This window comes from Cupressus sempervirens, chromosome 7 (genome assembly GCF_028749045.1).
Source record: "Cupressus sempervirens isolate cs-2001-9-10 chromosome 7, ASM2874904v1, whole genome shotgun sequence".
NCBI lineage: Eukaryota > Viridiplantae > Streptophyta > Pinopsida > Cupressales > Cupressaceae > Cupressus > Cupressus sempervirens.
In genome coordinates this window covers 89,194,855-89,266,943 of record NC_143124.1, presented here as the reverse complement: position 1 = coordinate 89,266,943, position 72,089 = coordinate 89,194,855, and the positions used below count along the sequence as shown (strand labels likewise).

Below are 72,089 nucleotides of genomic sequence, written 5' to 3'. Positions count from 1 at the left end.
TTGAATCCTCTAGCAGTAAACAACAAAGAACTAGCTCACAAGTAGTAGCAACTATAAAAGAAGAGAAAGATGAAGATGACATTGTGATTACTAATGAATAGGTTATTCTAGCTAATGTGGCACCAAAAATATTGACAAGATCTTCCCCAATAGTTATGAAATAGGAAAATTCAAATAAATAGGCAAGATAGGATGATAAGGCACATGGATCAAACTTAAGAAACCAAAGTTGATACTTAGAAGGAAAGGCAAGAAGGATCAAAATGAAGTGAACGAACAAGAAGAAGAGGTTGAAGAAACAATGACTGAGAAACCACATTTGGACCTAGCAATAGAAAAGAATAAGTGGAAACCAAATTTAAGGAAAATAACAAAGAGGATTGAACTTGAAGGTAACTTGGATAAGTTAGAAAAATTCTATTTGAGATATAGAGAGGGACACTAGAGACAGTTCTAGAAAATGCAATTGTGAAATTTTTTTTAAGTTTAAGAGAAATATAGTTAAACTCAAGGGAAGTATTCCATATCATCTTTTTGGAAAATTATAGGAAATAAAGTTAAGACTTGTTGAAGAGGATGGGAAAATTAGAGAGGGCATAGTTAGAAAGAGATACACCTTACTTGATTATGAGGATTTGAATAATGTTCATAAAAATATAAAATTAGAGAAGGTGTTGGAAATAAAGGGAAATTAAACTATGAGAAACTGAAATACCAAACTAAGCATATTCAGCCATAGCATGAAAATAAATAATATTCAATACATATGACACAAGATATTTTGTTACCTAGAAACCCTCCAATGAGAAGCTAAAACTAGGGTGGGGATGACACACACAAATCTTCACTATTGCAGTTGTAAAGTGTATCCAATAAAGGTTACAATGTTTGATCATAAACTATAATCTACCCTGTGAAAGGTCTACCCCGTTAAAGGCTTACAAAGATTATTAGATCTTACTTTATTAAAGGATTTCAAAACCCTATTATAAGTTTGCATGGATAAAGGAATTCAACTTACAATGAAGTAAGCACCTGTGAAAGGATTTACAAAAGCCTGTTGGGACTACTCATTTAAGAGATTTTACTAATTCACCTATTAGAATTTTGTAGCCTTGATCCTTTGGTTAGCACCTCTCTACCAGATATCAAATTACATCTTTCCTAATGTATACTTGATCCTCTCTAATCAGATATATCACTTCTATCTTCTCTGCTTTCCTCTTTTCTATCTAATTGATTCTGCAATTCATATCTCAATCACAACTCCTTAGCCACCATGAATTCTCTATTTTCACATGAAAACTTCTCTCTTCACTCCTTAAACTCTTTAGGGTTTTTTCCTCCTTAAGAATACCTAGGTGACTAAGGGTTAGGTCAGAATCGATGATTTTGATTCACCCATTTTGCTACTTAGAACATCCCTCAATCTATTTGGTTGCATGTACTTCATAGGGATTCTCAATATAGATTTGTTTTTATCATCTAGAATCACAAAAAAATCCTTAAGTCATCCCAGAAATGGTTTACATAGAATTTTGTGCCATTACAAACAACTATGTCCAAAACTATTTACTCAACACTTGAAGCCTCTGATGCTCGGCATCTACTATATCTTCAATGTTGTAACTTGTCCTTTGAATGACTTAGCATCCATTGTTCACTCAACATCTAAATCACTTGGAATATATTAACTTTCTCAACACATATTGGTGCTCATCACATACTACATATTTCATTCATATTACACTATCTGAAAACTTATGCTTAACATACACTACTTACTCATCATGCACTTTTTGAATATGACTAAGTGTGTAGTCACTCATATGTCAAAACCAATCTGAGATTAAAAATATCCCCCTTTGACATGAGTGGTTAAAAATATATATATTTCATGCATATATATGCTTAACTTGAGCATAACTCAGATAATCTATAATATTTACTCACCTCATATACAAAATTTAAAAAAATCAAAATTTTGCAAAATGACGTGGGACACAAAGAGAGTATTTGTTGAAAAAAAATTTTATGGACGTCCAGTATAATCTTATGTGTTGGATTCCAATTGTTGCACGCTACCTCTAGAGATTAAATTTGAACATCTAGCTTGGCAACAAGGTCTACTAGGCCTTTATGATTAGAAAGATGAGGATCTTTCTTCATCAATGTTTTTGCAAAGGCTAGTCCTTGTCTAATAGCTCCATGTGTGGGGTCAACATGGCTTGAATATTTATCAAGGTAGCCCTAGTATTTGCATCTTGTGCATGTAATGTAGCTAGCTGATCTTGAGTATATAATAACCTTTGAAAATGAGTATGACTATGACCAGGAGACAAATGAAGAATATTACATGTTATCTTTAAATCTCCTTGTAGTCGGTCAATAGCCCTCCATGCTTATTGTGTGAACAAATTCACATAACAAAACTTTGTGTATAGAGAAAATATATTCTTGAACACCTTTTTCACATCATCCATCTTGGTCACTAAGTCAACATGTCTTAGTACAATGTTAGAAATCTCTTCTCAAACCATTCTAAAAGTTTAGTATTTGTGTCTAGGTCTACATCACCGATCTTATCCACTAAATTCACCCAGTTGCTCAATAATAGGTTTTTCTTCATTAGGTGTTGGGAGACTAAATGTATCAAGAAATATGTCTTTGATGTCATATCTAGCACTTGTCTTTGTTTGTGCTCCATTCTAAGTAACTCTTGATTCTTCTTCCTTGCTAGAGCTTCTTGCAATATGCTCATCTCTTCTATGTTGATTTTTGTTAGATCAAACTTTGGAAATTCAATAACCTCATCTAAGTTGACATCTCCATAAGATGTAACTTTTCCAAACTTAGATGTATCAGGACTAGGCCTTGGTGACTAAAATGGTGTAGCATTTACACTCAGCCTATGAAGAGTTTGACTAGGAATAGGAGATATAGAGATTGGTAAAGTAACCAATGTCTGAATTTCCATCTGTTCCTCTGGTTTCATAGTCAAAACTTACTCTTCATTCATATCCTTCTCCTTCACTATTTTTTCTTCTTCACACTGTGCCTATGTGATAGGTGTGGGACTTCCTTCCTAACTGATATGGACTTGTGTCCCATCCTTCTCAACTATCAATACTTCTTGTACTGAAGCATTTGGCACCAATGTGTTGATATGTGATGTTACTGTGTCCTTTCTTTGATATGCTACAATGGGCAATAAAACATGAGTTTCACTGGTTAGACCCTATTGTGCATCTAGACCTCTTGTCTCTGTAGATGAAAGGGGTACACTAGATGTGTCAGTGTTCTATTTTTCCCCTACTAATGCTTTATCAATCTCATCTATGCTAACTAATATAGGATTAGTGCATAATTTAGCAGGTAAATGTAAATATTTTAGTATCCTCTTCAAATTATCCTCTTTTAAAGGATTGATTTTCTACACTATGCTATCAGAAACATCCTTTCTCTTGATAATTTCTTGTTGACTTCCTTTTTCCACATGAGGGGGACTAGCACTTGGCATATGTACCTTGGGTACATTTTGATCTTGCTATTGCTCTTCTTCAAGTGTAGCCTCTATATTTACTTCTTTTTCAATGCCTCCCTCATGTCCATCCTTGAAAAATCCATCCTTGTTAATCTCTACTACTTCTTGTTCATCTTTCTTCTCACCTACCTCCTTAGGTTCTTGCTCAATTACCTTTTCTATTGTCAGTCCATAGATAACTGTCTATATCTAGGTTCTCTACTTGACAATCTCCTCAAATTATTCTATAAAATGTTAAAGGCTATATATTTGAGAGAAAATTTCCCCTTGTATTTTTTAATGGCCTTAGTCATAGATGACTTATCCAAGTCTAACATTACTTTGGCTAGAGTAGTCTCCCTGGTATTCCTTTCAATACTTAAACTATATTGTCACCTTTGCTCAATTTTGCCACATAGACTTTTAGGTAAAGAGTTAGCAAGCTCAATAGTGGTGGTCTTAAATATGGCCATCATCCTATACATAGATTCCTCAACCTTATTCATTTATACCTTTCTAAGTTTGTCAAACTCAACTTGTGTGAACCCTGACAAATCTGCATTGTTCTTAATATTATCACACAAGTTATCTAAATTAGAAGAGGGACTATGGATTACCACTTGGAATTGACTATTGTCATTTGATTTAGTCTTCTCCTCATCTAACTCATCTAGAGCTATATACCTCCTCCTCTTTGGTTGATCTTGCTAACTCTTCTCTATGGTAGTAGTATTTATTTTGCCTTTGGGTTTTTCAGCTTCATGTGTCTTTTTTGTAGTAGCTCTTGTGCTAGCCCTAGTAATAGGTACTACTGGCTTTTCTTGTGTAGGATTCATAACCTTCTTAGGTTTCTTTGTTGTTGTCTCATTATCTTTTATCTTCTTCTCCTTTGTAGGCTTAAGTGCTTCATTGGCTTCTTCTTCCTCGAAACCTTCATCATGTTCCACTTCCTCTTCTTCTTAGTCCTCTCTTTGACCTTGTGTTGGTGCAAGACGGGCTTGATCTAGTTGCTCATCTTCTTCTTCATCTTCTTCCTCTTCTCCCTCTTCACTAAATCTTTCTCTAAGCTTCTTCACAAGTCTTTTTTCTCACCACAGAAGTTGTCTTCAAATATATTGTAATTCATGATTTAGCTTCCTCATAGTTGCCAAATGAGGTTGTACTTTTGTCCACTTCTTCTGCTAATAGTGTTTTGATGGTTGTTGATGCCTCATCCACATTGATTTCATAGGGAAATGGCCTAAACCATTGATTAGTAAATTTTAACTCAATTTTTGACTAAATTTGGTCAAAATTTTGACCAAGTAGTTTGTGGCAATTTTTCTTGTCAAAATTTTGACCAACTAGCAGGTTGGTTGAAATTTTGATGATTGCATTCATCAAATTTTGTTTGTCCCTACTAACTCTAATCTGCCATTTTTGGTCAAAATTTTGACCAAATATTGGTCAAAAAATGTCAAGAAATAGTTGAAATTTTGATTAGTTCTTGGTTGAAAACTTTCAAGAATTGGTCAAAATTTTGACCAATTCTTGATAGAAAACTTTTAGGATTTGGTCAAAATTTCCACCAATATTTGGTCAAAAACATTCAAGAATTGGTAGAAATTTCAACCAAGTCTTGGTGGAAATCCATGAGGAGATGATCAAAATTTCAACCAAACTAAGTTGTTTTAAAAAAAATAGAGTGGGTGAATCCCCCAACAAATGCCTACCCATGGACTCTCTCTTAGATCATATGGAATATAATGGTTATGGAGATATGTTAAAGATAGAGCAATAGACACATATTTGGGATCAGGCTCTCACTAATCTAATCCAGGCTTGTTATAGTCAGGATTTAATCATTTGAATAATAGCTCTTGTGAACAAAAAGGGTTAGTGACAATCTTAAATAACAGTTAATGACAATCTTGAATAACAACTCTTATGAACAAAGAGGGTAGCGATTAGCATACATTGGCAATTTTAAATAATAATTAATGAAGGGAAGGTGTGGTTAAATGTGAAATATAAGATATATACATATTAGGTGTTTTTCTTTAATGATCCCAATCTCAAAGTGGCCACTATCTTCATGGGCTATGGCGTCACTGTCTACTACCAAGATACTAAGATGTCACAAACATACTAAAAACACAATTTTTATTGTATATATTAAAAACACTGAATAAGTTACACATCTTTTATTGAAACTCATATGAAAAAAAACTATAACCAGCTCGACCTTCATTTGTTGCCTTAACCTCTAACTTCTAGAATGGACTAAAAATTTTGAATTCTCCTTCCACAACCTACATCTAAAGTTTCTCCATTTGTTAATTAGAGCTACAAACTACCTTTCCAGTTCCCTAAAAGATGTCATAGGCAATAATAGTCTTCTTTACACTTGGGGTGAGATGGGGTGGGGTGCTCATCAACAAGTTCCACCACTACCTCTAAACCACCCTTAAATTCAATTTGACCAAAGCATGACAATAAATGAAGAACATCTTTGCTGCGAGTCAAAATAATAAGATTCAAAAGATGGAGGCCACATCAGACTTGACACATCTCTGATCATTTGTCAACGACTCTAGAAATAAATACATATATGCTTAGCAATAACATCAAATAGGAACAGAGAAAATCCAAACTAAATAGCAATCAAGACTCATTCAAAGAAACAATGATGTATTTGTTATATCAATAATTAGTGATACACATTTGTTAGAGTAGACATAGTAGAGAACATCAATCTGAGAGAAGCATCTGATCAGATGTTCATATCTATGATATTACATCTAGCAAGGAAATCATATAGTCGTACATTCTCAATCATCACAAAACATAATACCTTCATCGGTAAATCAGCCCCATAGACACAATACATTAGAAGAGAAAATAGTAGAGGAAGAATATAGAATATTTGACACATAGCAAGTAATAAGATCAATATGTCATCTGTGAATATTCCAATTTCCAATGCACGTCAATGACTTTTTAAAAGAATAAAAGGAAGAAATCTGCATTAATGTAGAATAGCTATAGGGAACCTTTCTATAGTGGCAAGTAGGGAGAACGACTAGTAGGGCATCTATCTACAGTAACAAGTAGGGAGAACCCCTACTAGGGCACCCTATTGCATATAGAAGGCAAATAACAACAAAGGGTAGCCTATTCCAGATTCCTTTTAAACCCTACCTTGAGGGACTATTGAAGAACCCAAAGATAACCCATCTAGGAATAGAGGAGCATTGCATGGAGGAAAAATTGTTGTCTTAAGGAACTCTACTATGCCTTTTGCATTCATAAAAATAGGAGTTGAACATTGTGATGTGAATTATACAGCTCCACAAGGTTTTTATTTTTCTAAAATCCATAACCTTGAGATGACTTATACTCTATTCAAGTTTTAGACATTTACAGTAGCTTTAGGAGATTGTGCCTCACTGTTAAGTGTTGTGCCCTTCTCTCATAGCCTTGCATTAAAATTTCTTATGATTGAGAAAAGTTGATAGAATTCAACATAGTTCTAATTAAAATCTAGCTATAATTTCATGTCTAGCATATTTCTTAAAACACTATAGATAGAATTGCAGATTGCATTTAAGCTTGTTTTTGTTTATAGTTTAAAAACAAGAACAATTCTAAAGTAATGGCATCATTGTAGACTGAAACTTTGAAACAACTGAATAATACTACTAACAGTAAAAAGATCTATATGAAAAGTACATTACCATCTACAACAATGGGAAGACAAAGTTTCAAGATTACTAAGCTATTGTTTATTGAAAGTTTGTGATTGCAAGAGAATTGTGTATTGAGGGTAATTAGTAGATAGCAAGCTATCAATAACTGAATAAAGAATTATAACTAACCACTAGCACAAAAAATGCTTTTAACAGTAACAAAGAAATTCTATTTGTGGATTGCTTAAGGATCTACAATAATGGACAAACAAAAAGTTTCAGGATTATAAAACACATCTCTTGAAATAATTCAAACCAAAACCTTCAATTCTTTGTTACAGCATATGTAAATATATATATATATATATATATATATATATATATATATATATGCAGATCTATATGGAGGGTACTTTACCATCTATGATAACAAAAAGGCAAGATGTTTCAAACAAAAATATATCTGTAGTTTTGGAGAATTTTAATAAACAACTTCTAGTTTACCTATGTTATTGACAAGAGTCTATTGCATGGACCACACAGCTTGGGTTTGGATCTAAGTCATTGTAGCATCTTTCATTAACTTATTTGGATATGAATGGAAATAATTGTTGTTGGCAAGAATAAAGAACCTAATTTTGGTTAATGCCACCCTTACTGGTGTTACTCTCTCTGCCATCATACATAAGAACAAAAGCTCCATATTTTACAAATATTATCACATTGTTCTTTGTTTGGCTGATAAACATTATCAAATGCAAGCTTTCCTACCATTAGTGCCAACTAAGAAAACCAAGAAAATATTTAAGACAAACTTGGAAGTAATTGAGGAAGAGAAAATTGATACTTCTACCACCAATTAACATGAAATTGATTGTGGCATTTAACCATGGCTCTTGTGGCATTCATTAGATAGTGGTTAACCCCATCTAAGTCTAGTTCAACACTTAATTTTCTTTTAGGCATAGACTAACAATGTAGGCAATGTAGGCAACTTTAAAAATGATGAAGTAAAAAGTTTATTTTATTACCTTCAAGAGGCACCTCAAACACACATTTTTTCCTCTTGGAAACCTTGAAATTTCTACAAATGCTTATAAAACTCCAAAAATGACCACTAAGAATAACTAATTTAAATTATTGGTTCCATGCACATTGTTGTCTAGACTCTAACTAAAGCTGCATAGTTTCTCTATGCATTATTTTGGGCCTATTTATTCTTAGGCTTGCCCTAATTAAGTATCTCCTTCCCACCATCTAGCTTGCACAAGCACATACCAAATATCATCAGATGTTTCAAATCAATTTAAAATCTCAACAATTATCATTTATCTTAATTGTTGATTAATATATATATATAAGCTTGTTCAACATCTTAAGATGTGCATCCATATGCAAGTTTCGCGTTTACTGATTCCATCAAAAAGGTGCATACTAGGATTTAGTTTCATTATTCTCTAACAAATTTGGAGCAGAATGAAACACAAGTAGAAATATAATGGTTAGCTTGAAATTCCTTAGGCCTCATAAGTGAGGCTATACTCTATATAGCTTGGGATTCAAATGGTTGTCTCACTCTCATGTGTTGTGCCTTCTCTCATAACCTTGCATTAAAATTTTCTATGATTGATAAAGGTTGCTATTGGTCAACACAATTCTAATAAGAGCCTGGTTATAATTTCACATCTACCATATCTCTCAAAACTATATATTTTTAAAAATAGGAACTATTCTGCAGTACTGACATTGATGTAGATTGAATATGTGCACCAACTAAGGAACAATGTTAAAAGTAAAGAGCAGATCTATATGGAAAGTACTTTCAAGATTATAAAACAAGACAAGAAAAAACATTTTAGGATTATAAAACAATCACGTCAAACAAATCTGCTAAGGGAAATCAAACAAAAATAATTAATGATATGCACTAATTCCATATCAATTGAAAATCAAAGATAGAAAATCTAGTAGTGAGTACTGCATTATATAATATCTAGCAAAAAGTATCCCATTATATACTATTTCAAAACATCATAGTTGAATCAGCCATTCTAACTCTTGCATAAACAGGCCTAAATACTAAAATATGAAATCAAAGATTCTTCTTTGCAAGCTTAATCAAAAGTTTCATCCCAAATGACAATCTAACCGTTGTTTACATCCCACCATGAAAACAAAGAAAAATATAAAGGGTGGACTCCTTTTAGATATTGTAATCTGCCAAGGTACACCCATCTTCTAGTTGCTTGCCAATGAAGATCAGCCTCTATTGGTTTGGAAGAATACCATCCTTGTCCTTTATCTTGGCATTGACATTGTCAATTGTATCTAAACTCTTGACTTCCAAGGTAATGGTCTTGCCTGTCAAGGTTTTCACAAAAATTTGCATACCTCCCCTACGATGGAGCACAAGATGGAGAGTGGATTCCTTCTGGATATTGTAGTCATCCAGAGTCCATCCATCCTCTAGCTTCTTTCCTACAAAGATCAATCTTTACTGGTCTAGGGGAATCCCTCTTTATCCTAGAGCTTGGCCTTACTATTATCAATTGTTTCAGAGCTCTCTATTTCAAGGGTAATCATTTTTATAGTGAGGGTCTTGACAAAAATTTGCATACCTCCCCTTAGACATAGAACTAGCAATATAGATCTAGATTTGTACAGGGAAATGTTGAGAAAAATCTTCTTATATTAAAGTGAAATTCCTTTTTGAGATAGTATTTGAAGTATTCTACAATCAACAAAAATTTTCCAAAAAATGCTTAAGAATCCTAATCAACAAAAGATTACAATTCAATGATTGGAAATGATTGATCCAACACATTTGGAGTAGAGGTAGTAAAAGACACATAAGTTTCAATATATAAGTCAGTGATGGACCAAAAGAATTGAGGAATATGAGTGGAATTGGAATTCTTTCAAAGGATGCATAGAAAGAATAATTGAACTAATCAATGAATACAATCCACATCATAAATTATGCATGCAGATTAATTTATGAAAGATGGTTGAATACTAATGAAATTTTTCATTCATCAAGGATGTAAGTATTGGCCTATGACAAGAGAAACATATCTCAAATGTTATCAATCAAAGAGAAAGACAATCAACTAGGTGGTGTACATATTCCAAATTTAGGGTCAAACTTACAGACGTAGTATTGGAATGATAGGAAAATCAACATAAGACAAATTGGGAATGAACAAAATAATTAAATTCAAAAAAGGCATAAATCACTACTATTATTCTCATCCAAGAAAATAGAAGTTTTATCTATTCTTTCATATATAAATCTCAGATTCATTGTATTGGAGAACTATCAATGAATGTAATCAGAATTTCATCTCATATGTAGTAGAGGAAATAAATATATCGATAGATGCCTATTTAAAATAAATAGTTCATAGAGATTGATGAGCCTTATATAATGATTCTATAACCCCATAAAAATAGATAAGGATAACACTGTGACCACAAATATACTACACAAGTCTGGAAAAACTGATATAGCTCAGTTGACCAGCATCTAATTTAATACCAAACAATTACATAATTTTGGGAGTAATAATTTATTCATATTTGCACCATCTTAAGGAAGGCTATCACTCTTAAGGTAAGTTGGTAATATGAATTAAAAGACATTACAGAGAGGAAAGGAAAGTATTATGGTCATTTAGAAATTATTTACAATTAATAGAATATCCAATTGGTGTATAACCAATTAGCACATCAATATTGAATAAATATTTGAGTATTATATTGATATGAAGATAAAATTTGCATTCAACATAACAAGGATCATTCATGGAAGCAAAATTCTTTCAAACTATTGCAAAGACCTAATAGCCTATCCAATAGCCCTGTAGTAGACTTAGGATGGTAATAACTTCATCTTCTCATACAACACTTGACAAGATGATAGCATATCTAGACACCCTTTTCAAAGTTCTATGACATATCAAAAACTTTCATATGCTTGTTTTGGATCAATACACCTAATCATGATTGACCCTATGTTTTCAATGCATACAAGTGACCAAATTTTCAAAGGAACTATCAACCAACAACCTCCTATCAACCCCAACTCCATGACAATGTCTTCTTTGTTGGATAAATTTTCTAATTTTGTTTTGTCTTTGATGTTACACAAATGTCATATTATTTGGTAGATAGTGCTAATCGAGCTCACTTGGTCAGCAAGGCAATTTTTTGTGTCTACCGAGCATTCCTAGAAATTACTCTACATAGACAATGTCTATCGAGCTCACTTAGGTGTTAAAGAAGATTATGAAAGAAAGCAGTGTTAACTAAGCTCTCATGGTTAACAAAGGAAATTTAGTGTTCACTGAGTTCACTTAGTCTCCAAAGGATTTTATAGGATTGTAGTGTTAACCAAGCTTCCATTGGTCAACATAGGAAATCATTTTAGAATTAGTGTTTACCAAGCAGGGTTGGCTAAGAAAGTTTTTGTTAATTTGGGGATATGAAGTTTAATTGTTTCAAGTATTGATTCTAGCTGACTATGGTAATGATTATTGGTAATTGTAACTTGTAATTGAGTTGACTTGATAATCTAAATGGTATAAATAAAAGGTCAAGTTGAGATTCTAAAGTGTATGAGTGAGTATGCAAGTGTATTGATTGTTTGAAGAGGAAAGTGTGAGTGAATTTGAAGGATGGTCAAATATCCTTGAGGAGAAACAAAGTTATATTCTATTAGGAAGGATATAGTGTGAAGTAGAATAGAGATCTATAATCAGCAATTCAATGGCATCTTATTCAAGTCATTTCATTGTTACTTTCTTACCATTGTAGCAGTGATTCCAAAATTTCTTAGCAGAGTTGGTTTAATAGCTAGTTGTAAATCCTCTAACAAGGTGATAGTTCTATTGAATTATTCTAAAGACCTCTTGCAAGGCCACTTCTTATAGGGTGATTAAACCCTCTAACAAGGTCACACCTAACAGTGTGTTTGGTAACCATTAACTAAGTTGGCTCCTAATAGGGCTCACTTCAGAAGAACAAAAATTAGTAGCTAGTTACTTGGTGGTTTTCCCATATTGGATTTCCACATTAAATCTTGCATCTCATGTGTTCATGTTATTTCTTTTATGCTTGCATGTACACTGTGAATGTTTAAAGATCTATTAAAGTATAACATACATTGCATCTACCGAGTTATAGCATTTTTTGTATGTTTACCAAGTGACCGTAGTAAATAGTTTCATTAGACATCTAAGGGATATGTGGATTTGTTTTTGTGCTAACTGATTCACCCCCCCTCTCAATTACTCCATCTATATTTCCAACAATTGGTATCAGAGATCTCGGTGCTTGTAGGAAGGGTTTCAAGGACCTAAGCTAAGGATCGGGATGTCTTAAAAAAGAGAAATTTCAAGGCTTCATAGAGATAACTTTTCAGCACGGTAGGGTCTCATGAGACTTCATCTAGCTTCCATTGTTGATTCAGGATTGAAATACCTTGATGAAGAGTACACAACTCCTTCTGGTACATTATCTATTGGTGACATTGTTGAGAAAAAGATTCTATGTAACACCATGATGATAGACATTGCGTCTGCTCTAAGCTATGAGGAATTTGATGATATCAAAGATTACAAAACTACCTTTGAAATGTGGGACAAACTAAAAGATATCTATGGTGGTGATGAAAATGTAAGAAGAACCAAAGAAGAAAGCCTTAGAGGATAATTTCATCAAATGAGAATGAGAGAGGATGAAAACATTACCAAATATGTTGAAAGGATCAAAGCAAGTGTTAGTGCAATCAAAGCTTTTGGAGGAGAGATCAAGGAAGAAACAGTTGTAAGTAAAGTTCTTAGAACATTGCTTCCCATTTATGCAATTAGAGTATCTACAATTTAAGAAAGAAGATGTGAGACAAATCATAAGATAACTTTGGATACCTTAGTAGGAATATTGACATCATTTTAGCTAGATAACTATGACAATTATGTTCCAACTTCCAAGAATATTGAATCTGTATTTCAGGCCAAGCTTTCACTTAAAGAAAAAAGAAAGAAAATAAAGGACACTTAGTCAGAAAGTGAAGAAGAATTAGAGGAAAGTTTTGATAGTGATCTTGAAGTTGTTGAAGCTCTACTTGCAAGGAAATATTCTAGAGGTAGAGGAAAATACAAAGATAAAGTTCCCCTAATCTATTTTTCATGTAAAGAAATTGGTCATATTGTACCTAGGTGTCTAAACAAACAAAGAAAGGATGAGAAGAAAGGTGACAAGTGCAATGGCAAGAAGGATTTCAAATCATTCAAGGATAAAGGTAAGAAAACATGTTTTATGACTAAGGATTCTAATAATAGTGAAGATGAAATAGTTTACATTACTGCAAAAGATGAATCTGATGATGATGAAGAAGATAAGATGGCACTTATCTCTCATGTGAGCAAAAATAATACATAGATTATAGATAATGGATGTTCACATCATATAACTAGTGACAAAACAAAGTTTGAACACTTTGAAGACTACGATGCTGGTAGTGTAAAGTTTGGAAACAATGAACCTTGTTGCATAAAAGGGAGAGGACGAATCTCATTAACCAAAGAAATTGTATGTGATAATTCCTATTGGGTTGAAGGACTAATACATATTCTATTGAGTGTGGCACAACTAATCAACATTGGATCCAAGGTAGAATTCATGCATGGCAAGGCAAGACTATTGGATGACAAAGGAAAACTGATTGGATCAAGCAAACAAACAAAAGGTAACTTGTTTTATCTTGATCTTGGTGAATGCTCATGTTTTATTGCTCAAGTTGAAGAAAGTTGGTTATAGCACAGAAGGTTATGTCATGTAAATTTTGATAACATGGTAAAAATAAGAAAATTCAAGAAAGTAAGAGGCATTCCTAGTTTAAAGAAACCTGATGTTGGTTTATGCAAGAATTGTCAGATTGGTAAAATGGGTAAGACTAGCTTTAAAAGTAAAAACTATCAGTCTAAAGATATTTTCAAAATTGTGCATACTAATTTGTGTGGACCTATTGGAATTGAGAGCTATAGTGGAGAAAAGTTCTTCATTCTTTTTTTTCATAACTACTCTAGAATGATGACTATTATCTATCTAAGAGAGAAGTTAGAAGCATTTGAGAAATTCAAATGGTATTTACCAAGAGTAGAGAAGGAAACAAGGAAAAGATTGAAATTCTTAAGGTCAGATAGAGCTGGTGAATTCATCTCCAATGAATTCAATAACTTTTACATCGAAAGAAAAATCAAAAGATAGGTATCAGCCCCTGGAACTCCCAAGAAAAATGGAATAGCCGAAAGGAGGAACAGATCTATCATGGATTGTGCAAGGACTCTAATGATTGAAAAGAACATTGCTATCAAATACTAGAAGGAAGCTATCAACACTATAGTTCATACTTTAAACCAAGTACAGTTGAAGAAGGACTCATTCAAAACCCCCTATGAGTTATGGTATGGCTATAAACCCAATATAAGTTACCTAAAAGTATTTGGAAGTAAATGTTATATCTTGGAAGAATCTAGAAAAGGAAAATTTGATGTAAAAGGTGATGAAGGTATATTTTTAGGATGTTCTTGCAAGAGTAAGGCATATAGATGTTTGAATTTGTCTACTCATAAAATCATAGAAAGTGCACATGTGAAAGTAGATGAGTTTGCAAAAAGGAATGAAGAAGAAAGAAAAAAGGAACCAAAAGATTACAGGAGATTTTTTTACATTGAACTTGATACATTTCCAAACACATCTGCCAATCAAGAGACTACTACTCGCAAGTCTTCCTCAGTCACCAAGTTGCATGAGTTGTCAAATAATTTAAAGTTATTATAATAATAAATGAATTGTCAAAAAATCCTCATGCCTCTTGTCAAGGTTGTTAAATGAATTGTTGTCTTTGGCATGTGTTTTCAAAGAGGGAGAGTTTACTGTCATATCTATTTGGAGAAGAAGCTATGCAATTCCTTCACAGAGGAAGATTAATGCATTAGAGAAGTTTGTGGCATAAAATATAAGAGGGAGAAAATTTCTATCAGAAAAAGTCTTGTTTTCAAATTTCATTGTGCTATGACATGTTGTGTTTCCATAAATGCCAAAGAGGGAGATTGTTGGATACAATTGTCTAATTGTGTGTTGTCTTTGATGTTACACAAATGTCATATCAATTGTTAGATAGTGCTTACCAAGCTTACTTGGTCAATAAGGCAATTTTCTGTGTCTACCGAGCATTCCTAGAAATTACTCTTCATAGACAGTGTCTACCAAGCTCACTCAGGCATCGAAGAAGATTTTGAAATAAAGCAATGTTAACCAAGCTCTAATGATTAACAAAGGAAAGTTAGTGTTCACTAAGTTCACTCGGTCTCCAAAGGATTTTGCAAGATTGCAATGTTAACCAAGCTTCTGTTGGTCAACATAGGAAATCATTTTAGGATCAATGTTTACCAAGCAGGGTTGGCTAATGAAGGATTTTGTTAATTTGGGGATATGAAGTTTAATTGTTTCAAGTATTGATTCTAGCCAACTATGGTAATGATTATTGGTAATTTTAACTTGTAATTGAGTCGACTTGATAATATGAATGGTATAAATAAAAGGTCAAGTTGAGATTCTAAAGTGTATGAGTGAGTTGCTCATGTCCTAAATCTATAAAAATATTGATTCACCCAACTACATGTTACAATGAAGAAAATGAAGCGTCTGATTCTGATGATAATCATGATGATGAATCTGTGTATAATGGTGTTGCTAACTATGATTTTGATCCCAAAGAGATGTAATTAGATGAAAGAAATAAGGAAGCACAACAAACTGATATTTCTTATCAGAGTGTTAAGAAGCCAAAACTCAATGTTAGAGGTAGAGTCCTCGAAGAGGCCTTTTGGGCTAGGATAAGGGAGGTTTTTTTGATGAACCTATTGGAAATGATGAGATGAAGGGACTTTTTTCTCTTCTTGAAGGTGTGGAAAATCTCCTTAATCAGAATTCTAAGTCTTATACAAGGAAAGAGATTCTTACAGATGTGGAATTAGATGAGCCGGAAGGATGTTGGGATCTGGAATTTAGATTTAACTATGAGGAAATTCTAGAGTTATATGTAATACTTTACCTTTCTTAGAGTTTATCATATGCCATTAAGAAGAAGTTTTGCTTAAAGTGCAAGAATAAATACAAGACTTGAGAAGCTAGGACAACCTTGACAAGAGGCATGAGGCTTTTTTGAAAATTCATTTATTATTATAATAACTTTAAATTATTGAAAAATTCAAGTGAAACACCTAGATTCTTTTTAGACTTTTATTGTCCTTATTTACCGAATTCAATGGTGGAATGGTGATCTTTCCATTAATCAACATCTATGTCACCGCTCTGTAGAGTTTATATAAGATGAATACCATCCTAGTTAACATAAAAGCATTTAAAATATAGCTCACCATAATGCTCAAGGTTTCTTAAAAAATTTAGTGCAGCTAAAAAATAGTCTGCATATACAATTGAGACATTTAGACAATCTTTTTGGATAAGCTTGTCATTGCTTTGAGAGAGTTTGTTAAACTTGACCAGACAACCAACATCATCAAAATCACATGAATCATTACTTGGATGTGTAGATAAATAGAATGGTGAACATCTTATGGGAAAATTGCATTGAATGTCCAGACTCTTCTTTTTATTTTCTTGAATTAACAACAAACCAACATTCAAGATACATTAAAGTTGCATAAATTTTGAATTCTTGAATTAACAACAAACAACATCAATGATACAATAAATTGGAAAAATCTTGAATGTTAATGAATATATAATCATTATAAAACAACATAATGCAAACATTAAAAAAAAACCAACCTCAAGGAGGCTTTTTTAATTTCCTAGATGATCAGAGGTTTAGAAGGTTTGACTATGTTTATGGATATCCCTAGGGAAAATGGGAAATTAGTCAATTCATAAAAATAAATAAAGTTACATCTCTACATTGACTACAATAAAACTATAAAATACAAACCAATCTTGAGTGCCACAACAATGAAACTATAAACTACAAACCATTCTTGAGTGTTAGAACCATAAACCTCCTTAAAATCCTTGAACCATTAGGTCTGAGTGCTTAGGATCAAGTTTGCAATAATTGGTATCTACTTGTGTATTAAAAAAAAGGCATTCAAAGACTGCGGAATTGACAACAATAAAATTCATTCTAGAACTATAGTTTGCAAGTCTCCTTAAATATGGTGGCAAAAATGATAGATCATATGCTTCGACTTATCAAAGAAAGTAATACATTCTATCAAAATCATAGAAATATCATTACACCTTCAACTAAATAGATTATATCCCTAAGATCTTTATTTCATATTATGTTTGCCTATATGAAACTATAACAAAATCTAACTTTTAGAAAATACAAATGCATTTAAAGGCCACATATATGTTGGAAGGAGCTCATTTATCCTATTTAGAAACTATGCAACACTTAAATTGAACTATTAGATCAATTGATCGAGAGTATGCTATCTAGACAAGTTGTTAATATCAAAGACTACATGTGCAATATATACTCCTAGATGCATGCAATTAATCAAACTAGAACTATAGATATTATATTAATATTTTATTTTTTTCCACTGGTCAAAAACTTAGTTACAATTAGGTATCTCAATAGGGAATACTAGTGACTGCAAATATAAAACCATAACTAGATTTAAGTAGGTTCCCTATATTAGCTAATGAGTCTTCAAACTCATAAATGGAACTAATAACAATTATCCTTAGGATGAACTAAGTGAATAGTGCAATTATGTGAACAACTAAAAGAAATGTGATGGTTTTCAAATACTAATTATCATTGTTGCTACTTCTATACTCCATTGCTACTTCTATACTCCATATTTCTAATCTTAAAATGCTCAAAGGCATAGCTAAGAGATGTAGTTTGCTCCATATTCATGATATAATGTAATCAAATATAATGTTAGGATATAGGTAGCTCTCTATTTATAGCATTTATAAAATTTAGACTTTTTGGGTAATAATTTTTTTAAAGACACCTCTTAAAGTACTGATTGATTGATTAATTGATTTTATTATCTTATACTTTATTGTACATCTAGAGGACATGTTACTAGAGAGTTATACTTTTTGCTTAGAATTATTATTGACGTAGAGAATTTTATATATGATAATGACTACTATATTAGAGTACCAAAGCTTTTGAAAATTTAGCCTCCTTTGAATAGTATTTTACATTATATTAGAAAAAAATCCAAGTCAACTAATAATTCATGGTGAGCACATTTATTGTTAAGTTGAAAAATAATATTATAGTATTGACTCTAATGTTATTAGGTGGTGAATATTTTTCTTTCCAAGTGTGTGTTATTGTTAATAGTGATCCATATAGTTTATTTTGTCTAAGGAGAATATATAAAGTTCTACAAAATGGACCATTGAGGCCAAAACTAGACATGTAACATAGTCTACTTGTTGTTTGTACCAAAGGATTGAGATGACATTCGGCCTTGCATTTAACTATGCAACCATAATATGATAGGACCATGTTTGGCTCTATGGTAAATGATGTGTCTCTATAGTTTGACCCCCTATTTTCTAGCCCTTCAAAACTGAAATAGCATATTAGGAGATAACAAAGGCGAGCTAGACAGAAGAAATCTGAACCCTTGACAAGGAAGAGAAATCATAGATAGAAAATTATAAACCCGACCTTTGTCGAAGGGACTAAAACAACCCTTGGAATAGTTGAAGAATTTAAATGAAAGGGCCAATAATAAATAGATATATTTGGAAAGGAGGAGGGAAATCTATAGCCTTATAACCACCTTGTAGAGGAATTGCAAATGCCTAGATTTATAGTGTTTCCTAGTTTTCTGACTGCCAGTAGTAGAATGAGGGATTTTTTACTATAGGAACCTATATAAGCATAATCAAAAAAAAATTATCAATATTGGAGATGCCTTGGTAGGCATGCCTACAAAACACAATAAGGCTAATCATTAGATAAACTATCTCATGAGCATACCTACAAAACACAATAAGTCTAATCATTAGATAAACTATCGCATGAAGATAGACACTTGCATGCAATACACACAACAAATTTTACTGAATTTCTTATCAACTTAAGTGAACATATTTAAAAGGTGTAATTTATTATTTTAAAACCCTTAGTAAATCTTTTTTTTTCCACTATGGAATGGGGGAGTAAAATTCAGATGGGAGAAGTACGAAAGGTGCTAAGGAAGAATATTGGAAGGGGAAACATTCAAACTAGCAATCTAATCACAAAAATATTTGCAATATAAGTGCAAAAGAGGATGAACAAGTGATTTTCATCTACTGTGGAAATAAGAAAGAAATGAAAATCATCATGTTAAAGATAAAAATCCCAATGGCAATACCTACTGATCTGAAGTTGTATTTTATGTGTTTCAAAAATAGAATCGCTTGCAAAATAAATTAAACATAACCATAGTAATAGTATTGACACCAGTGTGATGAGTGCATGCCAAAGCCACGTGTAGTGGGTTATACAAAGCACGCGTGGTTTTCTTTCAATGATCTGGGCATACATATTTTTAGTATAATTTTGCATTCCAAAAAATAAAAGACTACCAAGAAAGTAAGTTCAAACCAATGAGACAGTTACGAATTTGAGAATAAAACTAATATTTAATAGAAAATGAAAAACAATGCTTATTTGATGGGATTACTTTAATTTTTGAATGATTCCTAAGGAACAATTAAATGGAAAAGTTAGGAGAAAACATTAGTCCACGCCTATGGGCAGGAAGGACTAACAAATTTATAATTCAATTATCAATAGCATACATTAATCTTCTTAAGAATCAGTTATTAGAAATTAACATGTGATGATTACAACTAAAAGTTGAACTTGCTAGTAAGATAATAATGAGAGCATACCTCGTGTCTATCCTCCATTGTCTTCCTAAAGACATCATATATCAACTCATTAGACCCACCATGGTATACAGAAGAGCTCTCTTTTTCATTGTACACTTTCTTCCCATGCCTTTCTTCTTTTCCTATGTTTTTTCCATGACCAAAATTAGTGTTTCAAATAGTACTGACATTGAAACAAATAAATAAATAATGAATAGACAAGAAATACCTAAGGTAGAGAATAACAGAATATTTACGTGATGCGTAAAAGATAGGTAGCATACAGACCTCATTTCTCAAAGAAATAATAATAATAAGATGGACTTTAATGTAACAATTTTTTGTTTCAAGAGTGGGAATCTTTATTTCAGACCCGGTTGCTAAAGTTTTCATAGATAGATCTTACATTAGGATAAAAATGTAGCAACTTCATGGTCCTATATTAATTTTATTTAGTAGTGATGAACTTAATTTACATTTGGTGAAGAAAATAGCATCACTTGTTCTGAAGCATGTCCTAATAACTGAATAAAAAGAGTGACTCAACTCAATAAATTGTATCTTAAAACCTTGAGATGTCAATCTAATTTAAATTATTAACTATTGATTCCAAAAAAATCCTTTTGAATGTTGAACTGTAGAAATCTAAGTTGGAAAGCAATGATAAGCCTTTTGAAATCAATCCAAATACCTAAATAGAAAGAAATCAAAGAGCAGCTTATAAACATCCCAATGAGAGAGAAACACATAGAAAAAATCTACAAGATGAAAACCCCATATAATACCTTTGACATTTAGGAATCCTTTTGGTCTGATGGTTTCCAGGCTTCACAACCAAGTGGGCCTCCACATGATCCCATGGACATGACACCAAGAGTCAGCTGACAAATTGCCCAAACTTTCGACCAGCACTTGATGTGGCTCAAGTCCTTCCTTCCTGCCAAATCCTCTTTCTTTTGTTTCTTACCCTCATAGGCGATGATATTTCTTGTTGTCCTTTGAATCTTGTTGATTAGATCTAGATTGTGCTCCTCCTCATTTAAGCTCAACAACAATGAAACCACCCAAAAAGCTTTTAGCATCATTTTCATTTTCTTCAATCTCAACACTCAAAACAAGGGCATACAAGAAAATAACATAAGAAGAGAAGTCAAAGAACCTAAAATAATGGAATTCTAGCTTAGCTCCATGCCCAGGACTTAGCTTATGCCAATTGATCTGCACAAAGAAGAAATGGGAAAAGCCCCAATACACAGGCGAATTTTTCCTATTATTACCCAATGCAGGAATGAAGTCCCAATTTTTCTATTGCCCATGCTCATTTTTTACCTACAAATGAATGAAACTTTTTCTTTTTTTGTTATAACATTGACTTGGTCGAAATTCAACTTCGAAAAACATAGGTTGGTTGAAATTGTGACCAAATCAAGCATAATTTTTTTTACTTTTGACCAATGCAGGAATGGAAAAAAAAAATGAATCATAGCTTTGGTCAAAAATTTTGGTAGAAAAACAAGTGCAAATGTACCAGTGATCTAAACCTAGAAATTTAGTTGCTTGTACATAAGTATGATTAGCATCAACTAGAAAAAAAACATCATCATATAATATTTCTTTACTAGTGAAACTAGTATCCTCAATCTCTATTTCATAGACTTCTTAAATTGTTCAAAATAGCTTATCATGACTTACTCAAAATTGTCTGCAAGTTGCTCTACAAACTCTCCTATTTGAACTGCAATAGACATGTTGGTCTTCCAAGAAACTTTTCCAAATGAAGGAAATATGTTCTATGCATAAAAGAATATGCAAACTAGTAATGAACCAAATTTACATTATGCACTATTTTTCTTTCTCATGGCTCCCAAGTTTTCTAATAACTGTTGGAACATATGTAACTCGGCAAGGTCATAAGACTGATCCTTCTTCACTATCTTGTAGCCAAAATCCACATCTATACAAGATACATTGTTCAATCTGCTAGATTGAAAGAACTTGTGAGTAATTATTCTCACTACAAATGCAATTAGGGGATCTAAAATTTTATCAATTGCAATCCCTCTTTTGTTCCATACAACCCCTTTATTCTTCTCAATTACTTTGCTCACATCACTTCACATGGTCTTGGGTCTATCTAGGATAGGGTTCCCTATTACTTGTTGAAAGATCCTTTTAGTGATCTTGGGAGGGCCATTTTCCAACCATACTAAGTGATCATATATCCTTCTCAATACTATCTTAATCTATTCTATTTTGAAAACATTTAAAAAATCTAGGGCACGAGTTAACCCTTTTCTCTCAACAATTTTATTTTCCTCCTTCAACACTCCATCAAAACATAGTTTTCCATACAATTATGTGATTTCCATGTCTCCAATACTTCCAACCTTACAAATATAACAACATGTTACATCTTGTATCATCAAAACTTGTGGTGGTATCATCGATAATGCACTAGTTGGATCTCCCTTGTATGCAATCTTAGGAATAGCTCAAAAGGGTGGTTATTTAATCTCATTTCTTGTTAATTAAACATTCAAAACTTATTTTCCTTCATTCCTTCCTAACAGTAGTAGAAGAACTAGATGTCATTCAAAATAACTAGGGTTTGTGATAATTCAGACATCGTAGCTTGGCACACGATAAATACCTTATGAATCTAATGATTGGTGATGAGCAGTAGCCGAATCTAGTTTACAAATGCTTGAATCATTCCCCTCAATTTGCATCATGCTCTTCATTCTCTCTTTGATCTTGAATGAATTCAAATGAGTCAAAAATTGTCCATATAGCCCTTAAAACTCGACAATAAATGCTCAATGCTTACATAGTTGTAAGCTCAGTTATCATAGCAATTTCAACTCACTTAGCTTACACATGATTTATTCCATGCTCAGCAACCATAGTGAGCTCAGCCAATACTATCACCTTTAGTAGCTTTACACATGTTATTATTTATTCAAGTTTGAATGTAAATTTTTACAGTGTAATTCAAAGTACATATCGTATAAGGGATGCCAACGTTTGTAGGTCTCGAAAAAAGACTATACTGCCTCCTAGGAGGAACAATATCATCCATCCTCTATTATTTCAAAAGTACAAATTAATATAGTTATTACAATTACACATGTATGTAGAAATTAAATAATTATGTTTACTTTATATTTATATTAAAATTAAAATTTTACCTACTGCTCTTGACTCTCTCTAGGCTCTCCCTGCTACATGAGGTCAACAAATGATGACATGTCTATCTCGTCACTACCATCACCATGGGCAGCATAGACATCATTATCAAAATTTGTATCCTCAGCATAATGGCCATCGTGTGCTACATTAGGATCGCTCTGGGGGCCTATGGATATGCCTCCATAGCTAATACAAACATGTCCAAGTGGAGGAGCATGTATCGCCTACATCCACTACTATACTAAATTGCTTGAAAGGGCACTCAAATGGGAAAAAGTAGATGAAACTGCTTGATGATGGTGAGGATCAAGCACAACGGGCACAGGAAGAGGTACAAGGGGCTCAACTCACCTGCAGTTTCTTGTTCTATCGCTCAGCTTTGCCCCAGGCCTATCCTGAGGCATCCCTCTACCAACCCCCTAAAATGCTTTCATACCAAAATAGTTGGGTTTCAAACCCAACTCAAACTCAGCCCATAAATTTCTAAGGAATTACATGGGCACCTCATGGTTAGCATGTGGTGGATGGTCAAATACCATCCACCACCACTCCCAACAATGTGCTACTATATGTGGATGTGTACACCACCTAATGGAAATGTGAGGTTTCTTATCATTAATTTATTCACCTATCTTAGGGTTTACAAAATAATGTTTAAAATTCCCTTTACCTATATGTAGGTTATAAACCTCTCTGTATGATAAGCTGTCAGAGTAGAAGGCACGCTTTCTTTCCCTCCACAATCTAAATGAATCAATGTCTGAATCAAAATGATGGATGGAGTCAATTGCACCTTGCATGCTATCTGCAAGATGTAGTAGATGAGGGGGGGGGGGGGGGGGGGGGGGGTGTTGTGTGCCTCTCACATCGAATGACCTCTATATCATGCATGAGGTCATTGAGGTTACGCCTCATGGTCTCACGGAGCTCATCTACAGTGGGTGGTGGAGGTGGAGGTGGAGGTGGAGATGGAGGGGACAGAGGTGGGGGTATGGGAGGGGGTGGCGGTGGGTCCATCAAATATAATCTGCATATATGTTTAAACAACATAAAACATAAAACATGACAAAATTACTATTTAATAAAATTTAAATCTAAAATTTATCAACTAGATCTATATAAATGCGCATATCTTTATTAAAATCATATCAATTAAATAAATAAAGTTAAACACTTAAGTCTAATTAAACATTAAATACCAAATTTTTAAGTCTAATCATAAAATAATACTCTAAAACACTATATCTAGGTTAGTTCAGGGTTTCTTTTCTTAAAACAGGAGCCACCAAGCTAATTTTGCTTTCATGTACACTTATTTTGTGGCACTGGGGGATTGTATGAACTCATTATGGATTATATGTTCATCTCAAGATGAAACAAAGTTAAGATTATGACAAGGTTATAGTTTACAATTTTGTTATGTTAACGGTTTCCATGATGGCTAAGCTTATGATTATGATCCTTTAATGTTAGGGAACTTACCTAGGATTATGGTTTTAGTTAGAATTATATTTAGGTTTTGGATATTTATTATGGTCCTATTGTTTATAGGATATATAATAGATTGCATTAGGATGAGAGTTAAGGTTACAATTAGAATGAAAGCTTAGAGATAGAATTATGATTTGATTAAAAATTATTTATGATTGTAGTTTGAATCCTAAATATTTTTTGGTTTTTAATGCAAACTATAAGTGTAGATCATGTTAGGTAATGAACTAATACATGTGAACCCTATCCCTAACCATATAATAATCCTAATTCTAATCATAATCCATAATTCATTACCTTATGAAGCTTTGGCTATCCATTTTATTGCCAAAGTAATCCCTTGAACTTTCTTAAAGTTTTCATTCCAACTTACTAATCTCCTTTCTCTATGTGAACCACTCCTAGTAGCACGATTCTTCATATTTCCTTTTCCATGTGACCACAAAATGTTCCTAATAGATTTATATAGAAGACCAAATTGATTTAAATAAAATAAGTAGGAAGAAGAGAAGTACACCCAATATGAGGAGAGAATATTTTAACATACTTGAATTCTACCAACCAAAGTGAGATAATTAGAGTTCTAGTTGTTGAGTTTTCCAAAGATTTTCTTGTTGATATAAAGACACATTTCATTTATATGTTAGGGTTTACTACAAATGGAATCCCTAGGTACCTAACCACTTAATTATGACATCTCCATCCAATACCATATTTACTACACAAGGTAGGGGACTCAATATTTAGCCCCAATAAGATAGATGTAGAGACATAAATCTTACTACCCAATACAAAGAAAAGAGGTCCAATTTGATCATTAAAAGGACTCATGTTGCACTCTTCTAGCTTAAAAATAATACAAATATTATCAACAAACTATACGTTAGATACTTATTAATTATTTGGAGAGTAGATCCTCTAACTTTTAGAGACAACTGGTTATCTCTAAGGAGATAATGTAATGAGTCAAAAACAATAAAAAATAAAGAGGATGCAAGAGGACACCCTTTCATAATTGATCAAGAGAGTCCTAAAAATTATGATCTAACTCCATTAATTTCTTTGATAAAACCCTGACACCAATCATAAGAGAGGACACCATTTGTCAACATAATATCGGATGGAATCCTGGGCTTGCAAAATCATCATAGTGAAACTCCGTTCCACCCTTTTGTAGACATTTTCATAATCAATTTCTTGAGCATGCCTACACTCCATCCTAGAAATGTTTCCCAATCCAAAGTCTTCCAATAGGTTATCAAGTTCTCCAATATGTATAAATATCCTTAAAAAAAACAATTTTGTGTAGGGTCAATGATCTTGGATAGGATATCTTCTAGTCTAGAGGTTAAGACCTTGGCAAGAATTTTGTATCATATGTATTTAGGAGTGTCCTATCTCTAATTTTTAATAAGATTCTTATCTCCCCTTGGGGATCAATTTTATGAGCCCTCCATTGATTACTTAACCTAGGGATTTTATGAGCCCTCCATTGATCACTTAATCAATTTTATGGGCCCTCCATTGATTACTTGATGTAGGGATTTCTCATTACTAATTTTTTGGATGGAGGAGTTGATTTATGATAGAAATGGGTTTATCAAGGAATAATACATCTTTATTCTAGGAATGATGGTTCTCATTTTATCCCTATCTTCTAAATCATTTTGAACTATCATCATCTTCTAACCAAAAAAATTGATAGTAAAATTAGGAAAAAGATCTTACTATATATCACTAGGGGGTGGGTATTTCTTTTTATAGAATAAGGCAATAATTTGTTATGTGGCCTTCCATTCTGTAAAGGTAATAAAAATTTAGGCTACCCATACAGGAAAATAGGAAACAAATAGGGGAATCTCCAATCTCCAAAAAAAAACTTTTAGGCACTTCCAACTCAAGATAAATAGAAATTAGTCCACCCTAACACAATTATCTAGTTAGGGATTGGGGTGTTAGAGTGCTTCAATTCCCTCCTAATTAGATATTACATGATGAATATACTCACTTAGGATATAAAGGTTTAGGCATCCAGTGGAAAGACAAGTTATTCACTTCTTTAGATATATTCTTAGGCATCCAAGGGTGTAGTCTAAGCTTCTACTCACACTGATGCTCCACCTCCACCTCTTGGTGGTGAGGGAGGGTTACTTAATTAGATGCCTGATTCATTCAAGTCTCTTCTAAATTTTTTATGATGTATCATTTTGAGACCTTGATATCAATGTTTAATTAATTTTAGGATTAGGGTTCAATTTGGTTTGTACTATTTGATTAGGTTTACATGCTTAGGTTTTAATAAGGACAAGAGTTAATAAATTGAATTAAGTTTTAAAGTGCTAAATTTGGTTTTAGATATAGAATTATAATTAGAGCTTTTAGATCAAAAACCAACATTAATTCAAAAAAGTTAGGTTTGAATTTTGTTTTAAAGTGTTGAATATATTATTGAGTTCTAGTTTAGGGTGATTTGGTTTAGTCTTAAGGTCAACGTTTAACTTGGTTCAATCTTAGGGTAACGGTTCAATTTGGTTAATGGTTGGGGAAAGGATTCACGGTTACATTCAATGTTTCTACTATTAAGTTGGGATATATAATTAGGTTTATGATCATGGTTTAATTCAATTTGGTTTATAAGTATAATATTAATTAGTTAAGGGCCAAGTTTACCTTTCACTCTAGTTTGATATATTCAATTTGGTTTAGGGTTACCCAAGGGTTAGTTTATTTTAGTGTTAAATATTAAGATATAATGCTTTAATATCACTCATTTTTTGATATTTTGATTATATCACCCCTATACATTGATAACTTATATGTGATGAATCTTACAAATATTATTTGATCTTATTACATGTGTCATGGTAAAAAAATTTTAGTTTATGTACATGAGATGCTCCTATGTATGGTATTTTTCTTTTCTTATAATATATAGTGTTATATATAAAAATTTACCTAAGTACCCTTCTTGATTATCTATGATGGACATGTCGTAAATGACATATCTCTATATGATTCTTTTGATATGATATGCATGGATAATATATATACTAAAAAATTTAAATCCTTCCTATGCAATAAATGATGTAATTAGATATGTACAAATGTTTTTAGATTCACATGTACATGACATGTAGATGTAGATACGATGCTCCTCTAGGATAATTTAGTTTATCATAAATAAGGTTATAATTTTAGGGTTTAACATTTATAAAATTAGTACTCAAGGTAAGATAGGAAAGTTATTTAATTATTTATATATTACCTGGTGTAGATTTTAGCAAATTAAGATTAAGGTTAAGATGATAGTAAGGGTTATGATTAGAGTTAAATTCAATACAAATTGGCATTATAGTCCTTCAAATCGGGTACCCAATTTTTAAGAAATCAGGCACCCAATTCTAAAAGCAATCAAGTGCCCGATATTTGAGCACCTCAGGCATCCGATCTGCTTTTACATATCAGGTACCCAATTTTTTAATTTTGGTTCAGGTGCCTGAAGCTTGATTTTAGAAACAGGTACCCAATTTTGTAAAAATCAGGTACTCGTTTCTAAGAAGTACAATTTCATGGATTTGACTTTCATGGAATTACGACCCAACTTTTTGCGGTCACCCTTAATCTATCTCCCCTTTGCTTATTTATCTCCCCCTTTTTGACACTTATATCAAAGGGGCTATACACTTATAGTGTATTTGTCCAAAAAGGATTTATGGACTTCCATGATTATTTTTAGAGTTGCATCTCAATTGTCACATGCAACATCCAATGATTTAACTTGGATAGCGAGCTCAGCTGTAAGGTGTACTAGGCCATCTAATGTAGAAAGATTGGGATCTTTCTTCAACAATGTTTTTACATATCCTACTTCTTTGTGGAGGATTTCCATCAGTGGGGTGAGAGAGGCCTAAATTTGTGTCAATTTGACTCTTATATTAGCCTCTTCTACTATTAACATAGCTAGCTAACTCTGTGATTGAAGCAATGTATAGAAATGCTTCTCACTATGAGTTGGGTTCTTAGGTAGCTGTGTATCTAATATGCTTAAATTCCTCTCCAAGCTTAGAATTCTATGTCTAGTGTCTTGGGTGAAGAGTGTGGGATCGCTATAGTTAGATGTACAATGAGAAGGTATTCTCAAGTACCTTCTTCACATCCTTAACCTTGGTTGCCAATGCAACTTGAGTAAGTTCCATATCACCAGATATCTTTTCATTTACTTTTCCTTGAAACTTTCTTTCAAACCATTCCAAAAGTTTGGCATTTGTATCCAGGTCTTCATTATTAACCTTCTCCACAATATCTGATGATTGTTCCAATAGTGGCTTGGTTTGTTCAGGAGTAGGCAAGTTGAATGCATCTAAAAAGATGTCTTTGATTTCTTGTAGTGCTTACTTTTTCTTGTACTCCTTTCTAAGCATCTCTTGATGTTTCTTCTTCTCTAATGCTTATTTGATCAATTGTCATTGTCTCATAATCAAATTTTGGAATCACTATCTCTTCATCTAAAGTAATATCACCATAATGGATTACCTTTTCAAATTTAGAAGAGCTTGATCCTAGCACTGAGATTTGTAGGGGTATAGCTTCTGTGCTCAGCTTTTGAAGAAGTTGTGTAGGTTAAGATCCTGATGTTGGTAAAGTTACCAATGCTTGAATGGCCTCCTACTCTTTTACCTTAGGTGTTTTTTCACCTTCTTCAGACTTATCTTGATATATTACAATGACATGACTTACACCTTGTGTTTGTGCTTCAGGTATAGATGTATCTATCTATCATGTTTGCTTTGTTTTTGTCTCCTTTTCTTCTTCTTTGGCAGTCTGCCTCTGCTCAACTTTGTCATCTTTAACATTTGTGTCAACCTTGATTGATGTGTCTACAGTTGTTCGAATCAATGGTTGTTCACTAATAACTAAAGGTATCACAAAAGGTGGTTCTTGTGTATTCACCTTATCCCTTGTAACCTCTATTACTACCTTCTAAAGTTCTTCTACACTGATCAAAATTGGATTTGTGCATAGTTGTGCTTGCAATGTAGATTGATCTAGAATCTTCTTCAAATCTTCTGCAATCAATGGGTTTATGTTTTGAGCTGATGCATTAGAGACATCCTTGACAATTATAGTATATGCATGTGCACTTGTGTCATGAGGAGGACTGGCACTCATCATTTGTGTGTCTTGCACACTCTGTTCTTCATGCTATTGTTTAGTTGTTTCCATATCAGTGTCCATCTTTTCAATCTCCTCCTCTATATTTATCTCTTCCTTGCTATCTTCTTAGTCATCCTCTTCTTTATCATCATTTTTACCCTCAAAGGGGTCCTTCTCTCCTTGCTTCATTGTAGTTAATCCATAGATTAATTTTCACATTTGAGTGGATTTCTTCTCAACATCTTCAATATTGTTATTTTGGAGAATGCTAAAGGCTCTATACTTTGGTGTGAACCTTCCTCCATATTTCTTATTTGCCTTAGAAATTTTCCCTTTCATTAGTTTCCCTTATTTGCTTTTCCAATTTTAAACAAAAATGTCATTTTCGCTCAATTAAATCATACAATGGCTTGGGTACTGAGTTGGCAAATTCTAATGGCATAATCTTAAATTTGGACATCATTGTGTATAGGGATTCTTCCACTATCTTTTTTCTCCTTTATTCCCAAATTATCAAAATTTACATTCTTAAGGCCAGATAGATCTGCATTATTTCTAATATTTTCACACATATTTTCAAGATCTGAAAGTGGTGTACGACTTACCACTTTGAATTGGCTTGTATCTTCTAATTTAGTTCTTTCCTCATCTGAGTCATGTTGAGCAATATATTTCCTTCTTTGTTTCTTCTGCTCTTGGCCTCCTTATTATGCCTACTTTATTTTCTCCTTGGCCTTTTGTGTGGTGGCTTGAGTGCTTGCTCTAGTGGCTGGTGTTGTTGTCTTTGTTGGGTTAGGTTTTACAACATTATTTTCTTTGGCCACAAGCTGTGCTTTGGCCTTTCTTTTATTTGGCTTGGCATGTATTGGTGCTTCCTTGGCTTCTTCTTCCTCGGCACCCTCTTCTTCTTCTTCTTTTTTCTCACCCATGCCTTGGGTCAATGCAAGAGGTTCTTTGGTTTGTTCTTATTCTTCCTCTTCATCCTCTTTATCTCCATCCTCTTCTTCTTCTTCAACACCTTCACCAATTTGGCCTTAAGTTTCTTCACTAGTTTATTCTTCTTCTTCAGTGTAGAGGATGTCTTTAATTCCATTTCCATCTTGAACTTCATTACATCATAATTGCCAAAGATTTTAGCTATTTTATCAACTTCCTCAGCTAGAAATGCAATGATGGTAGTTGAGGCTTCATCAACATTAATCCCATAACCTAAGGGTCTCAGCCATCTTACCCTATGTGTGACAGCATGTACATATGTGAAATCAATATCTACAAGAAAACATATATCATTGTAATATTGTTCAACCAAAGAAATAGGTATTCTCTTCCTTTTCTTCATAGACTTCTTAAAGTCTTCAAAATAGCTTTTCATGATAGTTTCAAAATTCTCACCCATTTTCTCAATCTACCTAATTTATCTGAGCAGCAACTATCCTATTTTTCTTCCATCCTATTTTTCCAAAAGATGGGAATGTGTTATGTACATAAAAGAATATGAAAATTAGGATTGATCCAAATTTACACTCTACACTCTTAGTTTTCTCACTACTCCAAGGTTTTCCATTATTTGTTGCAGTTGAAGCTCAGCTAGATCATAGGTATGATCTTTCTTCACAATTGTGTATCCCACATCCACTGTAATATAGGGTACACTATTCAATCTTCTTGATTGATAAAACTTATGAGAAATAACCCTTACTGCAAAGTCTAGTAGTGGATCTATTATAGTGTCAATTGTCATCCCATGTTTGTTCCACTTTGCTCCAGTATTCTTCTTTATTACCTCTTTTGAATCACTCCACAAAGTCTTTGACCGATCTAGGGTTGGGAAACCAGTCACCCTGTGGATTATTCTCTTTTAAATCTTTATTGGTCCTCCTTCTAGCCATAGGGATCCATCATGAATTCAACTCAGTACTATTCTTATCCAGTCAATTTTGAATATAGTGGGAAATTCTAGGGCACAATTCAAAACCTTTCCTTCGACAATTTTGAATTCTTCTTTTAAGATGCCATTTTCACACAATTTGTCATAGACTTCTCTTATCTCCATATCACCTATTCCACTTATCTTGTAGTTATAACATTTTCTAACATCTTGGACCATAATGACTTTTGGGGGAATCATGGACAACATGCCTAAAGGGTCTTGTTTGTATGCAACATCTAGAATTGCTTTGAAATCTAGTTGTTTTACCTCATTATTGACTAATTGGACATTAAAGACCTCTTGCCCTTCTACATTTCTTGAGCTAGACACTTTTGTGACAAGCTAGGGTTTTTACAAATGTAAACAGTGTAGCTCAGCTTGTGAATAAATACCTTTAAAATTTGAAGAACGAGAGTGAAATCATCTCTGAGATCTTTCTAGTCACTTTGAACAAATCTCTAAATTTCCTTCTTCTCTTTTAGCTCTTGCTCGAATTCAAAATGATGAGAAATGAGCAAAAAATGACCATATACCCTTCAAAAACCCTCCAATTAATGCTTAGTGCTTGTACAGTTGTAAACTCGACATCAACACGATTTTAGAATCATTCAGCATCTATAGATATTACCATCACTCAGTAGCTACTATAGGCTCAACATCAACTAGATAATCTAGTAGCTCGGCACTAACTAGTATTCCACTCGGCATCCATTGAAAAATTTTCAAGCTCAGAAACAACACGAAAAATTAAAAGCTTAATCTTGAATTTTCAACAACATTTTACATCTTCATTCATGCTAATGTAGTCCTTTTAGTACTAACTTCTTTTGAAACTGATGTATGGGGGAGATAAATAAGATGGGGGAGATAGATTAAAAAGGAGTAAATATGTAAGGAGTTAAGGGGGGTAAGTAAGAAAAATGAAAGGATGAAAGGGGGAAGAGATGAATATAGAAAAAGGGAAAGCTTGAACAAAGGGGGAGCAATCAAGAGTTATCAATTTTTGACCCCAGTAATATACATTTTTGAGAAATACAATGCAAAGATAGAAACAAAGCAAAGTAGATATTAGCTACTGCAAAGCATAAAGAGTATAAGTGCATTGAAGTCAAAGAGTATCAAACAAAAGAGACAAATCTACTTAGAATGGAGAATACATTTTGGATACAGAATAGACATATTAACTCATGAGGAGTTATAAATTTTGAGGTACATAGGCTATTGCAAAATTTTGAAAATTTTGAAGTTTTATATATAAGCCAAGTCATGGATATGTTATACTCGAGAAGATCGGGTTGAATATGTCACTAGTACATTTGCGTTCATTTTTTGACCTTTATTGGTCAAATTTTTGACCCAGTTTTCAACCAAATTCGACCAACCCATTGGTCGACATTTTTCTGGTCAAAATTTTGACCAACTCACTAGTTGGTCAAAAATTTGACCAACCTATTGGTCGAAAACCTTCCAAAGCCATTGCCTAAGTTCAATCAGGAATTCGTCAAAATTTTGACCAATGAAGGTGAAAATTTTGACCAACAAAGGTAGAAAAAAATTTAGGCGTTGATGGAAATTTTGACCAACAAAGGTAGAAAAAAATTTAGCTATTGGTGGAAATTTCAACCAATGAAAATGGAAATTTCGACCAACAAAGGTAGAAAAAAAAATTAGATGTTGGTGGAAATTTTGATCAATGAAGGTGGAAATTTCGACCAACAAAGGTAGAAAAAAATTTAGGCATTAGTGGAAATTTTGACCAATGGAAGTGGAAATTTCCACCAACAGCTAAGTGTAAATTTTTTTCAGGCATTCTATAAAACAGTTCACATGCCTTGCCTATGATATGACATTTTGCATGCATCCTACACTCTCTCATTCGGTTGATGATGGATTACGCAGAGTGATCTGAAACCATGATTCTAAAAAACACACAATCAAATCCAAAATGAACTTGCACTACAAATGGATTGTGGAAATCTGATATTGTTAATTTTGCATGCATGTCTACCAGGACAAATATATGTTTAAGTTGTGATTGTCCCAGTAGACATGCATGCAATTTTACCAATATCAGATTTCCACAATCTATTTGTAGTGCAAGTTCATTTTGGATTTGATTGTGTTTGTTAGCATCATGGTTTCAGATCACTCTATGTAATTCATCATCAGTCGGATGAGAGAGAGTGCAGGATGCATGCAAAATGTCATATCATACGCAAGGCATGTGAACTATTTTATAGAATGCCTGAAAAACACCGACAATAACTAATATGAAGAATATATAATTAGTTATATGATTGAGACAAATCATGTAGATTGTATGAAGGTAGTCCATGGCTGACAGGGCCCACCAAAAGATAAAACATATGATAAAAAGACTGATTTTCATGTTTTGAACATATGGGGTACACATAACATGACTTATTATTGCACAATTCAACTAACTTCAGTTAATTTCCACAGGGATTGTCCCCATTTAATGGTGACCATTTTGCCACATTTCAACCCTTTTGATTATAAAAAGAAATGTATAGCATGAAAAGTTTAAGTAATGTCAAGCCATTTATTTACTTGATATATAATGTCAATAGAACTATTATGTTGCTCAACAACAACCACCAAATAAAATTATCATCACGTACCCAAAAAGGGATGGATGGAATGTCGAAACCGACCTCCAACTAACTAATATCACCATCCCTCTATATCATAAGTTATAGTGGTGCTCTAGATTTGCTCTATTCCATCATACACTTACATATCATACATTTTACCATAGTCCATATCAACAAGGTCAGAGAGATTAGTTTCATTTGACTAGTATGTGGAAGACCTTTTTGTTGAGAAGTTGCGTGATTCACATGGAGTGGAAGGTGTTTTGGCCCCTTGGAAGGAAGCTTCATCTCTTTTACCGGCTTCTTTATTTTTACTTGGAGAAGCATATTGCTTTGAATTGTCCCAATGGCTCCTTGCAGATGATGCCAAGACTGTCCTTGCTATTTTATTCTGCCATAATATAATGTTCACAAAGTGTTAAAATTGTCTCTAGATGAAAAGAAACCGTAGAGGCTCAATTGACATGTGATCTTAGTTAATGTCGAAGATAGATTATGAAATATCATTTGAAATGTTGATACAAAAGTCTTCCTAAAAGAAAATGTAAACCATATCAATTAGAAAACAAAAATGTAAACCATATCAATCCTAAAAATGATTTAAATCATTAATCAATGTAAAAGAGAGTAGAGAGAAATCATAACTGATACCTGAAATGTGAACATTGTAAGCATTTGATCCTTTGAAATGAACATGTTCTCCTGATGAAGGCTTAAACTAGTCTGGATCCCTACAAAAACACATGACATGTAATTGAATGGATAAAAATTTATGGTACATGCACTTGAAACACTTAGACTGGATACTGCAGCTCAAGTGCCAAGGTCTTGAAAAATGTTGAACACATTTACTTATTGGTGAAGTTTATATGCAACATCAAGCAAAAGTTTGTTATATGGTGTAACACATTCACTCAAAGCCAGTGATCAGAACAATAATCATCTTATAGAAGGATACCGATCACATTAAAATTGCATAAGATTAATGTTAAAATTGGCCATCTTCTAGCTAAAATCATCTGTTTAGCAAGAAAAAGTCTTTACTATTTTTCCCATTGTTCTTTGCACCATCAAGTTTTATTTTAACTATTATATGTGGAAAAAATGTAATCTGGAGAACAGTTTATGTTCTACCAACAGGTGCCATATAAATAAATGTCAAGGATTTTATATTATTCCAATCTAAATTGATTAGAAACTTTACCTCAAAGTTTTGCAGATCTATCTCCGACCAGGTGGAAGCTGTGTAACAAACCAATTAGAGCTAAAGCAAGCTGCCATATTAAGATGTTGAGGAAGATGTTGTACCTCTATCACTGGGAGCTTGTGTGTCTTCCTCATTACATGCTTGGGCTAAATATGTGACTGTAGAATCACCTGTCTCACCTATTAAAAAAATATAGTACATCAACGTGGCAAGAAGGCTTCCGTCTTCTGACAATGCATTTAATGAATTGAACATCTCAATTGCAACCAGCACAGTTTTGAGGGCTACGTCCCAAATGGTCTAGCTAGAACTTGTGTTCCAGGCCCAGATGCTGCAAATAACAACCTATGACTCCTTCATCTATGCACAATGTCTTTCTAGTTTCTTTCTACTCACACGCCTATTTCATTTCATATGATCATCTGAAAATTGTGTCACTCAGCTCTCAAATGTTTCCTCTTGATTGATCATCTGATAACTGCCGAATGAGAGCTTTGGGATAAGCTATAGGCATCCATCAAAGCATAAAGGATTTTGTCAGACAGTGTAGATGAAGTAGTTGCATTTTCCCTGGGAGACATGCTTGAAAAATGGAAGCATAGATAAATCATGTGAACTATTTGATAGGATGCCTGAATGTAATGTGGTCATCAAAAGTTGTTGTTGCTGGATATGCACAAAATAGATATATTGAGAGAATATATTTGTTTAAGTTGCAACTGCCCTGGTAGACATGCATGCAAAATGTGGAATCCTAGATGAATAGTTCAACTGAATCCTCCTCCTGGAGGAAGGCTACAACAAATACATAGTTGAATTGAATGGTCTATAGATACCATCAGGATTAGTATTTTGAACAATCCATTAGGATCCTCTTATGTATTCGCCACTATTCCTAGATGATTTGTAGTCATATGTGTCATGTTTGTGGCATCACATCTCACCACACTTATTGTTGTATAAAGTTTTATGTCTCTACCAGAAGGCATATTCAACCTATAATAAGTTTATGACAGCTAATATTGAAAATTTCTTATTGCAGTTTTGAAATAAAAGCTCCACTAAGTAGCCAACAACATTTCATCCATCTTTTATATAATATTGAGCACCACATTTATCATTTGTGTTTTCTATCTCAAGGAGCTTAACTAGACTAGTATTGGGTTGATGATGGCCTAATACTACCTTGTTAAGATCCTCAAGACAAGACACATCGACTCTGATCAGAAAGCATCATAATAAATTCAAATTAAGTGTGGAATAATTAGCGAAGCTAGCATTCAAGTATTAAAAGGGAATGGATTAAAATATTTAATTTCTTACCAGTTCATGTTTTCTGATTCTGCACTGTTCTTTAAAATCCATTTTTCTACTGTCTCACAATCAACTGGACGATGAGCTTCCTCGAAGCACTAAAGAGGTTTCAATCAAAATTTTAAACTATTTAAGTTTCAATACAATATATTAAAATCAAGAACAATATGTTGGAAAACAAAAGCACCTACCAGAAGGACTATTACTAAGCATAATATAACAGAACTTACATTATAGAAAAAGTTGTGTGAACATTTGCAAGTGATATCATAGCACCCACTTCCAATTACGAAGTCAACACCATACTCACAGCCAGTAGCTGGACACCATTTGGTCTACAAGTACATCCAAACAACAGTTTTAAGAAAATTACTTATTACATACTCTCTACTAACCCCAAAAAATACTTTGGAGATGGAATAAAGATAAATCTATTAATAACAAACACAAGACCACAATGCAGAGAAAGATCTAAATTGATAAACAATAAAACATTTAGCACAAAAGGAACATATACTCTAAATTATGTAAACAACCAAGAACAAAAACTCTGTATATGCTCATATGTGTTCCTCTATAACATCCTATCAAATAAGATTATGTAAAAGAAGCATCAATAATTAAATTATCATTATTATCCCAATATAGGGAACATGGAGTGCTCTTCCTAAAGATTACTAAGATGGGAACATGTATATTTGTAGAGAATTATTCAAAAGATGCTACAAAAAACAAAGAAAACTACTCTGCAAAGACACTCAAAAGGAACAGTCAAACTAGGTAAGAACCGTGATTAGACAAATTTAACTTCTTTAAGATGACCAAGAAAATAATCAAACCTTTTTATTGTCCTCAACATATGATCTAAGAAGGTATTGTGTATATTTTTTTCTATCTTTATCGGAGACCAAAGAAAGCACCATATTCTCATCAACAGCAGCTCCACATGATGGGACAGGACACCGTAAAGAAAGACATTTGGGTCCATCATTTACAGAAGTGTGAATATAGCTTGCAAAGCACAAGAAGTATGTTATGACATGCAGGACCATTGCTTACAAATAAATGAAGAGTGTTCCCTGCACATCAAACTTACAGGATACAAATCATTCTATCCACATGCAAAACTATTAACTAAATCATATTTAAAATGAGAATGAACGCAATTTCTAACATGAAAGCAAAGTCAAAACTGTAACATAAAAATCATAACAATATACATAAGCATTGATCTCTTCTTCACTAATAATGACATCTACTTTTATAAAAGCACGCAGAATTTTTTACCACTTGAAACTTGTCAACAGACATAGACCAAGTGAGTTCCAGTACCAAGAATTAACTAAAAATGGGAACAGCAAACACTGCAAGATGCTTTTTAAGTAGTGAGACAATATCTTTGGACTCACATCAAACAAGCAAGAAAATCCAGATCCAGAAAAATACACAAGTTTTTCATGTTATCTAGAAAACATCAAAATGAAGCTAAGATTTTCACTAAATGTCACTGAAGTACATCAAATAGCTTTAGCCTTCATTTGTACAAAACAAGCTAGTGACTATCAATGAAACTAAGGTGTGTACATAGAATACAACTACAAGGCTACAAACAGATAAATTTATGCTTAATTTATCTGTCTCAAGAACAAGCTAATAAATTGTCTTATTATTTTCAAGGTCCTATGGTAGCTGATAGCTCTTTAAAGCACTACTTGAATCAAACTAAACTAAAAAAATGTTACTTTACCTTGAGATAGTTATATCAGTACTTTGGTGTGTGATATCAATAAGTCCATCATCATAATCACTAAGGCTGCACTGATCTATCCATATATGTCGTGAATTTGGCTTTATTTAAATTCCATCAACATCAGGCCCTCGGCCACCTTCAAACTCTAAATTGTTTATAATGATATGTTCACACACTCTTTTAAATGTAAGCCCTTGCCCACCAGCTTTATTTGATGCCCACATCCATCAATTGTCTTGTATGAGGAAACTCTCAAATAAGACAAAACATTAATTGTTCCTGACACTTCAAAAATAATCCACAGAGGTTCCTTCTGTTTACAGCCTTCACGAAGGGTTCCAGGGCCACTATCTGTCCAACTAACAAGCATTTTGTCAAACATATATTATAGCCTCAATATGTAAATTTCTCTATGCAATAAAATTTTGATATTGTAATTTTCAAAAGACTTCACTTACAATCACTGGGCACATGTAAAATCGTGTTGATTGACTAAAATTGGTGAAAACACTCAGCTCTCACTATGTCGTCATTGGACTAACTACCTTTGGGATGTGCTCATTTTGGATAATAATAAGATGATTTTTATAAAATTATTATATTGTTCCACATGGGATAGCAAGGAATGGTAATTGAGTTAAAACAGATCTATACAACTGTGCTTTAGCATAATGTACTAGCCAAGTTTTCTTTAAGAAAAGCACACCTATCAATAAACAAATAACCATGCACTAGAAATGTCATGCTGTAATAGATGGTGTAACTAATGTGCATATTTCTTAACTTGCTCCTTGCACATCATATATTAATTTCTATTTTAAATATCATTTCTGACACCATAATTTCATACAGGTAACAGAATGCAAAGCAAGAGCATTGACCACAGCATTTCAATTATCTTAGTGTAGAACTGGCCAAAGTCAAGTGACTAGAACTTAAGAAAGATTCAACGAGTCAAGATGTAACCAACTTATCCCTTAACAACTTTGCTTATGAAAAAAAATCTTCAAATTATCACAAAAGAAAAGGGACTCCCATGAAAAGTCCACAACGTAAATAACTAATACCAAACAATCCAGTGTCTAAGGAAAAGTAAAATACAAAAAATAGGAAAAAAATTATAGTCCAAAGCTTTAATCTGTTTACACTTTACAAGGCATTGTAAGTGACTTCAACAGAACTAAAGGGCCTCGTCCAAGAAGATTAATGACACGAAAACTGCCAAAGCTTAAACATACAGAGACCAAATTTAAAAATTCATAGGTTGCCATTGGTCACCTTATTTTATGACCCTAACTACAAAGCTATTATATTGTTGCAAACTATGCGGAAAATGCTTCTGATCTATAAAACATGTTTGAACTTGCAGAAAGAATATTGAATTCTGAAAGCTCACAATCCTATTTTGAATTTTGGGAATAAACATAAATTTTTGGGATAGCATTCACAATTCCAACTCCTGGGAATGATAATAGGAAGTGTCCATTACTCCAATATTTTGCAATAGCCCTCAAATGAGGCACAATTTTTATTGATGGCATTGATGATGGATTTGAAGAATTCACAATGCACAACATGGATAAACACATTTTCTATGATGACATATGGTAATTTGTGTTTGTGCTACAAAGAAATGAGCAGTTCGGCTTTGGCATTTTGGAGCTGAAGATTTCCTGACATAGCACAGGAACCACCAACATTGTTGTTTTAGTTCTTAAATTATCTGCCACTCAGTGTAAAAACCTGGAAGCAGCCCCAAACCTCTTCTCAACTTCGAATGATGCAGATGAAGAAACACCCTTTCAAAACAATTGTTGAGACTCTGAGAGAGCTGATAGTGCTAGTTGTACCTTTACCTTTATCTGAAACTTGTTGAAACATGATTAAGTTAAACTCTCAACACAAAAGGTTTGAAAATCACAAGAAAGTTAGAAACTAACTAAAAATAAGAAATGCTTTCAATGGATTGCATAAAGTTAAACAGAACAAAATTTAATTCAAATGCCTGCAGCAGCAACATAATCAGTACAAACAGAAAGAATCTGTGTGCTGTAAGATTCTGATGTCAATCTCTCAATGGACAAACTTCCAATTTGAGGAAAGAAGCCACTTTCAAAATATTTTCACGTCTGTTGGTAATGATTCCTTAAACATCACCCATGGAAATACCCAATAATCTGGTTACTAAAGGGTGGAAACTGCAAAGCCATGAGAAATTTTCTTTATTAGAGTGCTAGTGCTCAAGGAGTTCGAAACAGCTATAATAAAATGACCAGTCTCCATGCAATGATGCTTTCACTAGAGTAACATAAGAAGATTCAGCCTATTGTCAGGATGTCTTAATTATAAATGTTCCAGCTGGTTAGATGCAGATGAGTAAGGTAATGCAAAACTGATCAGAATTATTTCAAATGGCTTTAAAAGAGTGTGCATATGTGGTTGGCAGCCTAGAGGTTCTTAAGTGTTTCCTATAAGGTTTTATAGTGGAACAATTCTCCACATAAGTGTACCATGCAATGAAGTCTGCATACCTATTTATGTAGCATCGGAAAGAGTGTCATGAGACGTGATGAGACAGGGAACTCTCATTTGACCGACTCCAATACATCTTTGAACACAATTAGAGAGTTTTGAGGAGGGGCCAAAAAATGGGTGACACCTATATCATTACACCCCTTCAAAAACAATATTAAAAAATCTCTATTATGCCATTATCATGTGACCTCTGCAGCAACAAGGGTTTGGGCCTTTAATGAAGACCTTTCAGACATCCACAAATAAGCAAATGGCTAGAATTCTCCAGCCTGTTAAATTTGTGTTGTTATAAAAACATTTTCTCATAAAGTTCGCAACTATGTATACAATCAAGATTCTCAAACAATTTCATAACATAAAAGTTCAATCAAGGCAAAAATGCATTTTTTGAGAAACATTGTCAGATGCCCTTTCACTACCAATCACTGTGCAATTGTATAGCTTCCAAATAGCTCTCTCAATTCCTCTTGAAAAAACAAAAGACATGAAGCTGGAGGGAAGAAAACTTGTCCAAACCAGTGGTTGAAATTGACAATTGCCTGGACCACCTCTTTTATCATTATCGCAAAAAGAACAAACAATCTTGCAGATCTTTTCCATCTTTGGTAGCTCTAAATGAAGTTATAGTTAAGAACACTTTCTAACGACTTGTTGGCATTCAGCCACAGAGCTGAAAATTTGGGTTGGATTGTTATACAAGCTATTAAATGTAAGCAACAAAAGCATAAAGATATCAGACTATAAGGTGTGCAAGGTGTGAAGTTTATTTTGCAAGGATGTATCTAATAAAAAACAATGATTGTCAGAATACAAATAAGACAAATGTGAACATGGTGGAAGCCGTGTAACAAAAAAAAAGAAAAAGGATGGAATCAAAAAGAGAGAAGGTGTAGAAGAAATGGGAAAACATTTTTGAAAGCACTTTTACTAGTTCAGTTACATAAGCCAATGCCAAAATGCTATAATAACAATGGTAGTGACTTTGTTGTGTTTGAAAAATGTACATTAGATGGAATGAATATGCAATTATATTGATAATCTGTAGTAGATGAATGGTATTGATAAGAAATCTTCTTGCTATATGTTGCTGAATGGTTATGTGAAAAAGGTGAGAACTTAAAAACTTTTAATTAAACTTATCATGTGCATACACAACATTCATATCACTAATTATTAAATTAATGTACAAAGTCAAACACATGCCATATAATAAGCATGTATACAACAAATGCATGTTATGGTACGATGCAGTAGCTCTGTTAGTTTAATTTCACTCTCGAAGACTAAACATAAATAATTAAAATTTTGAGGCAGAATACAGTAAAATTCTGGATGAGGATATAGAGGAACTTCCACTAAATATGCCTTGAACAAAATAGTCAGATATGTCTAAGGCTCCTAATACGTGCCTGATGTAGATTAAGACTAAATATAATTCTAGAAAGTTTGGGAGCAGACGTGTTTTGTATTTTATATAATTTTCTTGTCCAAAATACTTCATGGTTTGCACTTATGAATTAATGTTTCTACAGGGCAGAGATAATAAACTTTTGTTTTCTATATGTATCTTTAAACATTTCATATGGTGAAAAGGATGAAGCAAAATATATGTCATCTTGGCAGTGGATTGAACAAGAAAGTTGCATCGGGCTTTCCCCAAGCCCTCCAGCAAATAGTTCTGAGATGAAGTTACAATTTAAGGCCACATGTATCTTATCAATGCTTTCTCTAACAATATGATTCCAACTATGATCTTTAATCATTGTATTATTCTCTATTTGTCCTCTATAACATCCCTTGCACTACTGCTGCTTCTATTCATTTTTTTAGGTTAATGGGAAACTATTTTTTTTTAATTGAATCTAAGCCTAAATAGTAAGCTTCTTGTTGAGGCCAAAGAATCATTGCATCCTAGTAATATCAACAGATGAATCATCAGCCAACATTTTCATTTTAGTGAAAATATGCAGTTTTACTATTGCATTGAATGATATTAAGGGCACAGTTGCATTTTTCCTAACATAAAGAACATTTCAGAAAATCCCACATATTGAACTAGTTAGATGTTTGCTAAGCTAATTAAGGTTTATCAGCATTTAAACAGGTGAACAATTGAAAAAGAAGAGATGTGCACTTGAAAATTGTATCTAGATTTGTGGCTTTGACGTGAATGACATGGGTTAAAGAGAAAGCAGAGGTTTTCAGATTGAGTTCAACCTGTGTACTTAAATTCATATATTGTGCCTACAGCCGGGGGTCAAAGGCATTCTGAGGATTAACTCCTTGCATTTGAAATCCTAGGCTTCGCTTCGCATGGTCTGCATCAAGGGATCAACTTGAAGATCACCTTGCTGCATCCCATGGCTATCAATAATATTTTGCTGATTAAGGCTGGAGCCTCTTTGGAACATTGCCTGTTGATTAGTCAACTGCACCCCTGGGAAACTTTGTAAGTGGTTATCTATTTCCATCCTCTGATAAACTTCAGGCTGCGACAAACTATGAGTATGGCTATTCATGTGAGCATTAATTTTTGACGACCCATCAAAGCCCAGGACCTGCCTTGGCTGGTTCTACTCTATATCCATCGATTGGGCAACGCCCTTCACTTGCTGGGAAGCTGGTTCTTGTGAATTACCTGTCTGATGAAATCTTTGTTGTTGCAGGAAAGCAGCCTGTATATCTGTTGCCTGTGTCTGGTTTTGAAACTGAGAAACACTGGCAGCCGGAAGCATAATGCTGGATTGCTTTGTGGAGAAGTTTGACTTCGCCGATCCTGTTTGATACATATATACACACACATGCACAAGAACCCATACGAATCATAATGCGGAAATAAAACCACGAATCCACAAACTAGATTCCGGTATCCGAACCCATCCCTAAACCCGAAATAGCAACTTAGGAATAAATGGATTATGTTGATACATTTTGAAAAATACCAAGGATCTGCTTAATTGAGAATTCAGACTTTGGTCTCTAAACTTCACAGCCAAGTCAATAATTCAGCATCCACTTCTTGACTGTCCCTATACATGGGACAGTTCTTAACTTCTTTGTATAGTTGAACATACTCTAACTATAATCCTTGAGCATTTAAAAACAATGTTCAATAGACACGGTAGATAAAACAATACTATGTCAAGAAAATACAAACCAGAGCAAGTATTAACAAAATAGCTATTGTTACATATTTAAATTGCAAATTTTATACTCTTACCATATGCCAATACATTGATGGATATAGCAGTATGTCTCAAAAATGAAAAGACGGGCATTTTCCATGAACTCATCCCTCAGAGGCACCGTGACAAAATTTCCCTCTTGTGCTTGCTTGCCAAGAAAGGGATCGTTTAGTATTACCTGCCATATGTTCCAATTTAAGTGTCAATTAGATATATAAAGATGTAGAACTCATTTGTCCTAGATGCAAACTATAATTCATATGGTATGTTTACATTATTAATTGCATGGCTTATTTACAATAGAATTAGCAACAGTGCACAGAAGTTGAATACAAGATGCTTATAACTTGTCTCATTGTTGATTACTAAGAAGAATTAGAATACTTCTCAACAGTAAGCTACCGTAAATAATAAGGTAAATCATTAAATTGAATAGCTGCACCAACCAGGCACAAAACTCTTTCTATGATTTAGTTTACCAGATGACTTTGGTTACATAGATGTGACGTGACAGGACTCAAGGAGATAATGTTGACTTACTTCTTCACATTCAATCAGCTTTTTCTGTGCCCCTTCAAAATCGTAGTTTATATATAAGCATTCCATAAATTCTATGATGGGATCTTTGTATGCATGTTGTTCTTGTTGAATTACTTTAACCAACTCTTTTATCATATTTCTCCTCCTTTTATTGATAATCACTGCAGTAGCAACATATCGTAGAAGATGATGTCCATTTGTCTGGATAGAATTCAAATACCTAAAGAAAAGGGAAAACACCTACAATTAGATATAGAAATACTAAGTATGCAAATACAACACTTAAATAAATATAATAAATGTCAAATTAATAGTGAGAGTAGAACTAGCAAAGTCCCCTATCATTGGTTTGGAACTTGGAAGATGGGGAGAAAATTTTAATCCCCCTGCACAGTTTCATAGCTAATTTGGATGAGATGTCCAGAAGCAGTCCTTAAGTTGCTGGCATAAAGGGGGCTGTGTAGTAATCACACGGGAACTATGGTTTAACAACAGTAACCAACCTCAATAGGTTAACTCTCATTTTTTAAGGTATAAGCTTCACTTGTTGGAAATAAGTGAATGAAAGCTCTAGATATCATAGAGAAACCGACTCCAGCTGTAGTCTTTTGTGGCTTAAAGTAAACCCCTTTATGAAATAAATATCATAAGCTTTTGTTAAAGAAATTGAGTCTGTCCAATCCTTTCAAACTACAGTTAAAATTCTTCATGTAAGAAAAGGCAGGAATGAAGCTACCAATTCCATCAAGGTAGGCATCAACAACTTCCATCTAGGAAAACTGTTTTCCTATGATGCAGAACAATAATCTGGTTTTAGATCCTATTAAAATTTATTAAATCCTTAACAATGAGAAGAAAACTAAAACAAGTGACCTTCAACCCTTAAAAAAATGTATTAGGTGATCAAGATAAAAATTTAGAACTAGAGATTCAACATCAGTTTGCATGCCTGTCTGGGAAAAGAAGGAAGCATTTTCCATTCAGAAGAATCTATAAAAAATAGATTAACGCCTTGCTCTGCAATACCACCAGGATTTGTCCGCAAATAGAGCCATTCAAACACTTGGATCCCCTTCGGATGCCTTGGTCTTAATTTCTTTTAAATTAATTGTGTTTGTTTCCATCTCCAAATTAATTCTATGCTCTATCATTCCTGGAATAAGGTTAGAATTCTTGGTGTAAAACAATTTCCTGTATTATCTGTTTGGCATATCATTTTGCGTACTGGCTGTTTGGTATGTTATTTTGTGAAATTTGGTTGTTTAGAGAATAAGTATCTGCTTACCTGAAGGAACTAGACCAAACATGTCAAGAGAAATTTTGTGAAAATGTCATTTTTCATCTGACATTACACCATGATGGACAGATGTTGGAGCTCTAGGGATGTATATTGTGGGTGCCTAAATTTTCTATTAAGCAAAAGAAACAATAATAAATCATTATTTATCTGCAATGATGGACAAAAAAATATCAAACCCAAGAAATCAACAGAATATGTCTAAAATACTAATGCAGATTTCCTATTTCAATAATTATTTACCAATGGAAATCACATTGACCATTTCATGTAATGACTATAACAAAAAGGAAAACTAGATCAAGCAATAACATTCAAAAAAAAAAAAAGTTCATCATAAGCAATCAAAAATTGTAAAATGAAGTTTTGAAAATAAAATCCCTCTATTCCAACCCTTGATCATGCTTTGTTGACAGAGAAAATAATCCTCTCTGATAATCCTTCTCTAAAGTGATTATATGAACATCTTCCCTAGATTAAAAAAAGGTGCATAACATAATTGTTTGAAACCACTGACAAGCATTTTAAGAGAAAGAAAATTCATTTCAGAACAAATAGTAACTAAAATCCTAAGCAGAAAATTAACAATACAGCCTACCTTTCTTGGAAAAAGAGGTCGATAATTCCATTTCTTCCATTTTCATGATTGAACAATATAAAAAGACTCCAATGCATCAACCATGTCCGACTTTGCAGTTGATTGAGAGGTGATGCAAAGTTCTATAATTTCCAGACACAAATTAGAAAAAGCAAAGAGTCATGTACAAAATGAGCATACAGAAACAGACAGCAGTACTTAACAAAACCTTAGAATCGATGATTTCTTTCAAGCGATTAAGTTCCTCAAGAGTGACATCCCAATTTTGCATCAAGCCAGCTTGCCCCACAGAGCACTTAAACTCCTGTCACTGTTTGTACAAAGAGCACGATATTGATATAGGTAATCAGCTATCCCAGAGTAATTACCACATTCAAACTGAAACTTGGCATATTGATATAATGCCTCTATTTGATTAGGTCCAATCTGATTTGCAAATGTGGATCAGTTTATACAAATAGATATTATGTAAAAATTTACTTATTCAACCATATCATGATCATGATCAGAGATAGACATACTTTACCAACAATAACTTCCAACAAGCCACTCAAAATATAAAATGTACCAAAGTTCAAGAATACAGAAGCTAATATAGATTGCATGGAAATGGAGAAAAGTCAAACAAACTCTTTATGGAGAAGCATGGAGGGAGAAAAAAGTTATTTTATATTTTATATATGTATAGAAAAAATTTGCTGATAAGAGTCCAGATACAGATAAGTTTAATAAATTAATGCATACTATTACATTCATACCTGTGAAAGGGAGCGTACCTAGAAGCTTACAGGTTAAAGTATCAGAAAACTGCATGCAAAGTGGGTGAGCTTAACACTAATGCCCTCACATACTTGGATTGAAAACAGGATGAACCACAACACAAAAAACTGACTTTGTATAATGGGAAGAAACATCTCTCGGTATGCACAGCTCCGAGCCATCTAGGAAATTTTACAATATTATGGATGGTCAGAAACCTGCATGCATCATACAGCTGAGCAGTTTAGTGTGGAAAACTATTGATGATTGAATGGGCAGATAAGTAACTTAATCAGGCACAGGCTAAAGTATTCTAATTCTGAACAACAGCAATTGCAGTTCTCAAGGATATACTGAGTTATGATCAGGAAGGTGTCACTGAACAAAAGGATTAAGATTAAGAAAAAGGTTAGAAGCAGCACCATTGAACTAATCATAGTTACCAGACTCAAACTCAACAGGCTGAATTTGGACTCAACACAAACACCTGCACGGACTTGGCTATTTCAAAATAAAGTACATGACATATACAGATTGTTTAAAGAAGCGCATATTTTCTATAAATCAACTTTAAAGACATGAAAACAATAGCCAATTGTATGCCACCTTGCTAAAATACACAAGCATACATCAAATGAGTACAGAACCAAACTTGAGTTGAAACTAACTTGAAATAAACAAGTTTTTTGTTTTCCCTGGAATCATCCCCAAACTCTGGTGCAGATCATACTTCAGCATCTCAAGTACAATTCTCGTGCAGAGAAAGGAACTTAGGGGAAGCAAACCGATTAAAGTGGTGATACCCTCCTCCATGTAAGAAGGATTTCATTAATACTTCTTAAATGTGCAATTTAAAGGTTTTTGAATCAAATGAATTTGAAGTAAAGAGAAAGCAAACAATGAAAATCATCCAACCTGATACCGATCGTTGAGCATCTGAAGATTGTACTACTTGTCAGAACGAAGCTCCTGAACAAGTGATAGGTTCTGAAGAAAACCAATTATAGGTGCTGCCATTTCTTCCAAGGACTTGAGTCTTGCAACTACTTCAACATGACAGTCCGTCATTTCTGCAAACGATTAAAAAACAAATAATGATGAGTCTGTGTTTTCACCTCATTGATTCTAACATTTAGAGTGTGGCTCTGCTAAATTTCTCATTGACGATTTGAACTCAAAAATATTATGTAGTGCCTGTACCTAGTTCATATTTTGTTTTAATTGCCAAACTCTTTTAGGGCAGTTTTATACTTGATGTTTAGTAGCATTACTTTCAGATTATCAGATATTGCTTTATATTTAGTTTATTATATAGTGAGATTACTTGGTACTCTATATTTCATATATGTATGATGATTATTCAGTGTTTTCAATTATCGATGATGATTAATTAAATGGTTTATTATCACATGTGTTTTCTTATGGATACTTACTTCATACTGCATGTGTATGGTGTGCATGTTTGTTTTCTTTATGTATGGTGTTTCTAATGTGGTTAAGGAAGGGAGTCGTAGTCACCTGCTAGTCGGGATCTACACGATGCACCACTTCCTGCCATTGCTTGTTTAGTTTATAATATTGTGTTTGTACATGTGTGGATTTTATGTAGGTTGCAAGTACCGGGTATCGACTTCTTTGAATTGCCAGGATGAGCGTACCCTATCGCATTATCTCAATGGTAAGAGAAGGGAGATAAATCTTAAGTCCAAATCCTAAACCCTTTAGCCATTTGTCCTAATTGATAATTAGGACAAGTATCCGAGTCAAGTACCCTCCGAATGCGTCAAATGACGTTAATTCGTGATTATAACCCTTTGTTGATTTAATATGTGTTTTTCTATGATAGGTTTTTGTATGTTGTCTTTATGAGTCTTTGGTGTATTTTCTATTAATTAAGTCTATTAAAAGATTAATTAATGATTTAATTTAATGGAAAATTATTATGACATTTTAATATTTAATTATATTTAATTAATTGAGAAATTAATTAAATAAAAAGAATTGAATTTAGAGATAAAAGTTTAACGATAAATTTAGAACGTGATAATATTTATTTAATTTAATAATAATGTATTTAGAGTTCATTTTTAAATAAATGCTAAATATTATTTTTATTTAAGTTAATTAAATATTTTATCAATTAAGTTTCTAAAATAAAATTAAAGTGGAAAAGATATTAAATTATTAAAAGTTTCTAGATCGCATGATGCGAGCATGAGTTGAAAATATAAAATAAATTAATTAAAAGATAAAATAAGTGGAAATAATAATGTTGTTTTAATGTTATAAAGTGTGCATGGGATTAAAAGTAATAAATGATTAAAAATAGAAGTCAATTGGAAAATTAAATAAAGTTATTTAATAATTCATTTAACGTGCATTAAAAAGATAAAGCAAAGATTAATACAAGTTAATTTTAGAGTTAACTCAGTTGAGCAAAGAGTCATCTCGGGTGAACGCACAATTAGTGCCCCGATTTGAGGAGAAAAACTCCTTATCACAACTTTGGGATTCATTTTTGAGGGACAGCGAATTTGAAAAAGAATTTTGGAGACAGGGATTTTAGGAGACATCTTTTGGCAGCGAATTTCAGAAGGAGAATTCTAAGAAAGTTTTTCAGAGGAAAGTTATTGAAGGGGAGCGAATTCTCTCATAGTTTTTTGAAGATTTCGTATTAGCATAGGATCAGGTAGAGTCTTGTGTCTTGATCGCTGATTATTTATGCAATTTTCCTATTCTTGTCTTCTTCGTGTCTGTGGATTATAGACCTGAATTCTCTATGATGAATGTTTAAAACATTTCAATATTGAAATTTATCAAATGCTTGTCAATTAATTTCTGTATACGTGAAGAATAGTAGAGTTATCAAAATAAAAACCTCATTTTATAGAATAAAGAAAATTAGGATTCAATTTGGGAAGGGTTCGAATTTAAAATTTTAAATTGAAAATTTGGATAGTTGATAATATTTCCTCTATCAGAGTAATGTGGTGATCAAATTATATATATATATTTAAAAATGAGAGTTATTTAATTAAATTTATTTATTTATTTATTTATTTTATTAACTAAATAGCAATATTTTAAAAAGATTCACAATATATAAATTTGTTAAAAAAATAAAATAAATTAATAATAATGGGTGGGGCTATCCACGCACCCCCCATTTAATACTGAGTATAGCAGGCCGACTGTTGTATGCAATCGTACCTGCTGACGCAGGACGATTGCAACAGTAGCATGCGCTGCTATTACTGCAGTCAGCGATTCATATATCGCTTGGGACTTCTTCTTCTTTTTTTAAAAGAAATTTAAATGTATATCAAGGTTGTTTGTTTTAATATATGAGCTTTGTTAATAGTTTTTAGATATTAATTAATATTAGTTGTTATAAATATGCTTCTTCTTTTTTAAGATTATTTAATTTGCTAATAAATTTTTAATTATACTATAAATTTAGTTAATTTTTAATTAATGGATTTTATTAATAAAATTTATTAAAATTTAGTATTTTTATAAATAATTAATAATTATTTTAATTAATATTATTTAATCAATAAATAATTAAATAATATTTAAATGATATTTAAAAATAATAAAAAGATATGTAAGTATTAATTAATTTAGTTAAAATTTTATTTAACTAAGATTAATTAATTTTTATGATCTTATTAACTTGTAAATTATTCTATTTGGAAATCGACAAATACTATTTAATAATTTGAATAAATTATTACTCGTTGGTTATCTTGGGGCAAAATTACTTAAATCAAATAGGTATAATTTGTGCAAACTATTTAGAATAAGAATGGGTTAAGTGGATAGGGTGAATTATGGAACAAACTTACTCGAAACATATATCAAATTGGAAATTTAAAACTTACTATTTCACTCAACTATGTGTATCAAATCAAACCTACTGTGAAACTATGATGTTATCTAGGTACTGATTGTGTTTGGGGTTTGGGTGGTCCTAGAGTGTTGATCAGTTTAGGTCGTTACCAGAGGCTCGAGGGTTTTGCGAATGAGATGATATGATGATTTGATCTCGATATTTTTACCCGGCCATGGTAATGTGATGGAATGCACTATGATATGGATGTTTTTACTAGTTGTTATTGCTTTCCAATTTCCTTGTGTGAAGCTGAGGTGTATGTATTTGAGTTACCTGACTTAACCATTTTTGAGTCATCGATTAGTTATACTTGGGTTGCTTTCCAGTTACCTTAATGGGACTGAAGTGTTTTGCTATGCTCTTGATGATGTCATGTTGTGACATGTTTGACTTGACCATTTTGGAGTCTTCGATCAGTTTTGTGTTCTATTATTGAGATTCTTTCTAGTTGCTCGTTGGAGAACCATTGGATATTGTGATTTATCATTGATGCCTTAAGATGCTGATAGAGATTTGTTGTGATCATTATGATTATTATTTGATGCTATTCAATTGCTCATGGAGAACTAATGTGATGATTGTGGATTATATTTATGATATTTTCAGTCGCTTGTATAGGATTGAGGTGATTTTATTATGATTCTTTGATTTGTGATTTCATGAGCCTAGGGTAGGTTATCTATGTGTAGTGTTAGGAAGTGGTTGCAATGGGGGTCGGGGCCCTAAGAAGCTACCTAGAGAAACCCATTGTAAGTTGTTTTAATAAGTGAAAACATCTCACCTAAATACTGACTTAAATGAACCTAATAAGATAACTGTATGTTCTCTCCCACGCCTTGAGTGCTAGTACAGGCTAGGATGGGGTAGAGAGAATGCTTGGTTATGACCTTGCATTTCGCAGTATGCCTTGTCAGTATGAGAGGATACTAGTGGCCGCAGGATCATAGGGGACCCGAGATTCCTAAGGGATTGCTCAAGTAACTTCCAATGTCACTTCTGCGATGACACTTTCCCACTTGCATAGTAGGTTTCCTACGTGTCTTTGTGTACCTTTGGGTCTAGATGTCGATCTATGTTGGAACCTTTGAGTTAGTGTACTTTTAGGATTTTCCAGACTTAGAGAGTACTTGTGTTTTGTGTTTTGATATCTTGTTTAGGACTTGAGACTATCTCCTCAGCGTGGTGGGAGTGGGTCATTTAGGTTCCACGTGATCGGGTGGTAGTGCTTTTTACTCTTACCATTGAGATCCATCCGAGACACTGTGGCTAGAGTATTCTTGTTGGCATATACTTTCATTCTGTTCATGGATTATTATGATGGATGGTTAGATTTTATGATGGATGTTATATCATTATGGATGTATGGATGAGTTTCATTTATTTTACTGTACTTTGTATCGTGGATTCGAGGATGATGTATCTTTGTTTTTATATATGTATATTCTTTTAAGCCTTTCATACCCTATGACATGTACAGTGGATGATTGAGCATTCTGAATTAATTTGCCAAGCGGCATTCGGATAAATGTATATTATGGACATTGGACTTTCTTATTATTCTTTCATGTGGATGTAGTAGTTGTTAGACTTAGAATTAATTAAATTTAAATGTGACTCAACATCTTGGGATCCTTAAGGAATGTAACTTGTTATGTATGTTTGTTGATGATTACATGTTATTGCTTCCACTACTATGTGTTTGATGTGTATGTTATATTTTCTTACTTTTAAAAAAAAAGTGTTTAGTAAACTTGGTAAAACTTTAGGTTAATTCTTTTGGATCCCTTGGTGGGGCATTACATATTATTGGCCAATTCCAAGCCACCATTCAGCATAAAACATTTAAAAGAAAATATAATAATGTAACCAACAATATAACTTACAAAACCAATAGGAACAAGTTCCAACCAACCAACCATTTAAAAATATATGTTAAAAGATCTTCAAGTGTCAAAATAAAAAATCTCCCCATGAGATTCAAAATCAAGATCACATATGTCAATTCACAATACAACTGTTAAACTTAAATCAAAAAATTGATGTAATCACAAAAATTGACAGCAGAGTTCATTCATGCCAGCGGAAAAAAATTGCATATCATGCCCAAGGTGTAGGCAAGTGCTTGGTCACAATGAAAACCAAATCCAAAAGCATGATATGTAGCCAACAAAATAGTTTACATGTACGGAGCTTCAAACCCAACCCACATGAAACTTAAGAATTTGTATGTTTTGTAATCCAAAACATGAAGGGCCCGAGTGTTTATGATATAATGACAATGGCTAGCATTTGAAAGAGCCTCTATGACCCACATTCAAATACATCTCAAAAAAACAAGTCAACCATGAATCAAATATATCTGGCAAAGGTGTGCTATAACAATGTGAGTATATTAGAGCTTAAACAAATTTACAATCTCTCATTTTAAATGTTAAGAATGTTGTACACCTGGATGAAAATATGTTGCAGTGACCTAAAACATGCCAGAGGACAAACTCACCCAAACACTTGCTCAAAAAACTAAGCATTCTGGCACGGACAAATTTTGCCAGAATGCTTGCATACAGACTTTGCAGTACTAGCAGTGATTAAGAACCCAAAATGAGCCCAGTATTAGCCGCAATCAAAATGAACTTGCAAAATAAACCCAGTATTAGCCGCAATCAAATGAACCTACAAATAAACCCAGTATTAGCCGCAATCAAAATGAACCTGCAAATAAACCCTAAAATAAATCCAGTATTAGTCGTAATCAAAATGAACCTGCAAATTGAACCCAGTATTAGCCGCAATCAAAATGAACCCAATATTAGCCGCAATCATTGCAAAACAAGCCCTAAATTTTCCTGTGAATTTCCATCATAGCCAGTGAGAATGAAATTAGCTGAAATTTCCATTCCTACCAACATGGGAATGAAATTAACCATGAATTTCCATTATTTTTCATTCCCCGCGAATTTTCGTTCTTCTTGCAGGATACGATAAGTATTATAAGCCTGATTTTAAAACATTCTAAAAGCCTGAGTTTTCTTTTTTATGACCAATTCTATTATGACCAAAGTTGGTCAAAATTTTGACCAACTTGGGAAAACTTACGATATTTTCAATTTGGAAAAACTTAAGTTGGTCAAAATTTTGATCAAAGCAGGCATATAATTTCTATTTTAGACCAACACGGGAATGAAAACAAAAAAAAAAAGGATTCATAGCTTTGGTCGAAAAAATTGGTAGAAAAACAAGTGCAAATGTACTAGTGTGTATATTCAAGTATTTTTGACACTCATGTCAAAGGGGGAGATTGTTAATCTCAAATTTATTTTGACAATTGAGTGTCAACACACTTAAGTTCATGTCGAACTAGTAATGCATGTTGAGTATAATATGTAAATATAAGACCATGCTGAGTTGCAATGAGTGTCAAGTCACTCATGTGTTGAGTCACTCATGTGTTGAGTCACTCAAGTGCCGAGTAGATAGACCATGCCAAGTGATTCAATTGTTGAGTGAATAGTAGATGCCAAGTAGTTCAAGTGTCAATTCAAAAGTAAAATTATAGTATATGCTGAGCATCAAAAACTACATATGTCGACTAACATAGATTAGACATATTTGTTTGTTGTGGCACAAATAACTACATAAACCATTTTTTAGTTGACATAAGGATAGATTTCAATTGTATAGAGATAAAGGATGAATCTACATGCAAATTCCCTATGTAATTACATGCAGCCAATTAGAAAATGAGAAGGTTTAAGTGGCAAAATGGATGAATCTCATCCATATATTCATACCTAACCCTAAGCCACATCAATCTTCTTAAGGAGAATGAAGCCCTAAATTTTTATGACAGAGAGAAGAGAGTAGACAATAGTGTGAAGGGGTGAATGATAGGATTGAAGGAGTGAACAAGATAGTTTTCAGAGCATTCAAGGTGACTTAGCAGTGAGAATGAATTGCAAAATTAGTTAAGTGAAGAATAGAGGATAAGGGATACAACATTGTTACATCGAATTGTGAAGGATTAATTAGAGATTGGATAGAAATGATCTATTATCAAGCAAGTAAGTGTCAACTACAAGATCTATGCTGAGACATTTTGACAAGTGATTTTAGTTAAATCTCCTAGGCGGAGTAGTCCTAATAGGCTTTACTAAATCCTTTAATAGGGTGGCATTCTAAGTGAATGATCTAAATTCCTTTAACTAGGCACACTTCTAACAAGGTGGGATTTAACAATCTTTGTAAGCCTTTAACAGGGCAGGCCTTTCATAGGGCAAATCATGATTCATGATCAAACCATTGTAACCTTAATTGACTACACTTTATTGCTGCAGTAGTGAAGATTTGTGGGTGTCATCATCACCCTAGTTTTACCTTCTCTTTGGATGGTTTATGGGTAATCAAATGTAGTGTCAAATGTGTGTGTTTGATTACATATATGTTTTAGATGCATTTACTTTACATGTTATTTCAGTATGTTAATGCATGTAATGTATGAATGATGAAAGTTTTATGGGTCCATGTTTAAACTCCTCATTCACCCCCCTCACCTCTTAGAAGTTTTCCTTTCTCACTTGCAATTCCAACATTTCCATCATCCAATTCAAGGTTAAAATGGATTAGGTAAGATACACTATATCTACCCCAAATTTCATCTCTCTTCTAGAAACTTCTCCTAGAATCCTCTTTGAATTTGCCTATAAATGGTTTACCTTCAATTCAGTGCCACCAGCTCATCATCCTTATCTTCCACCTAATTCACAAATTCCAAGAAAATAAACTTGTTGGCTTAGATTCATCAAATCCATGATCTTTTAAATAATGCAACAGCTCGGCATTATCAACCTTTTAATGCTCGACACATACTGTGTTCCTTAACATCCTCTATAATATCACTTGGCATCAACTAAAGTTTACTGGTGCTCGACATCAACTAAACTTTACTCAACATCCACTGTTTTGCTCGGCATACACTAGAATGAACTTTTACTCACCTCAAACTAATTTTTCGCTTGGCTTGCACTAACTTTGCTTGGCACCTACTATCCACTTGGTCAAGCTTGGTAGACAAAATTTGTGTAACTTGTTCTTCTAAACTTTCATAGTGTAACCAGCCTTTGTAACCTTAAGTAGATTATTAATGCATCATGTCATCACTATCTTAATTGGTCCTTGTACTTCATTACATAATCATAACTCAACCTTTCCTCTAGGTGTAGTTTTTACATCTTTTGATTAAATCCTCTTCATCAATCAAATAAGTGATAGTACTCAAATCTTATAAGTAGTCGTCTCACCACCAAATAGCAAGTTTGACATCAATGACAAAACAATGGTTAAAGCATACTTGTATGTTCTCAAAAATCTTTCTTTACAACCTCCCTCATTGATTGGCTTCTTCATTCTATTTTCAACTGTGCAAACATATCAGTGATGATTGTTTTTATAGCACTTGAGGAAGCATTGGACACACTCGGAGGAAATGTGACATTTAGTGAAAAGGAATCTCATGTGCAGTACTAGAGGATTCATTAGATGCACTCAAAGGATATGTGGAATATTAGAGAGAATGTGTCTTTTTTATGAATGTGAGGTGGGAACACTCATATTATGAAGAAAACTTTATGTTTTATGGTCAAGAGATCCACTGATGCAATCAGTTTGATATTTCTTGAGCTTCATCAAGGTGTCTAGAGAGTTGAGTTAAAATCCTTGAAACTTCTACTCTTGTTTGGATTAATGTAATAAGGAGGGGTGTTGGTAAATTAACTGTGTTAGTTTTATATTAGTTTTAGATTAATAAAAAAAATTAGATAGTTAACTGATGGAAATTTATATTCTCGTAAAGATGTTTTGGCAATTTTTTAAAGGAAAATAATGGTTTTATATAGCCAACAACATCAATCAATGTATTATGATCTAATTTAATTGTACTAAACAATAATCTATGATGATTTTTCTCTTCGACTTTCACAATTATTGGTACATATGTTTATTTTTTATACAATATCAACATTAAAATCTTAAATTTTACATAAGATGTAGACTTGTATAGCATAGTCAATTATTTACAACCTCACTAAAATAAGAAAATTTTTAATTTTATCACTAAATTATAAAAAAATATAAATTGATATTTATTTACACAATTATGATGAAAGTCGCATATTTTAACCATTGTAGTTTGCCTAAAATAAGTTTTACAAATCACATTTTAATTAAAAATAACTATTTACATTTATAATATAACAAATAAAAAATAATATATATTATTAGGTGTATTAATATAATAAATATTATTCTCACGTTTCTCTATCATAATTATTAGCAAAAGTGTTGTTTCTTCAATGTCTTACATTATTCTAGAAGGCAACAAAGACTCAACATGATGAATGAAAAACAAGAGATAATCAATAGAGTTAGATGAATACCACTAGAGTTGTAATTTAATTAAAAATGAAAGTCATGGATAACCATAGAGAAGAAAAAAATTAATAAATATATAATGAATTTGTAGCACTCATAAAAATTTAAATGCTAATGCAGCCTAAATGGTCAATGATTTTACAAGTGTCAATCTCTTCTTTCTTGATCTTGGAAATTAACTTGTTAACAATCCTCTATTTCAAATTTTCCGCAGATATTAAGAAGCGGAGATTGCATAAGTAACAGGGAAAAAATCCTTATCAAATAATAATAAGGATGACAATGCTACATATGATTAAATCATCGCCATTAAAGAAATTATATTTTTAGCGTAATTGCTATTTCAATGTAATGTAATTAAAAATACTAAAATTCAATAGTATGAAGATATATAGAGGTTACAAAATATATTATTTATGGATAAAATCTTGAAAAGATGAAAGAAAGAACTTGTAGGCACTCCACTATATGTCAACATAGGTATTAAAACTATCTCAAAACTTTTTTTTTCCTTATTTTGTATATCAATGGAATGGCTACTTACTGAAGGTACCATCACATACAAATCAACTTATTAATCATATGTGCATGCTCCACTAAGTAGTGAGCTCAAATATTATTCATGTATTTTGGCAAAATCGGTTAGTGACTTTTTTCTATTGAGTTGCTTATTCATATAATATTGAATGTATTCTAAATGTTTGAATTTCTTATATAGGGTGGGGTATTCTTCATCCAGAAGGGTATTTGCAAGGGCCACTGGTTGGTAAAACATAGCAATAGACAATCTTATCCTCTCTTTGTTTGTCACTGCTTGATGTTCTATGCTCTTGTATCTTCCATTTGTCATTACCTATGAAGAAAATGAAATATAAGACATTAGACTTTATAAATTATTCATAATAGAGACAACCCAATAAATAGACAAACTTACACAATATGTATCTCTATTAGATCACCAATGTTTACAACAAGTGCATAAGGAATTGGTTGAATAAGAACCCATTCATTATTGTTGGAAACATGAAGACCTTTTATTTGATCATCTTGAAGTAAAAGTGTTATAGCACCTCCGTCTTGTTGGAAATATGAAGACCTTATATTTGATCATCTTGAAGTAAAAGTGTTATAGCACCTCCGTTTGAATGATCGGGCCTAAAAGAAGGTGGATACAAATTCATTCTCATAGTCATCGTTGGCTCGTCTCCAAACTTATGCTTAAAATAATCACTTTTTAATTGCAAATTTTCAGCAAATAGGCTCAAGATAATTTTAGCCACCCTTTCCACATGAGTCGTGTACTTCTTTAATGTATCTCTACAATCGTATTTCAAGAAAAAAAAACATTGAGTAGTGATGTAAAATATTAACAATAGAATGCAAATAATGTTTTCAAACTCAAATGGCTCTAGAAGAGTAATAGAGAACCTGTAATCCGACGGCGTTGTTGGCCACAGAGCTAAGTTGACAAGTTTTCTAGGCATAAGTACAAAAGCCAACAGGTCGCCCCAGTCCAACTTCTGATCTTCATCAACCACAAACATATTACCATACCCTTGAGGATCTCCAGCTTGCAGAGCATACTTTTGTTTCTCATCTAAGGAAAGACTAAAGAATTCATTAGCCACTCCTCGTATTCGATCTATCAAGGAATGTGGAATCCCATGGTTCACAACCTGAGGATCACTGCATCATCAGCACAACTACAAACCCTAATAACAAAAATCTATGTGAGATCTAGTTATATTTTCTGAAAGAGTTTCGTGGTACCTGAAAGAAACCCCACTCTATCCAGGCCTTAGAAAGAACACCCATCTCCTTCTGTCTTTCATGATTATCGGAGGGCAAAAGTAGTTTTCCCATATCGATTACAGGAACTGTAATGAGAGAAGGAAGTGGTGTTGAAGATGGTCTCTCATCATCTAATCTGATATATCTCTGAGGAATATAATGGGGTTTCCTTCGTGCAATCTCCTGAACACTCTTCAGTTTGGTTTACAAAAAGATTCAGCAGCATTGTTTGCAGAAGAAGCCATTTCTAGATGATAATCACAAAAGGAAACTAATCAGAGATATCTTGTAGGCAATGAAGACCAAGTATAAATTGAGATGGAAAGAACAGCTGATCCTATGATTCATATAGTGGACAGATGTTTTTTTTAGTAATAATGAATAAAGAGGTTTGAATTGAATACTATGTCCACAACTCTATTGTTACATCTCAACTAAAAAGTTTGGATATGCTGCACACGAGCTGGACTTTCACATCTTGAACAAACTATTTTTCGTTTTAAGAAAACCTAATCGTTCAAGTTAACACAGTATTTTTAGAAAAATCGAATCATTGTCAAATTTACGTAGAGATTTGCGGTGCAAGTTAAGTTAGAAGAGTACATTTTATGCCATATTTTCTTCTTGACTTTGACTGCATGATTTTATACTTAATGGTTTCAAATATCTAATTAGCAATCTCACCCGATGTTCGATGGGAATTCAAATGTAGTTATTGGTAAAAACTTTAAGTTTTGTTTCATGTTCATTTTAACTCTATTGAGTCCTTTTAACTCTATTGAATCCTTTTCAAATTATATTCCCACAAGGTTTTAAAAAAAATTGTTAGATTTTTCTTATGTTTCAATAGTCTTGGAAGGACTAGGAAACCTTTAAAACTACTCTCATTCATTTGACATTATAAATTTTGGCTACCAAATGCATCTAAAATGCTTTGGTTTGTATTTTCTATTAATTTATCTTATATATAAAACTAAAACAATCAATTTATAGATCCTACTATGCAAATAATCATGTGTTTAAAACCTACATGTCCATGTTTGTGGAACCAACATATCCTCTCAAGTGGGTATATCACTACCTCTTCATCAATTTTCCTCATCCTGCTAATGAATAGGGAATTATGCTACTATCATTTTTCATTTTTCATCCACTATGTCGTATTTATTTTAATATAATGTCACTTCTTAGAGTCATGATGTCATATCAAAGAGGGCTAAATGTAGACACCTAAACTTTTCCGTACTTGCCCAAACTTTAATTTATCCCATTCTAATCATGAATTAAGTAAATTTAAATTATTAATGTAATTAATTTTCCTTTATTATTTATCTTTAATTATATAGATTTACATCTATTTAATTAAATTCTTAACCTTATCCTTCAAATGCTCCAACTAAATCAATTAGCTAACATACGCTCAATTAAATTAGGCTAATTAATCTTTATTTCCATTTTTAATACTTATTTTTAAATCGTCGGTAATTGTTATCCATTTAATCAAAATTGTTCAATCCATCAATAGGGATCCAAATATAAACATGTCATTATATTATAAGTGTACATGTATCACCTCGTGTTCACAAATATGTGAGCATGAAAAGGTCACATAATAGCCACTCTATTTCTTACAAATATCATAATGTACCAATCCACCTCTTACACATGTCATGAAGTAGCTAATTTATTTTCCTCTGTTGGCCCTTCCAAAAGCATCACAATATATGTATTTGTACATATATGAGAACACTAAGTTTTTACACATGTGCCACTTGGCATTCTCATGTATCCAAATTATGTGACTTGTTAGAAGTATAACCCTTTAATTCATGTCTTCAATTTCATTCAATCTTATTCATTCAAATTATAGATTAAATCATGGTCATTGATTTTCTACATTGAAAATCTATAAATTAAGGAACTGTCTCTCTTTTAAAGCATCCATTTTAATGATATGATTATGTCAAGTCCAAATAATATTATATTTCCTATAATATTATATTTCCTTAGACATATGTTGCCTCATTTTTTATTCGATCCATTTTTTTCCTATCATTATGTTGTCCACAAGATCTTTAATTATCCTAAATATATTTTGTCATTTCTTGCTATTGAACTTGATTAACATCCTAATATCATGTTGTTTATTTGTATGAGGAATTACATTCAATCCATTCTACAACATCAAAAAATGAAAATCAAGTGGATATGAATATATCTACTTCACCTCAAGCCATGAAATGAGAAAGTAAATGGTAATGTAATATTATTTTTAAATTTTATTTTATCTATTTTATGTCTTCTTATCATTTTCATCATCTTCCATAATTTAGAGATACATTCATACAAGTGCATAAATTTATTTCATAAGAAATAAAATATTTTTTTCTCAAATGACAAAAATCAATTCACATCCTAGTTTTTTTTTTAAATTCTTTAGTTCACATTGTTGAGAAATAATAATAGTTTTGATATTATATATTAATTGAATAAGATATTAATTATATTTAAAACTATAAATTATATTAATTAAAAAAATTAATGGGACTACAATAAAAATATACTTAATATCAAAAAAATTGCAATATGAATAAAGTTGTTTTTTAAAACAAAAGGCATCAAGCATGTATAAATATGTTAATATGAAATACAGATTTACATAAAATTATTTTTGATAAAGTCCTAGAAACATATTGCCAAATATATCCATAGCACATGTAAAGATAAAAAAAAATTAAGTATACTACCTATAGAAAGGTACTACCAAACTTACATCACAATGCCAAAATTTTGGCATATAAGACAACAAATGTTCTAGATAAAACAACTAAAACCATAACATAGTTCTTGATAAAAATGCTTTAAGAACCTTATTGAACCAAACTGGCATAAAGAACTCCAAAATTTGATCCTACATCTCCCATTAGATATCATCAAACTAAGTCAATTCCTCTACAAAAACTAGATTATAAGCACAGACATCCATTGCAAAAATCTTGTAAATTTTCTTATGTTTCAAACTAATGTTGTCTTCAAAATTAACAAGTATTTGTGAGTAAACCCTTGGCTTAATCATCAATCGGCATGGCCTTCACTGCACGACCCTCTCAAGAATCTGCATTGCCATCTAGATTCATGGTACTATTTCTATCATCCCCATTATTAGCACCAGCATCTTCAATTTGGAAATTACCCACATTTAAATCTAGAACCTCTTTAGTAAAATCTAGTGAAACCACATGATCCAAGTCATTTTGGTATAACAAAGAGAAAACAAAAGATATCCTATCCCTAATATAGTTACTAGTGACATGTAATAATCCTCTAACTATTGCAAAACATCTTGAACTAGCCAAAAGTCACAATAATTGCACGGTTTAATATTGTCATATACACAAACATAGGCTTTTCCAAAAAGATTTTTCTTGGAAACAAACCCCCAATGAATCATTTTCCACATGAGAGATCATATTTTTGCATGGTTACATGAAGCATGTTTGCAGGGATAATGGCAAGATTAATGCATTTACAAACTATAGAGTCAATTATAATATTGGATTGAGTTAAACCATAACATTAGAAGTGAAAATGAAGAGGATTTGGTGTAGATATAGGACTCTATGAGTGAATAAAGATAATACTCCTACACTAATTATATATTGCACAAAACACTTGCAAACTTAACATTGAACATTAAAAAACATACCCAATTTTTAATCTGATATATATTCAAGAAATGGTACATCACCATACATTGGGGCCAAAGGAATGGAATTACATTATAATATGAAAAAGTTATATTAATGACTGAAAATAAATTTTAAAACTCCATTAATTAATTTTATATTTTAATAAAAGTACTTTTCACATACTAAATTTTGCACATAGTCAAAGATTTAGAAATTCAATATGTATTGATCATTTTTTTACATTGCCATGAATCACCTCCTCTCTCTATTCTTTCTATGGAATTTATCTCAATTACAAGGCACTCTATAATGACAACATAAGAGATTGAAAGTGTATGTACATGATTTTTTTGTAATCTAAAATGTATTTTTAGGAAAATGTAATAATTAATTTTTTTTTTAAATTCAACTCACATTCTCAATATTGAATAGCTATTATTTGAACTTTCAATAGGTTTTATAGATAAAAAGAGAGAATGAATTGTTAGCATGATTCAAGCATTTTGTAAAACATTTTATATAGCTTATCAAGGATTCCACATTTTGTGGTAGTGAAATAAAGGATGTTGGACAAAGTGTCACTTATGACTTCTCATCTACCACAAAATGTCTCACACCTAGTCTATAGCTCCATATTTTGGTTACATAACTAGTAGTCAAAATGTAACTTTAATTACACTTCAAATATTTTAGATAGAGGTGCATGGGATATTGGTAAAGATTTGGTATTTGGATTTCAACCTCTAATGATATCTCTATGAGATAGCCAAGAATACTCAGTAAAGACCATATTGTTGATGAGGCCAATTATTGCCTCTATTTTATGCTAATTTTAATACTTTATCTTTAATATTGATCAGGCTAATTATTGCCTCTATTTTATGATAATTTTAAAATACTCTATTTTATCATTGCTAAGACATTTGTGAACTTATGTTTAGCTGAACCTATGATTATGTCCAAATAGAACCATTAACCTATGGGTAGATAATATGTCATCTTTTGCCAATATTATATATAATGCAATATCTCATATAATCATTAGAATGTGTGTTCTAATATTTGGATTTAATTTGATTATGATTGTTTGCAAATATTTCTACATCATAACTAACTTGATAGGGAAGAAGTTGAAGATGGTCAACAACATTCGAGGAGGAACATTAAAGTCTAGTCACAATGGAAGAACCATAACGGTACCAGAGGGTGTGGCCGCTACAAAGGAGGAGCCATCATTTCATGAATGCAAGAATGAAAAGTTTCTATATTTCCTCTACATTTACTATTGTGTTGACTTGGTTATTCAAACTTTATTGTGTGTACTGCAAATTGTTATGTTTCCTTCTTTTTCTCTGGTGGATTTGTAATCAGTTTGTTTTTCATTTAAGAATAAGTGTCGATCCTCTATTTATAGGGATTGGATATATAGTTTTAGAAGTTGAAAAAAGTTTATGAAAGTAAGCTGTTGACTCTCATGGTGAATTGTTTCCACAATTTTTATGTATTGTTCTCATGTAAGGAATTTTGGAACATAATGAAATAACCTTGGTTTACATTCTGTGTTAGTAGATTAGTAGAAGATAACCAAGGGGGGCCACTTGGAAGGTGGATTAGACTAGAGTAGTGTAGATTTACTTCTAGCATTTTCAATATTTCAAGTTGAAGTTGTAAGTTTCTTCCTACAGTATCATACTTTATGAGTGTTCTTGCAGCATCGGTGAGAACAATTATAGTAAATGGTCTAAGTTGGAATATAGGTTAGCATTTAATTGCATTTCCAACATTCATTTTAGTGAAGATTTAAATGTGTTAGTTTCCTACAGCACTAGTGTAGCTTCTTTCCTTGCATTTTTCTTTCCTACAACATAATCGAAATGATTCTTTAAGAATCCTAGTGCACATATTGTGTCAACCATTTCAAGTTTACATCCTTGGGTTAACAAATTAAATGTACCTCATAGTATGGAGAATAATCCTTAGATTGGATATTCTATTTCTTAGTAAGCCGTTGAGCATGATTATCACACACCTATTGTGAGATAGACCATCAAATACTTCCAAGACATTTGTGAACTTATAACTAGCTGAACTTATGATAAAGTCCAAATAGAACCGTTAAACCATGGGTAGTTAATTATGTCATTTTTTGCCAATATTATACATATAATACATTATTTCATATAACCATTGGAAAGTGTGTTATAATATTTGGATTTAATTTGATTATGCTCATTTGCATAAATATTTCTGCATCACAACTAACTTGTTAGGGAAGACGTTGGAGAATGGTCAATAGCATTCAAGGAGGAGCGTTAAGGCCCAGTTGTAGTGGAAGAATCATAATGGTACGAGGAGACACAACTGCTACAAAGAAGGGGCTATTATTCTAGGAATGTAGGGATGAAGTGTTGCTATATTCCCTTTGCATTTACTATTGTGTTGAATTGGTTACCCAAACTTTATTTCTTATACTGCGAGCTGTTATATTTCCTTCTTCTTCTCTAGCAGATTTGTAGTCAATTTCTTTTCTTTCCTATTTTAGAGTAAGTGTCAATCCTTTATTTATAGGGATTGGATCAATAGTTTTGAAGGTTGAGAAAAGTTTATGGGAAAAACATTGTTGACTCTTGTAGTGAGTTGTTTTGTAGTTTTATGTATTGTTCTTATGTAAGGAGTTTTGAAATATAATGAAGTAGTTCTTGGTTTACATTATGTATTAGTAAATTAGTAGAATCCAACCAAGGGGGCCCACTTGGGAGGTGGATTAAATTAGAATAGTGTAGATTTACTACTAGCATTTCTAGTATTTCAGGTAGAAGTTATTAGTTTCTTTTTGTGGCATCATATTTTATGAATGTTCCTATAGCATTTGCAAGAGCAGTTATAGTGGATGGTCTAAGTTGAAATATAAGTTAGCATATAGTTGTATTTCCAGCATTCATTTTAGTAAAGAGTTAAGTGTGTTACTTTCCTACAGCACTAGTGTAGGTTCTTTCTTTGCATTTTACTTTCCTATAGCATAAGCATAATGACTCCTTAAGAAACCTAGTGCACATACTATGCCGACCATTTCAAGTATATGTCCCTAGGTTGACAAATTAAATGCACCTTATGGCAGGAGAAGTAATCCTTAGATTGAATAAACTATTCCCAAGTAAGGTTTTGGGCATGATTATGACATACCTATTGTGAGGCTGACCATTTTTTGGCACCATTACTAGGGATGGTGTCAAGCAAGGAACATCTTTTTTAGTTAGTTAGTTTTTAGAGATTTGCAATCCTAAAAGTTGCTTAATAAGTGTGAAGAATTCAATTGCATGCATCGAAGAGGAAGACAATGAGATGAATATGGCAGTTTTCTTCCATGAAAGCTTGTTAATTTGAATGATGAAATTGAAGAAGCTAAGTTGCCTTTTGAGGATGCAAGTCCTAATTTTCCTGTAGCATCTTCCTCTAGAGAAAAACCTTTGGATATAAGCAGTCTTTAACCTTTTGCTAAAATCTTGGCCAGCTTTCTTGATAGTTCTAATCCAAATCCACTTTTTGTTAACAATCTCATAGCCAATGCTCCTTTTTAGTAGCAACCCCATAATCAAATACCTCTAGTAATGGCATACCCTACTTTTCCATTTCCTCTCCCGAGCCTCATAACCAATGCTAATCTCAAAAATATAACCACAACTGCTCTTCCAAAGTTTTATGGCCTTGTAACTGAGGATCTTGATACTTTCTTATTTCAATTTGACATACTTTGTCATAGCTTTGACTATAACACTGATGCCCACAAGCTCAAGTTCTTTCCAACAACACTAAAAGAATTAGCCTTATGCTAGTTCATGGGCTTAGGAGCTAATGCAGCAAGTACCTGGGATGAAATGTAAAATCTATTTTGGAGAAATACAAAGATTACTACAAGGGGAGTAATCCAAGAGGAGATGATATTTTTAGAATATCACAAAAGGAGTAAAAAACCTTGGAAGATTATGTTTCACATTTTTTGTACACAATGCAGAAGAATCCCTAGCATGTACTAGTAGAGGATTCACAGAAACTAGTCTTCTTGATAGGATTAAATGATAATTTTTTAGAAGCATTATACCTTATGGCTAATATGATGTACACCAATCTTCTTGGGATGACCTCAAGAAAATTTGTCTTAACTACTCAAGCTTGACTGTGAAGAAAGGCGGAGGATACTAGTCCACAACCACTAAAGGGATTAGTTAGGGCATTTCAAAGCTGAAAATATCTAATTTACTCTCAAATTTCAAGCAAGACATCATAAATGATGTCACTACACATCTCAACACAATGATAGAAGAAGCATGCAAAAGCTTAATCATGATTGGCGAAGTACTATCCTCACTACCACAAATAGAAGTAAGATTGTGCATGTAAGCTAATAGCCAACCTAGAAAATCAACATTTGCCAGCTAAGTACATGAAGATAGATGGGGACAATGATCAAGTGTTCTTCGTTGCTCAACGTCAACCATGGGCTTCAAGACAATGTATGCCTTAAGATCCTTTACAATTTTCAAATCTTTACAATAATTAGTGGCAAAACCAAAGCTATTAAAATCCTTTTTAGTACTCCCAACCTACCTGGCAAAAGCAGTAAAGAAACCAGTGGAAAAACTAGAAAAAAACCAATGACCTAAACAACAAAATCAACAGCAACCACCTCAAGGAAATTGGCAAAAAAATAGCCAATGGAGAGGGCCTCCACAATGGCCTAACCAAAACCATGGTAACCCACAAATACTGCCTCTAGTCCAACAACCTTCAGTAATGCCACTTCTTGTAGTAAATAATACTAATCCTAAGCTAACCCAATTGCATGCTCAATCTTAACCAAATCTAAATAACAAGCAACAACAGTAGCAAATGTACACTACTAATACTCAACAGTGCCCTACATATTCATTAGAGATATCTAATATCCATTTGAGATCTAATACAACTTTTCCTACACTAGAATACCCTATCATCATGGAAGTTGTAGACACTCCTATAGCACCACTTCCAAAAGCTACATTGCCAAATATCAACCTGCCAACTGATGTACCTAGCAGGACTATAAACCATACCTCTATGAATCCCCCCTTTCCACATAGGCTAAATAAAGAGAAATATATAGTCCAAGAGGAAAAGACATTTGATATTGTTAAGTAGCTAAAAAATATGCACATCCAAATTCCTCTATTCCAAGCTATCAAGGATGACCCTCTTTATGGAAAGGCTATCAAATAAGCATGCCTTAAGAAGCTAGGGCAGAAGAATAAAGATCCTTAAACAGTCCATGTTTTTAGGAAATTAGTAGATATCATGTTAGGGAAGGTAGTGAGACCAAAGTATTCAAATCCTGGTAGTCTAGTAGTTAATGTGATCATAAATGGAGAAGTTGTGAAAAATGCTTTAGTTGATCTAGGAGCAGCAATAAATGTGATGAGTAAAGATACAATGCATAAATTACATATGGAAAGCTTAAGAACAACTCCCATAGTGTTACAACATGCTAATAGTTCAACTATCCCTCTAGATGGTCTCATAGAAGATGTGATAGTGAATTTAGATTCATGGGAATACACTACTGATTTTCTTATCCTATCACCCAAAGTATAACTTGTTGGCTATCCTGTCATATTAGGAATACCTTGGTTAGTCACCACCAATGCTAAAATTGGTTGTAGATCAGGCAGTGTGACAATTTAAAATGGTCAAACCATAAGGAAGCTAGAGCTATACCCACTTGCCCAACCCCAACTAGACTTGGGAGAACCTATTTGGCCAGATTTAGGAGATGAAGAGGAAGAACAGAATAATGTAGCTCAGCTCATGATGTTGCATAGGCAATCTTTTCTTAAAATGTAGGAAAAAGATGATGTAGTAGAGAGCATTCTTACTAATGAGTGTATAGTGGCCAGAGATATTGCTAAAAGTTATGTCTTAAATCTGTGTACCTATGAAGACTGTGTCTACCCAGCAAGCCCTAAGATAATTGACCAATTACTGCCAAGTGAAGTAGCTAAAAGTCTAGTACCATAAGTGTCAATGGTAGAATTAACAACTACTATGGAACTTTCTCCTGGTCATAATCTCCATGTAAACAACAAGTTGTCCCTAACACAAATGGAATTGATAACTAAGCTCCTCAATCAACATGAAGAATCCTTTGCTTGAGATTATAAGGATATGTTAGGAATGAGCCCTAAACTCTGCACCCATAAGATATATATCAATGATGGAAGCTTGCCACTATGTCAACACTAGAGAAGAATAAATCTAGCATTGTGTAAAATAGTTAAGATTGAGTTACAAAAGTTGGTGGATGTTGGATTCATCTATCCAATCTTCGATAGAAAAGGGGTTTCACCATTAGTTATTGTACCTAAGAAATGAGGAAAGTGGTGGATATGTGTAGATTATAGAGAATTAAATAATGCCACAAAGAAGGATCACTTTCCTTTACCTTTTATTGATCAAGTTTTGGATACTTTGGCTAGAAAGAAATACTTCTCATTTCTAGATGGATACAGTGGATACAATCAGATAAGTATTTCTCCAAAAGATCAAGAGAAGACCACATTTACATGCCCTTTGGGTACCTATACCTATTCTATATTACCATTTTGCTTATGCAATGCACCTAATACTTTCTAGAGAGTTGTAATCAGCATCTTTGCCGACATATCACATGATTATATGGAGATATACATGGATGAATTCACTATATCTGGTGTCGCATTTGAGGAAGCCTTGGAGAACTTGGAGAAAGTACTAATCCAATGTGAAAAACACAACCTATCTCTTAACAGTGAGAAATGCTTTTTGATAATGCAGGAGGGGGTAGTATTGGGACATTTTATCTCTAAAGTTGGAATCCAGGTAGACCCTGCAAAATAGAGGTAATTCTCACACTCCCTACTCCCACAAAGAAAAAAGAAGTCAAATCTTTCCTAGGAAATGCTAGCTATTATAAGAGGTTTATCAAAAAAATTAGTTAGATAGCTAGTCCTCTATATACTTTTCTTACCAAAGAGGTTGAATTTTCTTGGAAAAAGGAATGTGATGACTCCTTCCAACAACTCAAGTCACTGTTGACAACTACACCAATACTTAGGGGTTCTAATTGGAATTTTCCCTCTCAAATACATATAGATGTTTCTAACTATGCCATAGGTGCACTTCTATGACAAAAATCTCAACATCTTGAAAATGCAATCTACTATATCAGTAAGAACCTTCATGGACCAGAGTTAAACTATATAGTGACTAAAAAAGAAATGTTAGTAGTAATTTGTGCTTTGAACAAATTTCAGCATTATATAACTGGTCATCCCATATTTGTTCATCCTGACCATGCAACAATTAAGTATCTCATGAGAAAACCTACCATTATAGGTAAGTTAGCAAGATGGCTACTTATTTTTTAGCAATTTGATATCACAATCATTGACAAACTTGGGAAAGTAAATGTGGTAGTTGATTATCTATCTAGAATCCACCATGATGAAGAAGATACTACTTTGATAGTTGATACATTTCTAGATAATTATTTATTTCATATTGTTGTCCAAACCCTGTGGTATGCAGATATAGCTAATTGCATTGCAGTTAATATAATGCCAACACATTTCTCTTACAAGGATAAGAAGTTTCTTGTAGAGAAAAGCCTCCATTTCTCTTGGATTGATAACCCACTATTTTACACTAGACGTGATCAAGTTATGAGAAGATGTGTACTATTAAAATCTAATTGAAAATATCACTATTTAAGAAGGAAGATTGTTGAGAAAAAGGGAGATTGTTGATAAAGAGTGTTTTCAATCATTGTTTTATCACTGATGTCAAACTTGCTATTTGTTGGAATGACAATTACTTATAAGATCCAATTACTATCACTTAGTTGATTGATGAAGAGGATTTAATCAATAAGATGTAACAAAAGCACCTAAGGGAAAGGTTGAGTTATGGTTTTGTAATGAAGTACAAGGATCAGTTAAGGCAATGGTAAAATGATGTATTGATAATACACTTGAAGATACAGAGGTTGGCCACACTTAGAAACTCTAGAAGAATAAGTTGTAACAAAGTTGTTTGCTAAGCTTGACCAAGTTGATAGAAGGTACCGAGCAAAGCTAGTTCATGCTAAGTAGATTATCAATAAGTGTTAAGCAAATGCAAAATCTAGTGTCTACTGAGTAAAATAGAAGGTGCCAAGCAAGTTTAGGTGTCAAGCTAGACAAAAATGTAATAGGTGCCAAGCATCAGTAAAACTTAGTTGATGTCGAGTGAATCCATATTACATGCCAAGTAACACAATATGTGTCAAGCATCAAAAAGTTAATAGTGTCGAGCTGTTGCATTATTTAAAAAGTCAAAGATTTGATTTGCCAAATCTAAGCCAATAAGTTTTTTACCTTGAAGTTTGTGAACCAGATGGAAGATGAGAATATTGAGCTAGTGGCACAAAATTCTAGGAAAACCCTTTTTAGACAAATACAAGTGGATTCATCATGATGTTTCTAGAAGAAACAAGATAAGGGGTAGATACGTTGAATCTTACCTAATCCATTCGAACCCAAAAATAAGAGCAAGAAAAT

The 72,089-nt window shown here is 32.8% G+C and overlaps 2 pseudogenes across 1 annotated transcript; both read right to left on the bottom strand.

The window, feature by feature from the left end:
• Positions 1-40,178: 40,178 nt before the first annotated feature.
• On the bottom strand, positions 40,179-48,750 carry LOC149545632 (eukaryotic translation initiation factor 3 subunit E-like; annotated as a pseudogene). The gene is made up of 6 exons (XR_016354275.1): positions 48,598-48,750; positions 47,132-47,349; positions 46,924-47,045; positions 45,029-45,248; positions 44,524-44,666; positions 40,179-40,630 (listed from the first exon to the last, which is right to left on the bottom strand). The product of XR_016354275.1 is annotated as a eukaryotic translation initiation factor 3 subunit E-like (transcript).
• A 9,869-nt stretch (positions 48,751-58,619) lies between these two features.
• Positions 58,620-60,039, bottom strand: LOC149545631 (protein LATERAL BRANCHING OXIDOREDUCTASE 1-like; annotated as a pseudogene).
• Positions 60,040-72,089: the final 12,050 nt, after the last annotated feature.